Genomic DNA, 56,912 nt, shown 5'->3' on the forward strand with positions numbered 1-56,912 from the left:
AAGAGGCAGTCTGGCTAGGAAACTCAGCTCAGATACCCTGCCTGGCCCACAGCGGCATGAGCCCAAGGCCAGGTCTGAAGAAACAGCCTGGGGTCCAGCATGTCTTCCTGCACTCTGTGGACTGCCTAGGTCTGCTGACTGAGAGCCATCTGCTGGGCAGGCTCACTACCCCACTGGGTTAACAGTAAGCAGTGTGTTCAGGGCAAGGTGAGGGAATGCCACCTCGCCTGTGCATAGGCAAGGAGCTCTTCCCCAGTCAGGCTTGCAGGAAGTCCACATCTCCAGGTATCCCACAAGCTCTCCCAGGACATGGTCACATGACCGCTCTGGGTCCAGATTGTCTGAATCCCACTCTAGACCATTTCTGACGACCAGCTACTTAACAAGGAGCACAGGCCCATGGGAAAGGGAGGATGTGTCTTGGGGTAGGGTGTCAGGCTCTGTTGGTGGCCGTGGGAGAGCAGGCAGTGCTGAAGGACGGTCTAGCCAACCAGTGTGGTGTCTTCTGCTGCCACCCTGTGGCCATATGAGGACAGATGAGGATTACAGACCCCATGACATGCTCTCTTCTTGGCTGAGGAGCCTCTTAGGGTGCTGGGGATTCTGAGGAAAGTGGTCTTTTGCTCTTGTAATTTTAAATAGTGTGTTTTATGTGCCATGGTGTGCCATGGGCAGTGTGGGGTCAGAGGACAAACTGAAGGGAGGAAGTCAGCTCTTGTCTACCATGAGACCATGTTGTCAGGCTCGATGGCAGCCATCTTCAGCTGCTGAGTCCTCAATGGCCCTAGTTTTTCCTGAGACACAGATTTTACACTAGCTCCAGTCGACTTAGAACTCATGTATAGTCCAGGCTGGCCTTGAACTCACAGCAGCCTTGGCCTTAGCCTCTTGAGTGACGAGAGTATAGGCATAAGCCGCTAAATTAGGCTTTTGTTCTGTTTTTAAATAAACTTTAGAAGCTAGAGAAATAGCTCAGTGGTCAAGAGCTCTCTCTGGTTGCTCTCCCATAGTACTGGTTCAATTCCCAGCACCCTCACTGGGGCTTACAACCGTCTGTAATTCCATTTTTGGGGGAACCTGATACCCTCTTCTGGCCTTTTCAGGCACCAGGCACATATGTGGTACACAGACATACATGCAAGCAAAACACTTATACATTAAAAAAAAATCATTGCGTGTGTGTGTGTGTGTGTGTGTGTGTGTGTGTGTGTGTGTGTGTGTGTTGTAGGTCAGAGGACAACTTGATGGAGTCAGTTCTTCACCTCTGTGGCTTCGGGGACTCCAATTCAGGATAACAGGATCAAGCAGCAAGGGCTTGCTTACTTTTAGATCTGTAATATACCTTTGCATTTGGATGTCTGTGAATTATGACATCCTCGTTTTATTCTTGGTACTTGCAATGTCTTCTGTCAGTCTTGCTCAACAGTCAGCCTTACAGATTTTCCTAAAAGACGTCAATTTGCCATTTCTCCCACATGCTGAGCAAGCACTGCTGGCTGCCTTCCTTTCAGTCATGGGCAATGCGCCTCACTTAAATCACCCCCATTCCCCTAGTCTCTCACACCCTTGCAGCCTGCGGGAGCCCCAATCCATTAATGGCCAAGTAGAAGTAATGTGAGTGTGGCGGCTGGGAGCTGAGGGGAATGCAGACGCAACCATGAGAAGCTGGGGGGGGGGGAGCTTGGGGAGGAGGTTAGGGTTAGGTGGGGGAAGACACAGAAAAGGGACTCACACATGCCTGCTGGCTACAAGTGGGCACTCATGTGCTACCGTCCTTCTATGAGCATCCCTGGCCTATCTCCCAGTGTACACGTGTAACAGTTCACCAAGACAGTAAGGGTCAGAATAAACACACACAACGTCCCAAAGCGGTCTCACTATCTCCCACCACCATGTGCAAACACTTCTGATCCCCACACCCAGCACAGCAGTGCAGCTGAGAACACCTGTGTCTGCAAGTCTCCATCACACTGACGTCACCCCAGCCATCTCTGCTGCTTCCTGCCCGTCCTGTGCTCACTGGTGCTCTGCTGGTCCTTTACGTTCAATCTGAGGTTAGGCTTTTCTGAGAGGACCTCTCTGTAGCCCTATGACCTCAACTTCCTGCCTCAATCTAAGAGACCTGGGCAGGTGTGTAATACCATCCAGGCTAATTTTCAAGATTTCTAATCAGTTCTTACAGTTGAGTCTTGTTGAGTAACACCCTCTGATAACTAAATAATTATTAAAATTATTTCTCGGATAATGAAACATTCATTTTAGGGCTATCGTTTCAGCTTCCTTGGCTATGTACCCCCCATTTGCTTTAAACCACCTGGAACTCCTGTTCCAGGGGATCTGACGCCCTCTTCTGGCTCCCACAGGCACCAGGCATAGATGGGGTGCAGACATAGATGCAGGTAAAACACATAAAAGATTAATGAATTCCAGTCTACCCTGGGTTATTGGCAATTCTTTGGGCACTGGACTTTAAATTGATCCATTTATGTGTGGGTGTGCATGGGTCTCCCCCCCCCCCCCCCCGTCTCTCTCTCTCTCTCTCCCTCCCTCCCCCCCCCCTCTCTCTCTCACACACACACACACACACACACAATGCCCTTGCAAGCTCAGGTATCAGAGGACAATGAGCAGAACCAACCCCACAACATGACTTCCGGGAACAGACGGTCATCAGTTTGGTGGCGTGCGCCTTTACCTGCTGAGCCATCTTATCCCTCCCTCTTCCTTTTTTGAGACAGCATCTCATGTAGATCAGGTTGGCCTCATACTCACTACATAGCCAAGGATGACACCAACTGATCTTGCATCCAAGTGCAGGGAGAATGTTACCTCAGCTGCTTCCTGTGGCGACAGGCTCTGAATCCAGGGCTTTGTGCACACTAAGCAAACACTGTAACAACTGAGGGACATATCCCAGACTTTGACTTTTTTTTCCCCCCCTAAAACGAGGCCTTGTAGAGCCCAGGCAGTCTTTGAACTGCTGTCTCAGACTCCCAAGTGCTGAGATCACAAAGATGTCCCAACATGCCAGGCAAAGCACTAGAATTTTTCTTTCTTTTTTTCTGTGATTCTTTTGTTTTTTGAGGCAGGGTTTCACTATATAACCCTGGCTGTCCTGGAACTCTCTCTGTACACCAGGCTGGCCCCAAAGTCTGTCTGCTTCTGTCTCCTGAGTGCTGGGAGTGCCACCACCACCTGGCTCATATTGTGATTCTTGTCTGATGTGTATGGGCATGGCAGTTTTTGTTTTTCTCTTTCCTTATTAGGTAGTTCTCTGCCGAATCCCGAAAGATCAGAATAAGATGCACTACTTCATCAGTTTTCCAAACAGTAGTCCAGTCTCAGAGCTGGGGCTGCCGGGGTCCTCAGTCTGACTCCACCCCACAGATCAGCGTCCTAGATGGTATGGAGAGTCTTTTCATCCTTCATTCCCAGCTCCACTTCTGACAGCTGTGGCCATGTCTTTGGAGGGAGCTAGAGTCCCTCCCAGCCTGTGACTACTGGATGCCTTGCCTGGCGTTCACCCCGTGAGCCCCCACGCCGAGCCGCGCAGACCTTCTGACTGCTGTCTCTTAACCTTCCCAAGCCCTGCATCTCCTCTCCTCTCCCCTCTCTTTTCCCGCCCCAACCACCTTCCCTCTATTTTCTGAGACAGGGTTCTGTAGCCCAAGAGAGCCTCAAACTCATTATGTGGCTAAGGCTACCCTTGAATTCGCGATCCTCCTGCCTCCTTCCTGGGTGAGGGAGTACAGGTATCTGCTGCCACACACAAACCCGCAACTTTCATGTAAAAGACTATTTACTTCTGCGTGTACACGCCCACATTACCTCCATGACTCAAGTCCTCAGCACTGCCTGTCCAACCTGGGCCACTGTGTGAAGGACACAGCACACAGAGGGACAAGCACACTGAGTGAGTTGGGGTGGAAGGATGCCCTAAGATACACTGCAGTGCAATCTTCTGGAGGGGAAGCACCACATGGCTATGCCTAGAACCAGTGCTATGGCATTGGTTCTGGAGAATCAGCTCAGATGCTCACAGCTCAGCCAGGATGTCAGAGGTTCAGGCTCCAAGATCACACTACACAAACCCTAGCCTCCAATAGCTCGATCTAGCAGGACAGAGTCCTGTCGGGACCCAGAGCTCTGACTGGGAGAGGAAAGAGTTGTAATGTTAGCAGCAGGGCAGACTCGGGGGAGGCAGCGTGGTGACCTCACAGCTGCGATGGTTCTGTGTGGAAGCTTGTCACACAGGACCCCTCCTCGTAGAATGCCTTCCATTCTCTCACAGTGGGAGGGGTCCCGAGGAATCATGTGGGAGTCTCTCCTGCATTCCTATTGTCAGGCCCTGAGAGGTCTTAGAGGACACTCCCTGCCCCTGTATCTGTGGTAAGAGTTCTGAGATGACCAACGCAGACTTGGATTAGAGACTTGGAGTCTGAAGGACAGTCTTGGCCCCGCCCACCCCTCCAGCCTCAACATGGCTGGCCCACCCCAGGGGTACGGCATTGAGTCACCTCTGCATTCTAAGAGTCCAAACCCAGAGTACCTAGCAAACAGGAAACAGGGACAGGCCTTTAACACATGGGAGTTTACTTCCAGAAGTTAAAAAAAAAAAGCTCAATATACATACATATGTACAAACCTCACTCAGCTCAGACCCACTCAGGGTGGTGGGCACCTTTGGGAGACAACTGGCCTCACCCCATAGAGGCTGAGATGCGGTTGGGCTGGCTCAGTTCTCAAGACCTGAAGTGCTGGCAGCCTAACCCCACCCCTGCCTAAGTCCACCTTCCCACAGGATGAGTGCTGGGTAGATGGGGCACAGAGAACATCTCAGTCAGAGTCACAGGCCTCTTGTCCGATGGTGGCGTCCACTGCAGAGGCCAGGCTGTCCTTCTGGCCTTTCAATCGTTCACCTGGTGGATAGCAAACGAGTGGTAAAGGGCTGTGTTTAAGCCACTGCCGAGGGCTGGACCCCACTGCTGAGGGCAGGACCGCCGACCCTGCTCCCAAGGGCGGGACCCCACTGCCAGAGCGCGCTTACGGATCAGCTCTGCGATGGCTCTCTGGGTCCGCTTTTCTAGCTTCTCCAGCTTCTTGGCCACATCTCTCTTGAGATCCCTGCAACAGGGAAGCTGAAGAATTAGGACGCTTAGGGCTTGCATGCTGTGGCCCTGGGATCTCCCTGAGTGCTCTGGCACTAATGTCCTAAGCAGCCTGAGGGGCTGCGCTGGGGAGACCAGGATGCTGCCTGCTCTGCTCTTCTGGGCCCCAGGACCCACCATCCTTCCCAGTCCCAGTGAGCTAAGATAAGGGGATGTGCACTACAGACCCAGCCAAGGTGGAGACTGAGGCACAATGGTGGATGGCTCTTTGGGATCCTCCCGTTATGTCTCCTAAGTCAGCACCAGGGAAAAACTTGCCTTGGCCAGCTGTCAGCCTTGTTCCGACTCCTGCCACAGCCCCCCACCCACTGCTGGGGCTCCCAGATGTGCACATAAATTCAGCCTAAGTTCTCTGGTTCTGCGGTTCCCACAATACATACCTCGTCCTGTTTCACCAAATTAAAGCACTGTAGTAGGTGCTGTACCCACACAGATTCCCAGGCACAAGGGAAACAGCCCTGACCTCTGACCCAAGGCACAGAGATATATGCCTACAGCCTACGGCCCTTCCCTCGCCCATTTCCCAGCGCAGTCAGGGGGCCTTGGAGGCTTGCAGGCTTGAAAAGATTGGGTACTCTACTTCACAGTCAAAACAGGGGCATGAAGCCATGTCTGTCTGCCCATCCACTCTCTTCACTGCGGTCTCCTGAGCACAAAAGGGTGTGCTGCTCAGATGGGGCCTCCAGAGCAGGTGCGCTCTCAGCCTGCAGAAGAGACTTCAAGGGATAGCTGCTCCTTCGTCCCTTGGGCCCCTCCTCAGACTGCATCCTCGGCCACCACTCACATCCCACTTAGCCCTATTTCTGACTCTCTTGTGCAGAGCTATCCTGCACTGCTTGTCCCCTACCTGTCCCTTGGCTGTCCTCCCCCCACCCCCGACACACACACAAGCCTGCATGGACAACACTTACCAGTCAGGTTTCCGGGGTGCTAGGTTGGCCAGGTCCTAGGGGGAGAGAGACATGAGGGCGAAGGCCCAGCCTGAGGGAGAGTGGAAAGACAGGGCACAGAGGCAGAAAAATGCAGGCAGGTAAGGAAGGAAGCAGGGTGGGAATAGAGACATCTAGAGAAGGAGGCAACACAGCAGGCACTCACTACTTCCTCAATGACGGGTTCTGGCTTGGCAGCCTCCAGCTGCTCCTTCACCTTCTCTTCCACTAGAGGGCGCAAAAACAACACAGGCCTGTTGTGTAGGATAGGCACCGCCCCTCCATAGTGATCAGGGGCCCCAGAGGAGGAGGAACCCAAGCGCTCTTGCTCCTCCCTCCCTCCCTCCTGGGCCCACCCCCCACCCCCATCTCCCAGGCTCAGCAGCAGCTTGGAAGAGAAACCTGGCTTCCCAGGTTGAAGGCAGAGCCAGGGCGCAGACAGGGACAGCAGCAGGCTACAGCTGTGAAACGGGAGGTGGCTTTGTACACGGGAAGTGTGGCATTAAAAGTGAAGGCCCTAAGGATTTCCTCTAGGTCCCCAGACTTACACTGACAGGCACCTCCTGCCCCCACCATGCCATTAGGCCGCTGGGTGGCCCCTTCTGGGGACAGATGTCCGAAACACTAGCAACTATGCACTCTGTCACCAGGGATGTGTCCTTCTGCCTTTCCTTTCTCCCGCCAGACATAAGTCCTGGGTGGCCTCCTGGTGGAGGCGAGGGGCTGGTTTCTCATGCCTCTCCTACACATGGGTGTCCTCCCGGCCCTGCCATTGCTCCACCGAGTTGAAAGTGGATTAACAAGAAATAACTGGGGACCTCTGGATTTTTATTTTTCTGGATGAGCTATCTATTCATTTATTACTTGTACAATGAAAAGTTGGCATTAAAAATAAGGTTAGGCAAGGTGGTGCACACCTTTAATCCAGAGGCTGGTGGATCGCCTGTGAGCTCAAGGCCAGCTTGATCTACACAGTGAGCTCCACAGTGAGACAGACCCTGTCTTAAAACCAAACAAAGCCAGACCCCTGCTTACAACAAAGGACTGTCACCACGCAGCAAGGCCTGTTGTTCTCTTGAGTCTGTGGCCAGCCTCTCTCCCCAGGGGCACAGGACTCACCGCCTTACCCTGCTGTAGAAGGACCCCAGGTCACTTCTACTCCTGTGGCCCCCTGGAAGATGGCAGGTACGAGGGGCTTCCTTCCCGCCCCAGAGCACCCCACCCCCGAGTCTCTGGCTTGAAAGGGCTGCTTTTCTGAGGGTGACTGGAAGGGACATGGGGTGAAAAGGTGTCCGCATACCTGCCACTGGTTTGGCCTGAGGGACCCTCCTCCTCCTGAGGTCTTCATCTTCTGGAACATAGTTCCGAAGCCTGAGTGGCCTGGAAGAGCACAACACAGGGCCTTAAGTACAGGAGTGGGGTGGGGTGGGGGGCGGTTTTCTCCTCTGCCTCCCACAATTTGCACAGACTTAAGCCTCAGCCTCTCACATGTTTCTCAGAGGCTGTGGCCAGGGTGACTGGGGACATTTACTGGAACTGAGGGTCAAAGGCTGTGCCACTTTTATGAGGTCACACAGCAGCAACTGTACATCTGAGAGCAAGGCTAAAGCAGAGCTCCTTAGCATCATTCCTCAGAGAGAGAAAGCCCTCCATACTAGCTCTCCAAAGCCAGCCAATATATGCCACCTAGTCCGTAACTTCAGTGAAAGGGTCTGTGTGTGCAGCCAAGTGACATGAAGATGGGATAGAGAAAGTGCATGCGTGTGTGTGTGTGTGTGTGTGTGTGTGTGTGTGTGTGTGTGTGTGTGTATGTGTGTACCTTGAAAAGGCAGAGCTGCCTCTGTAAGATATACAAAGATTCCAGGAGATGGCTTCTGGGCCTGAGGCTAATAATGGATGTGACCAAGAGGTTGATCTGATCCATACATGATGGGAGTGGCCCACAAAGGCCACGGGGACACGTACAACTTACAAGCTGGTGAGACCTACAAAGTTCATATCCTGAAAGGTTTTTTGAACAGCAACTAGGATAACCCAATCTGAGAGTGTGCAATCATGGGGGGGCGGAGGGAGGCAGAGGCACCCAGCAGGAGACCAAACCCAGGCCTTTTATCTCAGTCTGCAGGCAGCCTCCCAGCTCAGCAGCTCATCAAATCCCAATCACATCCGTCAAGGGCGGTCCCTGGGAAAAGGGGACTCTAGCTACCCTATAGGGCAGCAAGGCCAGAGTTGGGGGAGGGGGGCTAGGCTTAATGAAGGGAGGTATAGACAGTGGACAGACCCCCTAGGCCAGAGAGGCACAGAGGAAACACCTGTTTTCCCTGTTCTATTTTGGGTCCTTGAACTCTGGCCCCTCACAAAGTCCTCGGTTTTCAGGATAGCCTTCCAACTGTGAGAGTTCTGCCTAAGCTAGATAAGAGCACTGGTGGCTTCCCCAGGCCCTAAGAGGGCAAGCCATTCCACAGGCGAGGTGCATGATGCTAGTGGCCACACAACTAACAGTGCTTTGAACTTAGCTCCACCTGTGCCCTGCTCCCAGCTCACAAACCACCTCCTCCCTCCTGCCAAGGGCCCTGCGGCCGGGCTGAACCTGGGGAGCATCAGTCCCCACAGCCCATCCCATTTGTTCAGGGCTAGCCTGCCCCTGTTCCCTAGGCCTGCTCAGGCCTGGGGTAAGCAGCAGGTCACTGGGGCACACAGTGAGAAACTGGAGCCTCTCTGCAGCCATGGCTTTTGTTCACCATAGGGTGGAGGAGAAAAGAGGAATAGAAACTGGGTGTGGGAAGGAAATGGCAGGGATTAGTGAGGGAAGAAAAAAAAATCCACCCCAACCCCACAACTAGATGCAGGTTCCATGATTAATCAGAAGAGGGAGTTCTGTAGCAACAAGCCCCACTTGGGCCCCTTTTCTTCAGGAGGCCACTGCATGAAGGAGACGCAGCAGGGGAGGAGGAAGCCAGAGTGGTCAGACAGCAACAGCCCCGTGCTCCTGCGCAGCTCGACTCATGGAGTAAGCCCTGGTCTAGCTTTCAACAACACCTAGGTCCCATGTTAGGCCTCAGTTTCCATGTCAATGAATATGGAGGCTGTGATGCATACCTGTCTCTGGATTAAACAGGTCTGCTGGGCACAGTGGCGCACGCCTGTATCCCCAGCACTCAGGGAGGCAGAGGCAGAAGGATCTCTGTGAGTTCGAGGCCAGCCTGGTCTGCAAAGTGATTCCAGGACAGTTAAGGCTATACAGAAATCCTGTCTCAAAAAAAAAAAAAAAAGGAAAAGAAAGAAAAGAAAAGATAGATTCAAGCCCTCACCTGACTCACTCTGAGGGCAGAGGAAGAGCCCCCCATACTCCATAAGCCCAAATAGCTGTTCCCTACCCCCCAATAAAGTCCTAATAGCTGTCCCTGGCTCACTGCCAAAAGGCAGGAGTCTCTGGGAAAGGAGTACTGGGTTATGTGGGGCCTTTTCTAAGCAGGTCCAAGATTTAATTCCCTTTCCACAAACAACTTAACAAAGCCAAGCACAGACAGTTTAAACATCCACTGACCGCGCTGGAGAAGCGCCAAACAGCCAGCACCGCAGGGGCTGCACGCAGAGATAAGAAGTAAATATGGAGGGCCGCCTCCTTCCCTTGAACATCTGAAAAGCTGAGCTTCCTGCAATCTCACGGGTTGGAGAGAGAAAAACGTAGTGGAGCCAAGGAGGAGAGGGACCCTGGCAAAGCTCCAGGTTCCCGCTGTGACCCCATCCAGGAACAGGGTGAACTTGCAGCATGTCACTCTGCCACCAAGTCAAGTGAGTTGCCCCTTAGCAGGGGCTGTGAGGTAACTGGATACGCCCTCAGTCCCAAGAGGGAACTCACCTCTGTAGACCAGGCTGGCCTCGAACTTAGGGAACCCCTAGGCCAGATGTTGGTGAGAGGGACGACGATAGCTTCTCTCAGGAGAAAAAGAAATAATCCAGAACTTCAGATGAGCCCCAAAAATTTTGTACATAACACCTCTGTTTATGCATAAACCAGGCATGGTGGTGCACACCTATAGTCCTAGTGTTCAGGAGGCAGAGGCAGGAGGGTCAGAATTCAAGGTAGACTACGTACATAGTGAATGTTAGGTCAGGACAGAATACATGAAATGCTGCCACAAACAAATGAGAAAAACCATGAACCTCAAAGAAAAGTATATGTAGGCAAACCACTGTCAAGAGACTAAAACAAATTAAAGACGCCAATCTTCAATGAAGAAACTGACAGCTGACGTCTCCACTGATGGCATGGGAAACTAAGGCAGTGAAGTTGGGCACGGAGGTGCAGGCCTGTAATCGCAGCACATAGAAAGCCGAGGCAGGTAGACTGTTCTAAACAGTCTTGGCTAGACAGTAAGACCCTTTGCTTGCTTTTTTTGTTGTTGTTGTTTATCGAGACAGGGTTTCTCTGTGTAGTTTTGTCTGTCCTAGAACTCATTCTGTAGACCAGGCTGGCCTTGAACCCAGAGATCCGCCTGCCTCTACTTCCTGAGTGATTACAACACCATCACCTGGACTACTTATTTTTTTAATAATTTATTTATTTGTATTTTATGTGCCCTGGTGTTTTACCTGTACATATATCTATGTGAGGGTGTCAGATACCCTGGATCAGACAGTTGTGAGCTGCCATGTGGGTGCTGGGAATTGAACCTGGGTCCTCTGAAAGAGTAGTCAGTGCTCTTAACCACCGAGCCATCTCTCCAGTCCATCTATAACTACTTTTTAATCAACTACTTTTTCGGATGTTTGTTAAGTATGTGTGCCATCTTGTCTACGAAAGACACTAAAAAGAAAGGGAAAAAATAGATCATTTTAACAAGGTAAGAGAAAAAGGAAATGGAATGGTTACTTTAAAAAAAAAATCTAAAAACTTATGATTGATGTGAAAGAAAAAGGGACAAAAGGTAGGGCGTCAGGTTCTCAGGAGCAGCCAGTGTGCCTCCTGGGCCTTTCCTTACAGCCGAGCAGCCTTCCTTCTGCAGACTGGGTGTGGTGGGACTAACAGTGCCAGCCAGACCAGTAAGGCAAGCCACCACCTATCACCTTCTTAGTGGGCCAGGTGTGTCCTCACACAGCAGTTAGCCATTCTTCTGGGGTCATGGGAGCTAAGCGGTTCTCTCACCCCCGTAGCACAAGGTAGCTACTAGGGGCAGGGAGTCTAGAGTCCTGGACTCCTAACAATATGGCCTGGGCCCGCATCTTGGTTTTGATGCTTTAGAGGCCTGGGCAGGACCATACTGCCATTAGTATCCACATGAAAGCCAGGGCTATCCATCTCTCCAGGCTCAGGTCACCTAAACTGACTACAGCAGAGCCCTCTAGAACAGGCGTCTCGTATCCACACCTCCTGTCAGGACAGAAACAAAGGAGACCCACAGCACAAGGGACAAAGGCTTGCCACAGCTGGCAACAAGCCACCCAGCACACACGGGCAGGGCCTGCCCAGGCCCCTCAGTGCCCCTCATAGCCGGTTAATGGAGCAGACAGAAAGTGGTCTTTGTGCTGCCCATAGGGAAACAGGGTCCCCAGGACACTTTCCCAGTTGCAGATGCTCAGCCCAACGGCCTCTTTCCTTTCTACCTGTGCCGCTCCAGTTCGTCTGGTCTTCACCAGCTTGCTATCAGTTACTAGTGCGCTCTGGAAACTGGGCCAGCAGGGCTTATCTTGTCGGCTGCTGCAGCCCTTTCTCCTCTGAGCAGGGACTGGGGTACAGGGAAGGGGAAGATGGGCTCCAGCTCCATGGGCCCCTCCTAATCCCAGCTTTCAAGTAGGAGAAGGCAGAGGTGTAGGAGAGACAGGCCAGAGGAGAGCCAGCCTCTGTTTGAACTGAAGGTGACAGAAGAGGCAGAGCCCTGTTAGAGCCCCTTGCTGGAGCTACCCCCTCTTCTAGGGGAGGGAACATATCACACAAACCCTGGCTCTGTACTGCCATGTCCCACATGACTGGGGTGTGACCTGACCAAGAGTGCGATCTGACTAGGGGTGCTGAGGGGGGAATGAAAAAAGGACAGACACACAGACAGAAAAGCTGGGATGAGGCGGGATGTATATGCACTCACTGCACAATCCAGAACCTCAGCATGTATATTACCTACAGCCAGTGCAGAGGGGCAAGCTGGTGAGGTAGGAGTGCTCTGCAGATGAGCGGCACTGGGCTGTAAGCACCCAGGAGGAGGAGGAGGAGGAGGCTGCAGTTGCTAGTTAGTGTACATTTGCCTAAGTAAGTATTCATGTTTGGACCAAGAGAAAGTGTTGCTACCCCTCCCAGCTTCCTCACCTGGAGAAGGCTCTGCCACTCCTATGGTCTGAGGCTTTGGTCCTTGATCTGGCCAAGCCCATGGCAATAATGCTCATCCGCCCAGGGCTTCCTCAGCTCCCCATACTGTAGCAGCAACAGAATGTCACATGGTCAAAGTAACAATGAAGACACCATGGCCTTTCTAGAATGAACACCAAGACACACCACACGAAGAGAAAGTGAGGATGCAGGTGTACAAATGAGCCTGCGGAAAAGATGTGCCTACCCCAGGAATGGCCCGCCCATGGAAAGAGCGAAGAAGCCAGCCTTAGAGGTGGACTCCCAACTTAGACGGGGAAGGTATTTCCAGTGTCCCTTTAACATCTTTCAGATGCTGAAACACAAATTCCTCACACCAGTAGATGTATGTATACAGTCACATCCAGATAGCTGCAGTTCTGAGGTAGGTCATCACACAACCATAAGTAACGTCAGCACGGCGCTAAGTGTGTGAGGGGAGATGCACAGGGCAATGCTGGCAGCGTTCACATCTAAGTAGACTCTCTACAGTGGCAGGGAAGGCCCACAGCAGGACCTAAGCTCCCGGGATCAGAGAATCAGAGAACAGGCCTGACGTATAAAGAGACCAGTGAGCCCCATAACTCTAGGACAGTGACCTTTGCATCACATGCACTGGACCTCCCATAAGGTCCCTCAGCCTTGGCAGCCAGTGTCTGAGTTAAGCCTCGCTATTTCTCTACAGGAGGTAGACAGACACTAAGGGCACCAGTCAGGCCCCACAGCCTCCTCACTTAACAGCCTCCACTAATATCCCCAGCCCCACAAGGTGGCTCTGACTACCCTCTTCCCTTACATGTGCCCCCTCCCTATGTGAAATAGGCAACCACACACTATGCACGTGGCTCTAGGCTCTGCCCTGCAAGCTCAGCACTCGGTCTACACCGCCACCCATTGAGAAAAGGAATTCAGGGGTGCCTGGGGAAGAATATTACAGTAGTCCTTGGGTGTTGGAGGCTTTTTTGTTTTGTTTTTTGAGACAGGGTTTCTCTGTGTAGCCTTGGCTGTCCTAGAATCGCTTTGTAGAGTAGGCTGGCCTTGAACTCACAGAGATCTGCCTGCCTCTGCCTCTCCAGTGCTGGGATTAAAGGCGTGTGCCACCATGCCCAGCTATGCCCGCTATGTCCGAGGCATGAATGAGACAATGGGATGTATCCCTAAGTACCTGAGAAGCTACTATGGACCCAGGTACAGGTAGGAGTGTGGCTGCGTCACAACAGCTACTTCTAAGTTACGTCTAGGAACCTTCATGGCCAAGTCATGGGGCAGTGGCCAGGCTGACATCCTGTTGAGTTATTTTCTAAAACAGACACATTTATTTGTATCTCTTTTCCCTATCTCCTCACCCGGTTATCTTAAAGACCTGAATGGTGCTGCAGCAGGCTTATAGCTGCAGGGGTTCTGGGTTTGGGCTAGCCTGGAGATTCAGGGGACATCACTCCTTAGAGTGTTTTTTTTCTACACCTTCCTATGCGCCGGATAAAGTCCGTGTTCCCTGTGCACTGTAAAGCCAGGAGTGAAAAGGATCTGAGATTATGTATCCGGCTCAATCTTATCACTGGCAAACAAGAGTCCAAGAGAGAACTCGCTCCTGGAGGCCTCACTGTCTTTGCCTACCTCCACATCCATGCTTTCTGCCTACCCTTAGGCACCGGACCCTCTTCTCTCCCAACAGGTCCTGAGGGTTCTCCAAACTCATCCCACTGCCATGAACCCTTGTAGAGAGATGGCAAGACTGGATGAGCCAATCCTTGCGGTCACAGCTTCCTCAGTTGGCCGCCTGGGTGTCCGTCCATCCCCTCACCCCCGATTCCCACCCCCAATCCCCCTCCCTCCACCCCCGCCATCATCTAATTCCCTGAGAAGCTATAATTCCCCAGTAAGAGACAAGCTGTATCTCTGCTCACAGTAATGGACTCCAGGTAAGTTCGAAGCTAGGACGAGCCTGCAGGGTTCCAGAGGCCTGCAAAGTCCAACGTGTCTCACCGTGAGGCCCAGCTATAACTCCACAGAATACTACGGGAGGAAGTGGTGTTCACCCCACCACCCTGGCTTGCAAATGCCTGGGTCTCTACAGAGCTGCTGCATACTGTATCCCACCCTTGACCTGAGCCAAGAAGACGTGGGATGGAGGAGGGCAGGATCCTCCCGTGTGGAGGAACACTGAAGGCCGAGGGGGTGGGGCAGGGCCATGTCCCACCTGGGGACCATGCAGTGAGCAGGGACGGCTTCATTTTCTCATTGGTGACCCAGAAGGCTGCATGAGCTCACTGTTCCCACCCTACATATCAGACAGGACGCAGGGAGAGGCCCGAGTCAGCCCTACTCCCTTTCAGCTGGGACATTTTAGCTAGCCAGGTGACTTCACCTGCCTGGCTGTGGTTACCCCATTGGTGCACCACACCCAGCCCAGAGCGGCCAGAAGACTTCAGAAAAGGACTCTGAACGTACAAGCACAAAGAGCCTATGACACGTAACGTCCTTTTTTTTCACACAGAAAGGGAAGGCTCCAGTGATGCTCCCACCCTCTTCCTACACAGTAGAGGCATGCCCACTGCAAGTCACAAGGTGAGTCAGTTTCACCGTTGTCCTAAACCAGCCCTTTTTAAATTTGGTCTTCCTGACTCCCACCCTGACCCTGAGAATTGTGAGTCAGGAAAGTGGTGCATCCTGTTACAATTCCCACTGTAGCTCTGGTGAGAGAGGGAGCCAGGGCCATCCCACTGCCTGTGACAGAGACACCTGAGCTGAGGGTGGGAGTCGCCTTGTGGTGAACAAGACAGTGGAGCAAGCAATGGGGCATGGGACCCAGTCTGCACAAGAGAAGCCTGGTACCTGCCAGCATTAAGTGTTGGCACCTGGCCTGAGGCTGGGGGATCAGAATTTCTGATCCATAGAACCAATGAAATGCTAATAAAAATGCCAGCAGCGTTTTCTTTAGTGGACACCAACAAGTTGGCTGTTAGCGGGGGCAGGGGCAGAGGAAAGTTTACAGACAGTCTCATGGTAGCTTAGGGTGGCCTCAAACTCACAACAATCCTCCTACCTCGGCCTTGCAAGTGCTGGGAAGCCAGGTGAGCCACCACATCCAGTTTGACCATAAAGTTTTTACAAGGAAAGAAAGGCCTAGAACTGCCAACGCAGGGAAAGCAACTGCGCTTTCAGTTCCGATTGCTCAGCTGAGGCAGTGTGACTTACCCTAGGGCAAAAAGCTATATATAATATGTAGGCCTGGAGCCTTACTCTGGATGTGACTTTCAAACCCAGAGCCACTCTATCTGCTTGGGTCCTACTCGTTCAGGGCCTACTGCTGATGTTTTTTTAAAGTGCATGATGATCTAGCTATACAAATCAATTGAAATGGTTGCCAACCAAGCGTTAGTGTCAAGGTAATCTGGCCTCTGAGAGCGGTGCCAAGTGACCTACAGGGCCACTGGGACAGGTGGCTCTCGCTGCCAGCACTCAGGTGCTCACGGACAGCAGGTCCCTGGGGTCATCTGGTGGTTATTAGAGTTCAGATGCAATGGCTAGGGAGAAGTCTCCAGGTCAGGGCAAAGGAGAAGTGGGGAAGGAAGGAAGGGGAAAAAGAGGCTGCCCTTTCCTCCCTGTGAGTCTGGGTCAGCAGGCGCCAGGCACAGCTCAGCCTTGTCCCATCCAGCCCGGAACTCAGGCACTGACTCTGTAGGTCCCTCAGTGTCAGTCCCAGGATGGACCCACAGAAACACTGTAAAGCCGGGTGGAGGTTGAATAGGTCTTAGAAGTGCTCTGTCTTCCCAGCCTGGGTTTATGTCTCCCACCCTTTCACTCTGCAGGTCTAGGCCTCTGAATTCCATCCTAACTCAAGCCATGTGCTCCTTGAGGCCTCGTCCTGCTGCCCTCAGCTGAAGACAGTCTAAGTAGCCACCGTTCTCCACAGGACACTCAAGGCTGCTGTCTCTCTGGCCTCCCTCCAGCTCACCTGCTCTGAAGTTGGTTTCACTTCCAAGGAGGCCACGAAGTCAACTTGCTCAACTGTGACCAGCCCAGAGCCCAGCCCTCCAGTGGAGCTGAGGGTCACCCCTGCTCCCTGAGGAGTCCTTGCTGGTGTCCACAGGCATCCTGCATGGAGTGCTCACCCTTTGCTTCATCCTGCCCTTCCTGGAGAGCTCAAGCCATGAACGTCATAGTCTAGGGGCCAGCCCAAGGGTCTGGCCTCCTGTTAACTGGCCATGTCTACCTGGGACACGCCCTGTGCTCTGAAGGCATTCCAGGAGGAAGAGCCTGCTGTTCTCCGGGAGCCGCAAAGGCAGCTGCAGTTCCTGGCTAACTGCTCCCATTCCCGAGCCAGACAAGCTGCACAGTACTCCAGAGAGGAGAGACAGGAGAAAAGCAGACCACACCAGCTGACACAGAACTTCAGCAGGTGTCTAACAGGCTTGGTCCTCAGCTGCTTTAGCTCTAGCACACACAACCTCTTCAAACCTGGCGGGTGAGGGGGCCTTGGCATGGCCTCGAAGGATGGACCTTTTACTGACAGGAGCCTGGAACTAAGCATCCCGTCCTCTTTCTCAGTTATGCCCTCACCCTCCTTGAATCAAGAAAAGCCACATTTTGCTGTACTGTGACATGGGTTTGCCTCTCCCTTTTGGTCTCTGTTTAAAAATAAAAGCACACATTACTGATAGTTAAAGCCATCTTGGAGCCAATTGCCTTGACTCTTCACCAGTGTCGGCCTGCAGCCGTCTCTCCCTGTGTTCGCACTGTTTTCTCTCAGAATCTAGCAGCTTATCACACTTCCTCTTGTAAACAGCCTGTGTCCCTTAGGGAATGCCACCATCTACTGCTGTCTCCCAGGTGTCTGCGGTGTCATCCCGCACAGCACACAGCAGATAGCTGTGAAGCTGGTACAGACTGGGTAACATGTGTGCATCATTTCTAAATTTGAGTCCTAATCCTCAACTTTCTCTTTGCTGCAGCAGCACCATCTCTGAGATCCTGCCACATGGCGGCCTAACAGCTGAGTCTCTTACTCACCAACCTGCCTACTGCTAACCAGCGACCCTTCTTTCTCAGGGAGGAAGGTGAGAGGAGACCACCCAGTGTATCAGACAGCCCAGAAATGAGACTCAGGGCTCCAGCTAGAACCCATGAACCTCTGGCTTCTAAGCAGTGAGTAAGAGCAAGGGAGACTATGCAGGTACCTACCCAAAATTATACAAGTCTGAGGGGCACTTGGCAAAGAGACCCCAAGGTACTATGGGCTCCCCAAACCACAGAGCACAGTATGGAGCTGACTCTACTACTACTACAAGACCTCTCAGAATAGAAAGCTGTTGCCATACTCTGAATCCAAGAGAGACAGCAAGGACCTTGAAGGACTGCCAACAGGATGATGTGAAAGGACTTCCTAACTGATTGATGCCTGCTCTGAGACATTCCTTCACCCTGGTGAGGCTGATTAAGGGCTGTGGCGATAGGAAAGCCTGCTCCAGTGTGACATCCTGGCTTCATCTGGGGAGCCCTCCCTGCCCACAGGGCCATCCTACCTTCTACACCAAGACCTATCCTCCAAGCAGCAGCACGTGTGCATGAAGGACACTATCCAGGACAGAGGAAACCAAAGATGTCTGTTTATAAAGATGCAAAGTCTAACTTGGCCACATCCCAGCTCAGAGCAGAGCAGGAAGGGGTAAGCATGAGACTTCAGGGACGTTAGGTTCTCTTGGCCTGTAGGATCAGTGGCACAGCTCTTCCCAGCTCTACATGTTGGTTCCTGCAGAATTCCCATGATCTTTTTGAAGCAAAGCCAACATGGGGAACTCTGTGAAGAGCACTCCCAAGTTATGAGGGAAGCCCTCATGTCTGTGGTCATGACGGAAGACTGGCCAAGCCCATCACATGTGTTGAGCATGGTTAACTTAAACTGACTCAACCAGACAATGTTTCACAAAGTAAGGCAAACGCTCTAACTATAAAGGGAGAACAAGCAAAGAGAGGGAAGAAGTGGGCTCTGAGCTAAGCTCCATGTGTCAGAGAGGGACTCCCAGCTGGGGACGGTGGTGCACACCTACAATCCTAGCATCCCAGCGGTGAAGGCAGAAGGATCATGAGTTCACTGGAACACGTGGCCTGGACCGAGCTTTACATACAGGTGAAGAACTATGACCTATTTTTGCAGGAATGTAGAACACACAAAAGGTATGTGACAAGACTGAATGTAACAAGATTGTAACACAAGCTAACAGCTCGACCAGTGGTTCTCAACCTAAGATCATTACAAAACACAGATATTTGCATTACAGCTCACAACACTAGCAAAATTATGGTTATGACTAACAACAAAAAATAATTATATGGTTGGGGCTCACCATTACACGAGGACCTGTATTTAAGGACTGCAGCAATAGGAAGGTTGAAAACCACTGTTAGGTGATCTTTTTATGCACTGGGTAAAGACTGCATATTCAAATGCTAATTTCTGAACCAGCAGAGAGATGATCACAGGCCAGGCTTTGGTATTATTATCATATTTTGTAAACATTCCTTCCAACACCTTGGGATTGGTTTTATTAAAGAGCCAAAGTGGCCTATAGCAAAGGCAAAAGAGGAAGACATGACTTCTGGCAGAGATAAGGACTCTGGGAAAAGAAGCCAAGAAGCAGAATTCTCCTAGGAGACAGGAAGAAGTCAGCCATATGAAACTGAGGAGAGGTACCGAGCCATGTGGCAGAACACAGATTGATATAATGGGTTAACAAGATTATAAAAGCTGGTTAGGAAGCAGGAAGCCTGCAATCCCAGCACTCAGGAGGGAGAGGCAGGCAGATCTCTGAGTTTGAGGCCAGCCACATCTACAAATGAGTGCAGGATAGCTAAGGCTACACAGAGAAACCCTGTCTCAAAACACTCCCTCCCCACTAAAACAGCTAGTTGGGAACAGAGTAAGCTAAGGCCTAAAGCTATTATAAATAAATATGTCTCAAAAAAAAAAAGTATAAATAAATAAATAAGTCTCCATGTAATTAGTAAGACCTGGAGTGGACATAGAAAGACCTTAGGCTATAACCACTGGGCTACACAGTAAGCAATGAAGGAATATAGGGTCAGTTCTAACTAGTGATAGGGTTGATCTTTTCAGGTCTGAACAAGGCAGTCATAAGAGCAATGCTCAGGCCTGAATGCAGCTCTGGACAGATGAAGGTGGAGAGCAGGGCAGGGTGGTGTGGGGAGAGCAGGGCAGGGTGGTGTGGGGAGAGCAGGGCAGGGTGGTGTGGGGAGAGCCCCACAGGCTCTCTCTACCTGTGCTTTTCATCTTCGTCATCTTCTTCTCGGAGCTGCTTGGTCTGTGGCTCCCCATCTTCCCTGTCCTGTAATGAAAGCAAGCAAGGCGCTGGTCAGATGACACTGCTACAGGAGTCAGGTCAGGGTTAGGGGAAGCTGACAGGGAAGGGCAATCAGGCCAGTTATCTGATGGGTGCTGTGTAGGAGCCTGGTCTTCCATGTTGCCTTCCCTGGGCAGTACTTAAATCTCCACAACCCTCCCAGCACTCCTTCTGTGAATTCTAGGTCAGCCTGCTCTACAGAGCAAGCTCCAGGACAGCCAGGGCTACACAGAGGGACCTTGTCTCAAAACTAAACTAAACAACACCCTCCATGATCCCAGCCCAGGCCATGAGGCAAGCAGGAAGAGCTGAAGGTCTTAGACATTGAGAATGGAGCTGGTCAGGGTTGACGGCCACCAGCCACCAGCCACCAGCCCTCTTATAGATCTGGATGGAACCATGAGCTGAGCTGAGGGGAGATAGGGGGAAGACAGTCACCAACAGCCAGGGCAGGATGAGAACGCAGGCCTCTTGGCATTCTTTCCAGCCCAGAGACCTCTGCACAAAGACCCGTTTGGATCCCTTCAGAAGTAAAGTAACTCAGGACCAGGCTTGGAACAAGACTCACTGCCCAGGTCTGTGATGTATTAAGGAAGGGAAAAAAGAACTCAATTAAACAGGTCTATGAGACATCCTTCTTTTAAATCTGGTTCTTAAATATCTTCTCCCCACCCCCTCTAAAAATCTGCGCCCCCCCCCTCCTTGTCTGTATGAACATTATGCCATAGTGTACTTGGAAGTCAGAGACCAACCTCCAGTGATCTGAGAGGTTAGGATAAACTTCAGGAATTGGTTTTCTTTCTCTACTATGTGGATCCAGGGCTTGAACTCAGGTTGAGAGACTTGGTGACAAACACTTGAGCCACTAAGCTCTCTTGCCAGCCCCTAAATCTGCTCATCTAAGCCCAGATACAGTATGCTTGTGGTCCAAGTATCCCCAGGACCACAACCCAAGGGCACTACAGGGGCTGCTCCTGCCTACTGCAGCAGGAAGTGCTCCTGGGTCCTCTGCTTCCCAGCATCACTGTGGCTGGACAAACTGACCACAGATATGTGTACACATGGGCAGGACCAAATGTACTGAGCCATGCCACAGGCCCAGGACTTGAACCAAGGCCTAGGACTGAGGCTTGCATGCCATGGCTGGCCCTCTAGAAGATGTCACGCTCACGTTGTTACTGGCAATGGACTCCTGTGGGTGTGGTGTTCTAAGAAGAAACCTGGCAGCTTCTACTTGCAACCTGTTGTGATGGCTGACATTAGATTTTAAGTAGTTGCCTGTACTTCCTCACCTCCGAAGTCCCACACACCACTGGACAGCTTCCTCCCTCTGCGGTGACATCTGCCCCATGTTACAGTCTCCTACTGCTCACCTTGGAGAGCCAAGGCAACGACAGACACTGCCACTTCTTGGCCATATGGCTATGGGGCCTGGCTCACGGAGCCTTCCACAATAGAACACATAGGAGACCCTCCTGCTCCAAGCCAACGCAGCCCAGTCTCATGAGGCAGGAGGGATGAACGGAGGGAGACTAGGCTGGCCTCAAACTCACTGAAATTCACCGCCTCGTTCATCTGAGTGCTAGGATTAAAAGCACACAGATATTCTGATAAAGAGACCCCTACCAACAGCAAATCCCAGAAGTGCTTGCCTCAAGGAAAGGGGCCGGTGACCTGTCCCCTGGGATGGTAGTGGTAAAGCAGGGAGCTCAGCCTTCCTATGGTAGGCTGGGAGGCTGAGCACCCACCACCCCGCCTCCACCAACCAGGAAGCTTCTCTCTGGAAGGGCTTTGCTCACAGAGGAGACAGGATCTATGTAGGAGGAACCCACTTCTGGGAGAGGTGCTTTGCCCACACCACACCCCTTCTTAACCAAGGGCAAGGTTAAACTCAGTCAGAGCCAGGCTGCCGCTGCCACCTCCAAGAGCCCCAGAAACACTCAAGTGCCTTGGCAAGGGCCAAGTTACTGATTAACACATAAGAAAACACTCACACGTATCCACGTGGCATTTTTAAAACCTCCTAACCATCTGGCAGGCAGGGGCAGCAGCTGTCTTCAGACAACCAGTTAAGACCCCCCCCCCCCATCTGGGATGCTGAGTGGAACAGAGAGCACAGGCAGTGGGCAGGCAGACACAGGTGGCAGGAGCAGGTGAGCAAATAAAAGGGACACAGGTGGGGTACAAGGCGTACTCTGGCCTCCCCATTAAAGAGTGACTCTCAGAGCCAGGAATGGTGGCGCACACCTTTAATTAGAGCACTTGGGAGGCAGAGGCAGGTAGATCTCTGAGTTTGAGGCCAGCCTGGTCTAAAAAGTGCATCCAGGATAGCCAGGGCTACACAGAGAAACTCTGTCTTCGGCGGGGAGGTGGGGCAGGGAGTGACTCTCAGGTAGGACAGCAAGCATTCCTGAGAAGGGCAATTGCTTTGCTTTGGGCCAATAGTGGCTTAGGTCACAGGCATAGCTTGCCCCACCCCACTCCACTCCCCTGCTGGTGATGCTGAGAATTCTCTGCCCCACCCCCACTGGCATAGGCTGCCTGAGAGACTCAGAGCTCAGAACGGAGGTATCACAGGAGTGTCCAACTTAGGTTCTCAGTTCAATAACATGGGGAACAGATAATTAAGAAATGGCTAGAGAGAAAGGAAAAATGAGAAGAGATGCCCGAAGTCACAGACCCTGTCCATGCTGACAGCACATCTGAATCATGGTCCTCCAGGCCTGGCCCAGAGTTCTCACCAAGATTAGAAGCGGCCTATAGAGCAGTATTGAGTTTCTAAAACTGACTCTGACCTCGGCCACCTTTCTTGTCTCCCCACATAGTTCAGGTGCAGCCACGTGTGCAGATGCAGCCATAGGCAGCCCAAGGCCAGGCTGAGGCACCAGTGGACGCCCGGCAAGACAAGAGGCTTAGGGGATCTCACGTGCAGACCCCCCTAAATCAAGCTTCATGTCCTCACCCTTGTCTCCACACTCCTCCCAAGTTTCCCTACTGCCCCCTTCCCTTTTACCGTTTTCCCCTCTAGATTTATTTATTTTATGTCTGTGCAACATGTGTGTGTGTCTAGTGCTCGTGGCCGTCAGAAGAAGGAGCCACATCCCCTGGAACTGGAGGTACAGATGGTGGTAAACCAGGTCCTCTGCAAGAACAAGTGCTCTTAACTGTGGAGCCATCTTTCTAGCCCCGCCCCCACTATGTATGTGCCTGCCTGCCTGTGTGTCTGTGCATCACAGTGCCTGATGTCCATGGAAGCCAGAAGAGGACACTAGATCCTCTAGGCCTGGAGTTTCAGACACTTGTGAGCGGCCATGTGGGTGCTGGGAATCGAACCCTGGTCTTCTGGAAGAGCAGCACATGCTCCTGAGCACGAGCCATCTCTCCAGCCCTTCTAGTCTCCATCCTCCCCCAGTTCCTCACAGCCAAGTCCCCAGCCGTTCTTTACCCTCACTAGAAAGAACTCTCTCCTCTAGAATTCAGTTTCTTAAACTGGGCATCAGGACTCCCTATGGGGCCACATAACTGAATGTGGAAGTCACGAAAAATTTAGCAAAACACACACTAACCAAGAGGCAATTTAAACTTAACACATTTATGAATTCAAGGTGTCTCTGGCAGTGCTCACCTGTGCTGCATGGAACTGCCTCGGTTCTGAACACACAGCTTGGACACTTTGTCCTGTTCGTACTATTACATCACAAGTGTCAATGGTGTCAAAAATACCCAGCCTTGGATTCAAGACAACTCTAGGTTATGAAATGAAGTGGGTTTGTTTTTTTGTTTTGTTTTGAGGGATTTTTCTTTTCTCCTCCTCCTCCTCCTCTTCTTCTTTTTTTCCTTTTTTCTTTTTGGTTTGTGAAGACAGGGTTTCTCTGCATAGCCTTGCCTGTCCTGAAACTTACTCTGTAGACTAGGCTGGCCAAGAACTACCCCACCCCCACCCCCGTGCTGGGATTAAAGGTGTGAGCCACCACAGCCCAGCCAGGTCTGGCTTTTTACATGGCATTGGGGATTGAACTGAGGTCTTTGTGCTTGTGCAGCAGCGAGTCACTGAGTGGCTCCTCTCCCTGCTGCTACACCTCTGAGGCTCTGCAGTGTACCCAAAGAAGCAAACCTGGGGAGGAAGGCTTTGCTGAGGGTTGTGGACATCTGGGAAACTAGCAAGGAGCTGTCAGAAGGGAGGCAACCCTTCAACTCAACTCTAGATGACTCACGGGACAGGGTAACAAGTGCTTAAAGCACATTCCCAGGAGTGGTGACTGTTTGGCAAAACTGTCATGGCCTGTAGGGCAGACCCACATGGCTGGCCCTGCTGAGACCTAAGGAGGTCAGGAGCTGGTGACAGGAGGTCAGGAGTGGGTGACAGGGTTTTCCTCAGGTGCTGCCTATACTGACGGCACTTGTGGGAAGAGGACATCAGAGTCAGGCGAGATGTCCACTCCCAGCCCAGACTTGCCCCAACCTGCTGCTACTTGTGGGTATGTGCCTGAAGGGTGGTTAAGGTTAAAGTGAGGGATGGGAACTGTGCCCAGGGCCAAGTGCCCCAAAGAGGAAGGATCTGAAACGAGTGGAGAAGGAACAAGGTCATCTCTCATGCTGAGATGGCCCAAGAACTGGGCTTTTTGCAGCCTGGGGAAGGCATACAGGTCCAGCTAGAGGAGAGGCATGCCAGGCTGCTGATGGACTGTCTCCCCACCCTTACCTCATTCCTGAAGCAGCTGGAGACCCAGCAAGAGCTCAGAGTGCAGACCACCTCTCAATGCACACAGACATGCCTCACCAGCCCACTACATTTCCACAGAGACCAGCCCTCTATGTACCAATACAGAAAACAAGGCCTTGGGCCAGCAGAATGGCTTCATGGGTAAAAGGTACTTATGGACAAACCTAGTACCCTAAGTTTGATCCTTGGTGAAGGAGAGAACAATCGCCAGGCATGCACATACCAACACCCCACCCCACACAGAAATGAAATCACCTTTAAAAGACCTTACAAAACAAGGCCTAAAGATCCTTCCCCTTCCATGCAAACAAAACCCTGAACACTGTAGTCCCCTAAGAGGAGAGTGTGAGCCTCTGCAGTTCTAATTCAAGGTCAGAGAACGGAAAAAGATGACGAGCAGTGCCCGAGGCAGGGGCAGGAAGAAGCTGGCAAAGCTGGTGGCGCCCACAACAGCACCCTGTTGCCTATCCTGGGAGCCAGGGCCACCTCAGAATGGGGTGGAGGGACTTCCTGTTGGGTGTGGTGGCCTGGGAGCCATGTTATGAGGGCATTTCCTGGGGTAGGGCAGCCACTGGCATCTGACTCACCCTGAAGATGGAGTGATAAGGCCTGGACTGAACACCACCATGCTTGGGCCAGAAACTGCTCTTTACTGACCAGACCAGAGGCTGGTGGAGAGAGCAGGGCGATCACAGCAAAGGTTCTGACTTTCCCAGGCAGACTGCTAGCTTGAGCTGTTGTGCTCCTCTTCCGGTCCCCAAATGCAAGCAGCCTGTGAGTTCTTGGGAAGGGACCTGCCTTGCCAGTCTGTACCCACAGGCCTGACACCTGCTACCCGTAGAGTGTGTGCGTTCTAGCTTACAGCCCAGTGGGAAACCAGGTTCTACTGTGTGGCCATGGGCAGGTCTGGCCTTGGTTTCCTCATCTCTGAAAACAAGGACAGTCAGGGTGACATCATCAAAGTATTACAAGAAGGAAATGATGAGGGAGAAAGGAAAAAGCTGCAGGGAGTGGGCAGGGAGCAGCTCGCAGAAGGGAAGGGAGGAGAGGGCTACAGGGCCTGACCGCTTGCATCTGCAAAGGTCACGGCGGGCTTTCATTCTCATGGGTCTTCCGTGATGCTCTCAGCAAACCTCTGAGCAGGGAGGGCACTGTCTGTCCTAATGCCTGCACCCACACAGTGGCTCAAAACTATCCCTAACTTGATTTCTAGGGGTTCAGGCACCCGCTTCGGGACTCCATATTGGCACCAGGCATACACATGGGTCTTCTGGGCCCTCATTCAGAGCTCAGTGTGGCATGGCTCCCTGGGGACCACTAGGCCAGAGGTGGGTCACAGTAGGAGCCACAGCTCCCCTGTGGGTATAGCTTAGTCTCTAGAGGCTTCGTGAACAGAGAAGGAAAGAACAAAAGCCTGGCAGCTGGGAGAGCAGCAAGAAGGCAGGAGATAAGTCCCAGTCTAAGAGCTGGAACTAGGCCGGAAGTCAGACAGGAAAGCTGCGGAGAGACCAGGAGGAGGCAGCAAGGCTGAGGATTCTGCTAGTGTCTCACCGGGAAATGAGGGCGCCTTGGACAGAGGTGGCAGTGCTAAGGGGACAAAGAGAAAGGGTGGCAGCTTTCAGGCAGACTAGAGCTGAGGCCTGAGGTGTGTGCAGAGGCTGAGGGGTCCATGCTGGCTAAAATGTCCTCAGCAGTAGACAAGAGAGGCCCTGGTTGCAGAGGAAAGGTGGGGCTAGGCCACTGTCCACTGAGACCGAGGCAGCAGCGCGCAGGGCAGCTCCTGCCGGCATCTCGTGACCTTGGCCCTGGGATCACTGATATCCTGTGTGTGGTGGAGGAACATGAGGCGCTGGCCTCAAGCCAAGTCAGCTCCTGTTCTTGACAGAAGTGCAGCCGGGCACCCTGCCACCAGAGCAAAGGAGGCGGCAGGTAACTCCCCTGCATATTTCCTTTATTAGTTCACAAACATTGACCAGATTCCTGGTGCTAGGAACTACACTGCATGCTGGGAGCCAAGGAGAAAAAGAACAAGTACCTGCAGAGGACTCAGGGTGATGGGGACTCTCACCTGGGGCACACAGGTCATGCTTTAGAAGGTACAGCTTTCTGGAGAAAAATCTGGACTCTTTTGGATTCTCAGAGGGCAGGGGTGGGGGTGGGGAGTGACACATGGACCCAGAAGGGGAGGGACAGTATCAACAGCATGACAAGACGGCAGTGGCTGTCTAAGTGGCTGGGGAGAGCCTCCCAAGTATACTTAACTTGTCCTGCCTGTTAAAATATGAATGGGAGAGGGCAGGGAGCCGAGAGAAGGCAGAACAGGGGAAAACTGGTACAGCTGAGTGAGCACAGGTCCCTCCCAGTGCCCAGGGCTTCACCCTCACCAGTGGCAGCAAGAAGTAGCCAACTAGAAGGTTAGGCAGAGGGCACAGCAAAAATCACAGCCCCCCTTTCCCTTTAAAGAGAGCCAGTGTAGACTAGTTCATCTGGGCAGCCAGTACTCTGAGAGGCTCTGAACCCCCACCTGGTTCTCCCTATTGGGAGTCCTGAGGTATACTGGAAGCCTACACCACAGGCTTGGACTGGGGGTGGTAGTGGTAAGGGGGCCAAATCCTGATATCAACCCTTACGTATTGCAGGACCCTTTGGGGACAGGTGGCCCTATAGCAGGGACACTTGAGGCTTAAGTAAGGGAACCTGGGTTCACTGCCCACTGCAACCCTCCTGCTTCATGATGCCCCCTGTGGGAGTGCTTACTATGTCTACTGGCATCTTGGCAAAGTCTAAACCCTGCTGTGTGACAGTGATGGGCCAGGCTCACGCCTGACTGTGACATCCTTCGAGGGAATGAGCCGTTCTTTCCCTCCCACCCACCAAAGCCCCTGCTCAAGAAAACTCAAGAAAGCTGAAGCCAGCTCAATCACTGAGGCTGCAACAGAGCTAAGTTTTGAGGACCCTGGTCCTGGAAATGGAAACTCACCCACACCTGTCATGGCCAAAACAACATACTCTTCCATTTGTCTTGGGGCTTTCCGTGTGTATGTGTGTGACAGTTACAGTTAGCAGAGGTTGGCAGACAACAGCAGCTGAGCCAATACTAAGTGGGCCACTGGGGAAGGTGAGAGACAGTCTGACATCTGAGCCTCCTAGCACTGCATATACGGAGAACTGAGGCGTGGCGATACCCAACTGTATGTCAGGCCTCCCACCTGTCCCACTGAGCAGGGCTCAAAGTGAGGGGCTGGGCTTCTTCTAGGTGTCTGTCTGCACATTAGGTCTTTCCATTTGCTCCTTGTCTCATCTTCTCTACACTCCTATCCAAAAGCTCTCCTTCTCTCATGCAGAACTAACCTCTCCTGCTTCTAAGAACTTATTACTATGTGCATGTTGAGTGCATGTATGTAGGCCAGAAGACACACCTCAGGAGAACTATCTGTTTCTCTTACCAACTAAGCTAAAGTGACTGGCCGGTAAGCCCCAGGAATCCTCCTGTTCCTGCGTCTTTGATCCTAGGACCCCAGGGAATCCTAGAATGGTTCTGGGGTCAAGCTTTGTTGCCCACCCTACATGGCAAGAACTTTAGTGACTGACTTCCCTGGCTTTGTATCCCAGGGTGCCCTTAAACTCTTTATGTAGCTGGGGGTGACCTTGAACTTCTGATCTTCCTGCCTCCATCTCCACTTCCTGAGTGCTGGGATTACAGGCCTGCACCGCCATGCCTGGTTTTATGCCCTTCTGGAAGTTGAACCTAGGGCTCTGTGAAAGTTAGGTAAGCTTCCAACTGAGGCACATCTTCCCCGCTTCTTGAGAAAATGATAGAGAGAAAACCTAAGTAGGCTCAATAAAACAAGAAGGTACCACATTAGGCTCCCCATGGTTAGGAGGAGAGCTCTGGCGAGAGCTGGACACAAACATTTATTTTTGTCTTATTTTTCCTACTTGTGAGTGACAACAGTATGCAAGCAACTTACTTAATTGAATGCTACTGACATTACTGAATGTAATCAATTTTATCCAATTAACCACTGCAAACTTTTTATAAGGTCAGCATTCCTTCCTGTTTTCATGGATGAGCAAATCAGTGGCACAGTGTAATTAAGTAACTCATCTAGAGTCACAAGGCCTGGGCTTGCCAGGACCCCAATGGGAGGGCGGCCTTCCAGCCTTGGCTGCTCCCTTCTCAATGTCTACTCTTTATTCTGGTTCAATTCCTGCCCCAGTCAGTCTCTCAGTCTCTGTCTGTCTGTCTGTCTCACCCACCCACCCTCCCTCCCTCCTTCCCTTTCTCTCTCTCTCTCTCTCTCTCTCTCTCTCTCTCTCTCTCTCTCTCTCTCACACACACACACACACACACACACACACGGATGCCATACATACATACATACATACTTACATGTCATTCAGCCTGCTGGGCATAGTCCAGAGGGCCAGCTGCTCAGTGAAACAGACACAGAATGTGAGGGCATAGCTGAGTCCCACACTACAGAGGCAAGGTCGCTGTCATGGTAATAGCATGCTTACAAATAGCTAAAATCTTGATGGGCTGGAGCTGACCAACACAACTGTGTGTAACCTTCTTCCAGCTTAATTCTGCTGTCAAACGTTTACCTTAAATAAAAAACACCCAGGGAGCCAGGCGTGGTGGCGCATACCTTTAATCCCAGCACTCAGGAGGCAGAGGCACGTGGGTCCCTGTGCGTTTAAGGCCAGCCTGGTCTACAAAGTGAGTCCACGACAGCCAGGGATACACACAGAGAAATCCTGTCTCAAAAAACCAGAAGCCAAAAGAAAAGAAAAGAAAACAACAAAAAAGCCGGGCGTGGTGGCGCACGCCTTTAATCCCAGCACTCGGGAGGCAGAGGCAGGCGGATCGCTGTGAGTTCAAGGCCAGCCTGGTCTACAAAGCGAGTCTAGGACAGCCAAGGCTACACAGAGAAACCTTGTCTCAAAAAAACACCCAGAGAATCCAGCTGCAAGGAGCTCACTATCTTGGCCACACTAACCCTAATCGTTTCCTGACAGTGAATGGTGGACAGACCCCAAAAAGCCTAGCCAGTATCTTAGGACCTTTTGCAAGTTCAACAGTACCTCACCCGAAGCATTGCTGGGGCACAGAGAGAGGGCTCGCCGAGGCCCCTTTGTAGCCTGGACTATACACAGGAGCAGACCCAGCAGCCACATCACAGGCCTGGCCCCCTAAATTAGCAGGAACACCTCCATTATGCAGGACTAAAATGTTCAGCTAAGATGCTAACTGATGCTAAACAGTGAGGTCATTTCTCCCACTTCCCACCTGGCCTCACTTCTCAGGAGGGAGGTGAGGGCCATCTCCCCAGTCCTCACCACCCTGGGATGCTGTGCAAATAATAAGCAAGGACCCAGAAACCTCGTGGCCCTGCAGATGACACCTTCCACCTCCCACACATCTGAGCCAGCTCTGCCTGATTACACATCTCTGGGTCCTCCCAAACAGTTCCTTGACAGCTCTCACTCTTGTCGGACAACAGAGGCACCAATGTCATCAGCATCTATGACCCGGGCACAATCAACTGTTGAAGTAGGGTGCATAAAAGGATGCACGCAGTAAAGACTAGAGCCCATTTCACAAGGTGCCCTTGACTTCCACACACATGAAGAAGGACAAGTCCCCTTCTAAATAATAAACCTTTTTGTTTAAACAGGCAGATCTTTGTGAGTTCGAAGCCAGTCTAGTCTACAGAGTTCCAGGACAGCCAAGATAACATAGAGAAACCCTGTCTCAGAGGGAAAAAAATCATGATCATCCTCAGCTTCAAGAGACCCTGTCTCAAAACAAAATTAAAAGAAACAAACAAAACACAGGGCATGACGGCTCAGGAGGTAAAAAGAATTTGCCTCACAAGCCTAGTGGCCTGAGTCCAATCCCATGGACCACAAGATCCCTGCAGCAGAGAACTGACTTTTTCCTTTGTTTTTCAAGACAGGGTTTCTCCGTGTTGCCCCACCTGTCCTGAAACTTACTCTGTAGACCAGGCTGTCCTCGAACTCACAGATCCGCCTGCCTCTGCCTCCCGAGTTCTGGGATTAAAGGTGAGCCCCACCACTGCTCGGTAAGAACTGACTTTCTTAAATAGGTTGACCTCTAACCTCACCCCCACCGGCCAATGCCACAGCTAGGACATTAGGGCTTTTGGTGTCCATCTTCTTCAAAGTCTAGCCCCAACAGTCCCCCAGTTTTATTCCCTATGGGCCACTGACACAGCTGTGTAAGACTGTGGCAGTCCCACTGTCTGCCTCCGTGGGCAGTTCCTCCTGCTAGATATCACCAAAAGATTACAGGGCACACCAAGACCAAGTTCTCAGCACAAAGGAGATTTGCCCCAGAGGGACAAAGGACAGGGAATAAGAGACAATGACCAAAGGAGATAGATGTCAAGGGAGAAGGGGAAGGGAACGAGAGAGGGCACAGGGGTATTTGTCACACAGGGATAGGACAGCCTCTGGAGAAAAGGGGACATGGCCATAGGCAAATGGTGGTTTATAAAGGGAAAAGAAGAAACCTGTGTTAGGATGAGGTGTTTAATTTTAATTGGGCATGTTAATTAGGTGAGCCAAAAGGGGGCTTTTGATTGCTGGACTTCAGTACTTTGATAGCTGGACCTTGGTGGTCAGCGTCAGGAGGAGGAAGTGGCCAAATAAGGGGCTGGACCTTGGTGGCTAGCTTTAGGAATGTGATCTAACAGCTTAGCTTAGCAAGGAGGAGGGCATTGGGAGGGCAAGAGCCATGTTTGCCAGGCTCGGGCTGACTAGAGCCCTTCAGTGACTTTGGCCTGCAGGATTTTAAACAAGCACTGGACTGTCCAAAAGGCAAGTCTGCTTTTCCCTAAGAAAAATCTCAATCCAGCTGACTCCCAAAGCCATGTGCCTGAGCCATGTCCTCAGGTAAGGGTGAAAGAAGCTGAAGTGAATGGACTGTGCCCTCAGGGAGCTGGGGGCAGGTCAGGAGAGCTAAGTGAGGGCTGAGGCCCTCAACCCCCCCCTCACCTCACCCCACCCCGCCAGGAGCCCAAGGGGACACCTCAAGGAACAGGAACGATGAGACTGAACCCAGGCAGAGGGAACAGGACAACGTTCAACGGTACAGGAGCAGTGGGAAGGTCCTGCTGGACAGGATGCAGAAGCCAGCTAAGAGGGAAGACAGGCGGTGGCAACAATGTAAGCACTGGTATTTACTAAGAGCATTTAACAAGAGCTAGGAAGGAAAGGTCACTGGGTGAAGCCACTTAAATAACAAGATCAATGTGGGTCAGGAGAGCCACTCAAGGATAGCAGGAGGTCTCTCCGAGTCTGTCTGGTCCCTTGTAACTGGGCAGTGCCACATACTGCTGGCACATCTGCTCACACTTTGTCTCTGGACGCACCAGGCTCTCTAGACCCTGTCCATACCTGGGATCCGGTATTATCCCATCCCATCCCAACAGCCCGTGTCAGGACAACTAAGGCACTAGTAGTTAACTCAGCTCACAGCAAATAAAAGCTGGGCCGGCCTGATTATTGATGCTTTCTGACTGCACGCATCACACTTTCAGAATTCTCAAAGTGCTGCAGCTTGAGTGTCTTCCTGTATAACAGCAAGAGAGTTACATCCACAGCCCATTCTTAGACCAAGAGAAAAGAAAACCACCAACTTGTGGTGCTGCAAAGAAGAACTGAACCCAGTATCCAGGAAAACCTGTGATTAACAGCACCTACCCAATTAGAAGCTCCCAGGCGAGACCTGAGGACCAGCTTGCTTACTGGCCCACCTACCTGAATTCACCTAACTCTAGCACACAGACTGGCTGAGAGCCCAAGTCAGAGCACATCCCCCCTCAAGCTGAGCCAGAGGAGGAAGCGGACAACTGTTTGAGGGTTACTGTGGTCACCACAGTGGGCTCTGGACACAGAGCAGGCAGGACGAGGAGAGAGAGAGAGAAACCACTCGAGTGATGTAATGTCTCAAGGGCTACAGAGGGTTCAAATGAAGTACACAGCAAGAGGAGTGCAGAAACCAGGCTAGAGCGAGTCTCATGCCTGTCTACCTTATTGTGTCCCTTGGAGCAGAGAGGAAAGGAATGACCCAGTGGACACGACAGAGACCTAGTGTCCCACACTCTTTCCTTGCACAGCTTGCAGATCTGGCCCTGCTGATCCTCTATACCACACAATACTGGGAAGTGGAAATGATACCCGGCAGAGGGAGGGTGTAGACATCTCCCTGATGGCAAGAAAATGGATCCCAGATTGATTCCAAAGAGTTGAAATGGTGGCCAGTATCCTAGCACTTAGAAGGTGGAGGCAGGAGGCTCAGGAGGTCAGGTCATCCTCAGTGTACTGAGGTAGAGGCTAACCTGGGCTACTAAAAGCACTGGGATTTCAGACACGCATGGCATCTCTCTCTCTCTCTCTCTCTCTCTCTCTCTCTCTCTGATTTTTTGGCAGCTCTCTTTTTAAACACTTGCTGGAGCTGGAAAGATGGCTCAGTGGTTAGAGTACACACTGCTTCCAAGGACCTGAATCTGGTTCTCAGCACCATATCAGCCTATAATAACAGCTCTGGGGGAACTGATGCCCTTTTTGGTTTTAAAGGGCAATTGCAGTCACATGAACATACCCCACACACAACCACAGGAGAATGCCCTTAACTAAAAAATAAAAAACTGAAGCAGAGGCAGGCAGATTACTGTGACATCAAGTTTGAGGCCAGCCTGGTCTTCTAGTGAGTTCCAGATTAGCTAAGAAGACACCCTCCAACCCCCCCTTTTTTTTTTTTAAAGATAAGGTCTCACTCACTCTGTAGCCCTAGTTAGCCTGGAACTCATTCTGTAGACCAAGCTAGTCTTGAACTCAGAGAACTCTGCCTGCATCTGTCTCTTGAACGCTGGGTTAAAGGCAAATGCCACCACAGCCAATAAAATAGATCTTTAAACAAATATACACAATATTTGGTTCTCATTTAAAATCAACCAGCATTGATTTGTTGCTTGTTTTTTGTTTGGTTTTTCAAGACAGGGTTTCTTTGTGTAGCCTTGGCTGCCCTAGACTCAATTTGTAGACCAGGCTGGACTCGAACTCACAGCAATCCACCTGCCTCTGCCTCCCAAGTGCTGGGTTTAAAGGCGTGAACTACCACACCCAGCTTGATTTCTGTTGCTTGGAATGAAGTGTTTTGGCTACATATGGCCACTGACAGCTGTGACCTAATGAAGTGTATACGGTGAAAGGGCCTTGTTTTCCACAGTGATGTGGGAAGGCCACAGTTCTGTGTCCAAAGCCAACTCTACACGTGGAGGCCACTGTGCTAGGAGTTCACGGTGCAGTGTTCTGTGACCCCGGTTGCTCTCCATGTTTGACTACCACAAAGGCCCCTCACTGATATAAGCTAAGACCCTCCTGTAGCCTGCAGGTCATCATCCCAACCCCTCCGTTCTAACACAGAACCATGTACAAAACAGGCCACGACACTGGGCATCAGAGTTTCTGAGACTGTCTGGAGATTAGGGGGCTTGGGGTGACGCATGGATCCCTGTATCAGCCACCTCTGCTGGGACACTTGTGCTCCAGCCACGTAGCTAGCTAGGTCAGCAAAAGCAACCCTGTGGCCAGTGGGACGACAGACCCTGCAGCCACAACCCTCTCAGAATCCAGAGTTTAAAAAGCAAAATTCATATCAATTTCCAGACAAGTCAGAGGCTGCGGAGCAGGGGAGTGCGCCTGAGCTCCTAGGAGACGGCAAGCTATTTTAACCTCGGGTCTGATCATCTGCTTCTCAGTGTCACAGTCTGAGACAGGAAGACAGCTGTCTCCTCTTTGGTGTGATCTACAAGTGATAAAATCCTAATTAAAGCCACTGAAGCACAAGTCAGAACTGGCACATTTATTTGCGGGGGACTACTTAATGAGGCCTGTAATCCTCACCTAATCCGTGTGCACGGCTGAGAGGGCGAGAAAGCCAGGCCAGGCCACAAGAGGACCAGATGCAGTTCTGTCTACTGTGGGGCCTCGGGTGAGGTTCTGGTTTTTCAGAGTTGCAATATCTCCAACTGCCAAATGACAACAACCTTTGAAGGAAGGAAATGTGAGGCACGTCTGTACCCTGTGGCCAGCACAGAACCAGTCATCAAAGGAAGAGGCAGCAATCCCCAGAGATGGACACAGCAGAGCCGGCACGCGCCTATGTCTTCAGAGTGGCACCCTCCTGGGCTTGTCCCGAGGTCACCTAACAAAGCTCTCCACTTAAGGCCAGGCTCAGTGGCACACACCTGTAATCTCAGCAGGCAGAAGGGCCAAGAATTCAAGGTTTAAGGCCAAGCAGGAAGTCATTCAGTCTCCACCAAAAAAAGGCTGGTGGGCAAAGGTGCTTATAGCAGGCCTGCTTAATCCTGTCGGATGGGTGAAAGAACCAAACCCTGCAGGTTGCCCACTGGTATGCGCATGTCCACACACAAACACACACTAAAACGCAACCCCTTGAAGTATCCCAGCATGCACCCCTCATCCCTTCAGTGTCACAAGGAGAAGGACCTGCCCTTATCCTGAAGACGACACAGACTCTAGCTGGATACCGAGAACCTGAGTGAAAGCCAGGAAAAGCTAGTCAGAATATGCAAGAGACACTGAGGTTAGAGGGGACATCCTGAATCTAGAGGCTTCCACTCCACCTGCCCAGCTCTTACCCTTCCTCAGCCTAAAGTCCTTCCTCCTCTTCCATGCCTTCCACTCAGCGCCTCAAGCGTCTCTAGTCCCGGCCAGGTAAAGCTGTGAGTTACTCAGCCTGGGACAAGGACCCCAGAAGAGGACGAGAGCTGTAAACTAATTAATGAGAAAAGGTGGGGTACATGCACCCACACTGGGTCAGAAGCTTCCACCTCCATGTGATGGTTGCATGTAAGTAGCATTCTCCCTCCAGCAGGCTGACAGCTTCTGCACCCCTCCACAGCACTGGGTAGTGTACTAGTGTGTGGGGCTCAGGCTGCACCTGCTTCAAGTAAGGGTTACCGTCTCTGACCTTCTCTCTCTCTCTCTCTCTCTCTCTCTCTCTCTCTCTCTCTCTCTCTCTCTCTCTCTCTCACACACACACACACACACACACACACACACACACTGGCGCAGTGCACAGAGGCATTCAACAGTAAACATGATGCCATCCCTCACACCCACACTGGCAGTGAGCCTTAGGAGAGTGACCTCACATACACTCACTTTCACTTCCTGTGGAGAAAGGACCTGCCTATCACAGTTCTAGGGCCCAGGACAGGAAAGCTTGGCCAGGTGTGAGGAATCCCACCACTGCCCTGCCCTGCCCTGCCAACTCTGAGGGCTGCAGGGGGTATTCGAAGGACACGTGCGCTCTGGTCGATCCACAGCATTTTCTCTTTAAACGAACAGCTCTCTGAAGCCTGGATCAGAAGAGGCTTGGGGTGTAGCTATTATTCCCCCAGGGGCTTGGTCACCAAAACAGTTGTTTTTCTTCCTTGAATTATTTCAAGAGTACAAGACGTTGCTTCCCTCCAAAACAGAACGGAGAGAGGCGGGGGCAGTGGGATCAAAGGTGAGGCTCCGAGGTGGGGAGGAGAGTCCCACAAAATGGACACATCAAGCCCTGACCACCAGGCCCAGCCCTCTCAGTCACTTAGGGAGGAGTGGTGGAGCTGGAGGAATGCTGACAGTATCCATAGGGATTTGTGGAGAGTTTGAAAGTGCAGGTGTGGCCTTAGGGATGCCTGGGGATATTTGGGGTGAACGAGTGAGGTGGGGGAGGTGCTGAGTGAGAAGGTATGTGTGTGTCGTGGCGGCTGGGAAAGTGAAGGTACAAGATGCACTGCACGTGGGGGGAGGCGTGGAGTACACACGCTGTATGTTCACACGTACTTGAATTAAAAATGAGCTGGGAGCATGGGGGTCACAGCTGCTTGTTGTGGGAAGGTACCCTTCAGAAGCCCAAGATGCTACATGGAACGCCTTCCTGGAAATGGTAAATTAACTCATGAACTGCATTTCAGGTTTGGAGGCAAGATCGCTCGTACCCCAGGCTGGCCTCCAGTCAGCTCTGCAGCTGAGGATGACCCAAGGACTCCTGGTCCTCCTGCCCCCACCCCCGCCATGAGTGCTGTGATTACAGGCATGCTCCAGGACCTTTGTCAGGCAGTGCTGAGGAAAGAGCCTGGGTCTGCATGTTAGGCAAGCGCTCTGCCAACTGAGCGGCAGTCTGAGCCTATACTTGCGTTCCCAGTGCCTGGTCAGATATCAACGGCATCATGATCCAGAGCTCTGCAGGCATCAATAGAAAGCTACTGACCACTGAAAACACTCCACCCAGGAGGGGCATGCGGCACATGACTGTAATCCCAGCATTTCGGAGGCTACAGTAAATGGATTTCAAGTTCAAGGCTAGACTTGGCTATGAGATGAAACTATCAAGAAACTAAAACAAAACAAAACAAAACAAACAAACAAAAAAAAAACCGAGCCAACACACACAAGCAAACAAAACCCAATTGCTAACTTAAAATTAGCACCAAATCAATGGCATGCACAAGGGAAGGAAAACACAATAATCGCCCCAAAACTTTGATCTCTACTTCACACCATAGAAAAATAAATTAATTCTGGATAGACTGGCCATCTAAAGGTGAAAGGCACAACAATACGATGTAAGAAAATATCATCACAACCTGGCTGTATTCATACGGCCATAAGAGATCCACACATGAGGTGTTGTGAGGAATTTAATATATGGGACTACTTTAAAATGAGAACTTTTTCATTTAAAAACAAAATGCAACTAAAGAGCCAGGGAGAAAGCTGAGCTGGTAAGTGCTTCCCATGCAGGCACGAGGACCTGACTTAAGCCAGCAGGTCACACCTGTCATCCCAGTCCTGAGAAGGTGGAGGCAGGCGGGCCCTTGGAGCTAACTGGCCAGCTATGTTAGTCAGCAAGCTCCAGGTCCCAACGAGAGACTCTGCTTCAAGAACACTCAAAGCTGACCTCTGGCTGCACGCAAACACACACTTGCAATTGACACCTGAGAAACTGGGGCTGCGGGTCGAGCTCAGCTGGTAGTGCTTGCCTAGCACACAAAGCAAGGCCATGAGTCTGAACCCTAGCACTTCATAACCTGGGTATGTTGGTCCACCACCTGTAAGCCCAGAACTCAGGAGTTGGGAGGCAGGAGGATTAGAAATCCAAGGTCATCTTTAGGATTCAGAGGAGGCAACCTAGATCACAAGAAATTTATCTCCACTCCCACCCCTACACAGACATGGCGGCTCATGCAGGAGGATCAGCTTGATTGTTAGGCCAGCCTGGGCCATACGGTGAGTTCAAGGTGAGGTGGAACTACCCAAGACCCATCTTGCTGTCCATGCCCCTGAAGGAATAAATAAGCTACTAAACTCCCAACAGTTCACATATACTGATGGACGAAAAGCCAAGATATAAAGGAACATATGAGGCCCAGGCAAGCCGGGGCCAGGCCTTAGGGCATCGCCTCAGTATGGTCCTACCTCTCTTGAGAGGGCCAGTGGTCTTACAGGCTCCGGCTGGCAAGGCTTTCCCAGGTGGAAAGGACACTTGCTTCCTAGTGGGGCTCTGACCTCTGAGCTACACCGAACCTTGAGAGCCTGGGCACTTCTCCCATATACTCTCTGAAAACACTCAAGGGCCAAGCCCTACCACCATGTCCTGCCAAAATCCATCCGCAGTCAGTCCTCACCTGACTCTGTGGCCCCCAAGTATGCACTGATCCTCTCTCTGACCCCCCTGCCTCCATCTCCCCAGTGCTGGGACTAAGGAGTGGACGGCCACACCTGGTTTATGTAGAACCTCAAACTGCACTGAAGACTTGGTTCCTTCTAGGCAAGTGCTCTCCCAGCTGAGCTACCACGCCAGCCTTCCAGGACCTGTTCTGCCCCCCACTAAGCTGAGCTAGTTCTTGCTCATCCTGAGATGCTCCGTCCTTGGCCCACACCCACTCCTGCCTCTGAGGCAGAGGGATCTTTGAAGCCCAGAAGCAGCGTGCAATCTCTCCTACCACATAGCCAGTCGCCCTGAGTTTCTGCCAGTATCATCTTCCCTGCTGACAGGCTGTCTACAGCCCTCACAGAAACCCTTGAGGTGGGAAGTCTGTCTGGTTTGCACTGTAAAGCAGCCCCAAGGCCTAGTACGAAGCTGGTAGTGGCTGCTGTGAGAATGGGTGGCTACTACTCCAAAGAAAGCCGCCATCTGACTTCCAATAGCCCAACGCCAGGGACTCTATCAGAGTCGCAGAAAAGTGCAGCACTGCGGCCCCTGGTGTCCAGGGTGTGGCCGGCCAGAACGGGGGCTGGAAGAAGGGCCAGAGAGCTGCAAACTGTGTCCCCATGATCCTGACACACAGGTAGGTCTGACCTCTGACTCATACAGTCCTTTGCTTTCACACATGCACACCCTTGGAAGGGTGCGTCCATCCAAACTGTCATGCTGGCTCATCAAGAGCTGCTGATGGATCCCCAAAGCTGACACCCACAAGGCTCTATAGACGTGTACTTTTTATCTACTTTACTAGTGTTACTTATAACCTTTCAACCCCCCCAACATTAGATAGGAGAGAAAGAAGGTTAGAACAGAAAGGAGATGTAGACCTCTTTAGAGTTAGTTCCTTGGGGCAATTACATTTTTTATTTTTATTTATTTATTTATTTATTTATTTGGTTTTTTGAGATAGGGTTTCTCTGAATAGCCTTAGCTGTCCTGGAATTGCTTTGTAGACCAGGCTGTCCTTGAACTCACAGAGATCTGCCTGCCTCTGCCTCTCAAGTGCTGGGATTACAGGTTTGCACCACTGCACTCAGTGGCAATTCCAATCTTCGCAGTCATTATATCCAGCAGTCCAGCTAACCAGCAAACAGCAAATGCAGCAGCCAGACGAACCAGCAGCAGCCTTCTTCCTCCTTAGACTCCTTTTCCTCTAAGGGCTCTGGCATTTATACCCTCTCAGAGTCTTCAGAATTAAGCTATCTACAGCTGGCAAAGATCACACCCCTTTCTGAACCCGCATGAGCAATCATAGTTAACAGCCGTGGACAAACTAAAAGCAGCTCCAGATCCCACACTTGGAATTAAAACAAAAACTTATTTACATAATATAACTTGAGCCTTGTTTTGCTTTGTAGTTTTTTGAAACAGGGTTTCTCTGTGTAGACCTGGCTGGCCCAGAACTCAGAGATCCTCCTGCCTTTGCCTCCTGAGTGCTGGGATTAAAGGTGTGTGCCGCCAGCACCTGACCATAACTGAGTTTTTAAAGAAACCAAAACTTCCACTATAAGGGTATCTATCTCCTTGATCTCAGGTCTGAGAACTCACAGAAAAGGACACTTAAGAACAGAGATGAGACATCACCATGCTGGGATTTCCTTTCCTTTTTCTTCCTCCTCTTCTTCTTTTAAAAAAAATTTTTTTTAGCTGGGCATGGTGATACACACCTTTAATCCCAGCACTGGGGAGGCAGAGACAGGTAGATATTTGTGAGTTCGAGACCAGCTGGGTCTACAAAGAGAATCCAGGACAGCCAAGGCTGTTACACAGAGCAACCCTGTCTTAAAAAAAAAAAAGGTTTTTTAAAATTATGTGTATCTTGGGGGGGGGGGGCGTGTAATGTACATGTGTATGCAATAGCCATGAGGTCAGAAGCAGCTATCAGCCCCGCTGGAACAAGAGTTACAGGCAGCCGTGAGCCACCACCGTGGGTGCTAGGGATGGAACGTTGGCCCTCTGCAAGAGCAGTGCATGTTCTTAACCACTGAGCCATATCTCCAGCCCTTTACATTCTTCCTAATTAACATGCTGCCCTCAAAATGAACTCTACCTTCGAGGAACTAGGTCTAGATGAGCAAAGCTAAGGCCAGAGAATGACCCCTTTGTTTCCATCATAGCAAGGCCAGCTCCACCAACAGGCACCCAGCAAAGAGGGTAGAGGGCTACCTGGGCCTCCCCTCTTTCAAGAGGATAAGGAAGAAAGGCCCTGGACCAGACACTTGTAGCCTCCATTGTCTCTTATCTCCCAGCTGCCAGTGAGGGCAGAAGCCACATCTCTATCCAACAGACACGGGGGTGGGGTTAGACAGAGCTTTACAGATTGGCTCAAGGTCTAAGCACTGATGAACAGAGCTGAGGTTTCAGCCAGCTCTGCCTGGCACCGATACCCATGCTGTCTCCACCACACCACTGGGCCAGTGCTACACCAGGCAGCCTGATGACAATCTCTGATCACAGGGCAGGGGGTTCCTTCATGGAGACTGCAGATCCCTAAGCACTGGAGGTGGGACATGGAGGAATGTGAGGCCGGGTCCTAAGGTGCAATACAGGAACAGCAATAATTCAAACATCCCTGTGGCAGGTTCTTTAAACCCCAGATTTCTTGGTCTGGTAAATAAGAGTGAACTAATATCTAGCTCTGAGACTGAACACAAGGTGAGGCATTGTCTTAAATGGCTATGCAAATGTTATGACTGCCAGGCTGCAAGAGGCTGTCAACTCAGGACAACCTCCTGGGCTGTCTCTGCAACTAGTCTGTGGCCATGGAGGATGGGAACCCAGACACTTTGCTAAGGCACAAGCAGGACATGGAGCAGAGTGACCCTGCACATGTCACGTGCTGTTCTCTAGGTCTCCTCCCAACTGCTCTCATTCCATCAACATTGCTCTTTCCCACACGGCCAGGCTCCCTCCCTGCTACTCACAGGTCGGACGGTGCTATCTGCCCTGGTACTGTCCTTCCTATGTTGTGAGTGTCCTGGGTGTGCAGCTCACGGCCACAGCACTCCACTCTTATGGTGTCCACACAGGCAGCCTGAGACTGTCATCTGCTGGAGGTACCAGCCATGAAGATGGACACCAGTTCAAGGCTCCTAGCCGACCCTTGGCTCCCAAATGCTGGCCTGGGGGCTGCTGGCTTCTACTCACTTTCTTCCCTCAAATCCTAGTAGACACAATTCAGGCAGAAAAATAGGTCTTATATACTGAGCTAGGGCCTCAAAGCTGTTCTGTTTAATAAGGTACCCAGGAGTCACAGGTGGCTATTTAACTGTAAATTAACTTAAACTGAATTTCACTCTAGCCATATGTCAAGGGCTAAAAGCTACGTGGAGCTTGTGGCTGTGGGTCGGGACAGTGGCGACTACACACAGTCTACTGCACAGCCCTGCTCTGCTCCTACAGCTGCTAGGCTAGGAGCTGCTGCTGAGCCTACAAGCTGTCAATCAGCTCTTGGTTTCAAGGTTGCATCCAACCCTTAAAGATGGGCTAGCAACAGCACTGGTCTCTCTTCATGTCATGGAAGCAAGAGACAGCCTAAGGATCCAGAAAGTCAAGCACCATGGGTGTTTGTGCAAGTTACTTTTACAATGACTACATGTGGACACTGAGAAAGAAAGGGTCAAAGGAGGACAAAGTGGCCTCATACTGCCCTGCTGAAAAGCACTGAAGGAGAGCCACAGAGATCCATCCACATAGCCTTAAAACTGCTCACCTACCCATTTAGTGTGAAGGGGGGGAGGGCAGGAGGGCAGGAGGGGGAGGGGGAGGAGTTAAACTACAATAGAGGAAAGTGTGCCCAGGCTGGCTGATCTCCTGGCTCCAGAAGAATTAGGTCACCACTCACTCAGCACTTTGAGGAGCAAACTCTGTCCTTGCCTAAATCACTGCCAAGGACTTGCTATCAAATCTTCCAAAGTGTCTCTGCTGTCACCTGTGTGCCCCTAAATGTTCCCACCTCTGAACTGCTCCCCTGGAAACCTCACCTTCCGGCTCACCTCCCACTCCGTGGCTAAGCTCAAGTTTCTTTCCAATGAGGCTGCCTCAGACCCAACTTGACTCCCCGAGACAAGAAGGCCCAGGGCACGATACACCGTGCTCAGACTTCCTGACTGCCCACCAGGGCTGGCTGAGCACAGGACCCTGCTTTAGGCAGCACGGTGACCCCACAGGACTCCCAGGCCTTAGATTCCAGGCAACATCGTTCCCCGCCCTCCCCCACGGGACCCTGGCAGTCCAGCACCTGAGCCTCTTGTGCTTTGTCCCTCACAAACCTGTCACAAGTGAGCAGGCTAGCTCACCTCCAAGTGTTTGGTAAACCTACAAAGCTGTGTGCCTAATACACAGAAATGACGTGGTTCCAAATCCCGTCTGTCCTCACTTCCCACAGTGTAAGAAGGGCTTCAGACTCAACGCCACTAAGTTATGAGCTTATAGCTGGGGCGGGCACAAAACCATGGGGGAAACCAACCCACCAAGGTCCAACTGCTGGGGGCCATCAAAGGAACAGGTGCTAAAGGTCAAAGAGCTCCTAACTGGTAAGAAAGTGCTTAGCCCTGTAGTCTACTGTTATGTCAAAGGGCTGAAATAGAAAATGTGGTGCGCTTCCTCCCTAAGGGAGGGGCCTCCTGGGGGCTTACCTGCAGACAACAGACAGTCCACGCTTCCTCCCAATCTCCCCACTTACCCTGTTGTACAAGGAGCCACTGTGGGCTGGAAAACTAACTCAAAGTAATTTAGACACCTGTCCTGCTGACACAGGACAACTGGGAATAGTAAACCTGCTTAGGAGATCCTAAGTCAAACAAAGTAGAACTTAGCTAAAAGAGAACTGCCTCCAATATAATTCAGGACCCAGTAGTAATCAGACTTGCTGGAACCGTGAAAAGACGTATGAAAGGTGAGACGGTTAGCACTCCCCTTGACGAGGGTGACGAGGCCCTTGGTCCTAACAACACGCATACAGTTAAGGCATTGCCACCCACTTTGTGGCATCTAACCACCTTGTTGTCAAATGGGGGCCGGGAAGGAGTTCTAACATGTTACCAGATACAAGGAGAATCGGGAGAGTTTGTGCTCTGAGTGCGTGTTATTTGGAACACAGGGTTCAATGCTATGTGCTCCACAGCAGTCTCTTGGTTGGATTGTTTCCCAGTTGCTGAAGGAATGGGTGTTTAAATGTTATTGAACAAAACAAAACAAAACAAAACATCAAATAATAATAATAAAGAAAGATGAGAAGAGATTTAGGGGTGACAGTGAATATGGAATGTATAAGCCTAAGACCTGTATAAATAAAATGTTTGTTTAAGGCTGGCTCCCCTTTTGTATGTTAGCCAGAACCTGTCGAATGCTATTATTAAAAAGGTTTTCCTTGCCTGACATGGTGGCGCACGCCTTTAATCCCAGCACACTGGAGACAGAAGCAGGTGGGTCTCTGTGAGTTCCAGGCCAACCTGGACTACAAAGTGAGTCCAGGACAGCCAAGTCTACATGGAGAGAAACCTTGTCTTGAAAAAAAATTTTTTTTCCTTTAGTAATCTTTAAGTGGTCAGAGTGATTTCTCACAGGAAAGGCATATTAATTCTGTAACACTTCTCTGCAAGCATTCATCTTAATGAAAAAAAAAAAAAATCACACCAGGCCTAGGAGTATAGCTCAGTGACAGACACACACCACCACACAGAGCAAGGTAGAAAAAATGTCACTTAAGAGGCCAGGCCTGGTGGTGCATGCCTGTAATCCCAGCACTCAGGAGACAGAGGTAAGTGGATCGACATGAGTTTGGAGGCCAGCCTGGTCTACAAAGAGAGTTCCAGGACAGCCAGGGCTATTACATAGAGAAACCCTGTCTTGGAAAACAAAAGAACTCCAAAGCAGGAGCAGGTTCAGTGAATAAAGGAATTTCCAAACAAGCCTAACAACCTGACTTTATTCCTGAGACCCACATGATGAAAGGGAAGAACCGACTCTGAAAAGTCGTTCTCTGACCTCCACACTGGTGCCTTGGCATTTGTATAAAGACACACACACGTAAAATAAAAATTTAAAAACAAACAAACAAACACCTAACAGACACATGTTTTCTTTCTTTTGCTGTTTTTGTTGTTTCTCTGTGTAGCCCTGGCTGTCCTAGACATGCTTTTTAGCCCAGGCTGGAAGTCAGGTGTGGGAGTCCACATCTATAATCTCAGGATTTGGGAAACTGAAGTAGGAAGATTACAAACTCAAGGTGATCCTGTGCCGAAGCAATTGGGGTAGCCTGTGCTACACAAGGAAAGAACATCACAAAATCCCAGCCAGGCCAATCTGGGCCATGTAGCAAAATTGTGTTTCAAAAATAAAAACAATCAAACAAAAAACCCAGGTTGAAGACACAGTTCACAGTTAAGAGCACTGGTTGCTCTTCCAGAGGACCCTGCTCAATTCCCAACACCCACACATGGCAGCTCACCTGTGAGTCCAGTCCTAGGGGATCTGATGCACTCACCTGGACTCCACAGGCACCAGGCACAGACACACGTACATATAAAACACTCATACATATAACCACATTTAAAAACAAATAAAAAAACTGGAGGAAGCATGACTGACAACAGGAAACATAATCACAAGGAGGCGGGTCAGAAGCATGATTGACAACAAACACAGGAAACATAATCACAAAGAGGCGGGTCAGAAACATGATTGACAACACAACACAGGAAACATAATCACAAGGAGGCGGGTCAGAAGCATGATTGACAACAAACACAGGAAACATAATCACAAGGAGGCGGGTCAGAAACATGACTGACAACAAACACAAAGGAAACATAATCACAAACAAACGAGTCAGACTGCACCAAACTTAGAAACTTCTGTACTTCAGGGGACATGACCAAAGGACACCACAAAAAGAAAACCTAGGGAGTAAGAAAAATATTAAGAAATCTCAAATCTAGTAAAGGTTTTATGTTCAGAATATATAAACAACTACCTCAGCAAGTGACAAGCTGATCAAAATCACACAGCCTAAGACAGGAACAGACAAACCTTCAAAGAAGATACACAAACAGCAAATAAGCACAGATGTTCAGTATCACTAATTGCTGGGGAAATGCAAATCAAACCCATAGGACACTTACCTGTTAGGGATGGATATAGTTTTAAAACAAGAAAGAAAGAGGAGAGAATGTAAACTGAAACCAGAACCCTCATGCATCCCTGGTAGAAGATGAAGTGCTGCAGCTGTTGAGGTCAACAGTTTGGTTTCTAAGAAATAAAAGGGAAACCGGAACATGCCTAGAACCCCAGTGCCTGCGTGGCTGAGGCAGGAACATATTGAGTCTGAAGTGTTTGCCAGGGCTACAATACAACAGCAAGTTTGAGGCTAGCCTAGACTCCATACTCAGACCCTCTCTTTAAAAAACAAAACAAAAAACAGAATTAGCGTATAGTACAGTAATTGCACACCTCAGTATGTACCCAAAAGCACTAAAACCGTAGTCAAGCAACAGTCAAAAGGAGTCCATCATTGGGTAATAAAAAAGTGAGAGGTAAAGTCAGTGGGCGTGAAGCTCAGTGACAGAACTTAGCATGGGTTCAACCCTCAGTAACCAAAATCCACAAAACACACATGGTGCATCTGCACCATCTGCTATTACTTAGCTTTAAAGAGAAACAAAAGCCTGATGCTTGGTACAATACTAAGCAACACTGAAAATCCGTGCCCACTAGCCTTTGCAATGTGGCTTAGAGAATAAAGGTCTTGACACGCAAGCCCTATCTATGACCTGAGTTTGATTCCTGGATCCCACAGAAGAACTGACTCCACAAAGTTGTTCTCTGACCTCCTGCACATCTAACCCCATCACCATAATATTTTTTTAAGAGAAAAAGATTGTATTTATGCTAAGCAAAGTAAGCCAAACCCAACAGGCATATCCTACTTAAATGAACTATCTAGAGCTGAGAAGTCCAAGCCTTACAGAAAGTAAGCTGGAGCTGGAGTGAAGGAAATGTGAGTATTGCCTAACAGGTATAACAGTTCTGCAGAAGTTGGTCAAAGCTTTGGAAACTGTGGTGATGATTATGCAACGCTGCATAAACTTAGTACAACTGAAAAAAAGAGTCAAACAGCAGGTGTTTTATATAGTCTACCACACACATACAAAGTGGCGCAGAAAGGAAGGCAGCCATAAGCCAAGAAAAGAGAAGCTGTGACAAGACTGTAGCTCTTTTTTCTTTACTGTTTTCAAAATGTATTCATTTATTTTAAGCATATGAGTATTTTGCCTGCATGCATGTTGTGTACACCACATACATCTAGTGTCCCGAGGTAAGAAGAGGGTACCCGATCCCCTGGAACTCCAGCTATAGATGGCTGCTAGCTATCCTGTGGTTGCTGGAAATCGAGCCCAGATCCTCCACAAGAGCAACAGGTCCTCCTCTTAATTGCTGAACTATCTCTTCAGCCTTCTACTGTGGATTCTTTTTTCTTTTTCTTTTTTGACAGGAGAGGTGGAAGTGGTTAGAGACAGGGTTACTCTGTGTAGCCCTGGCTGTCCTGGACTCACATTGTAGACCAGGCTGGCCTTGAACTCAGAGATTCACCTGCCTCTGCCACCCAAGTGTGTGCGCCACCATACCTGCTCTACTGTTGCATAATTTATTTACTTTTATTTTATGTGCATTATTGTGAAGGTATCAGATCCCTTGGAACTGGAGTTAAAGACAGGTATGAGCTGGGTGGGTGCTGGGAATTGAACCCGGGTCCTTTGGAAGAACAAACAGTGCTCTTAACCACTGAGCCATCTCTCCAACTCCTACTGTGGATTCTTTAGCTTATTCTCAGCCTATATGGCAGCTGCATATCATGTTTTCAGGTTTGGCATAGACAGCCGAGGCTGGTATTTTCAAAGAGGCTCAGCCAGACAGGCCTCACCTCCTCCATTTTATCTGAAAAGCACCAAAAGTTACACTATGGATGTACCAATGGATTTTGAAGTCATGAATGATTTCTCATACCAGATGGTAGAACTTTGTAGATCAGCTCACTGAACTTTTGATAGCATCTCATTTCACTGAGCACCACAGTACCATGCCTGGGGGGAGGGGTGAATTTCTTTACCCCCTCAAGCAGGCACACTATGTGTGGCTTTGTAGCCAGTTGTTTTCTGCATGCCTTACTGCCATGGACTGCAGGGCAATCTGCTACATGCAAGGCATGGGAGTGAGAAGCCAGGCGAAGTGGCGCACGCCTTTTAATCCCAGCACTCGGGAGGCGGATCGCTGTGGGTTCGAGGCCAGCCTGGACTACAAAGCAAGTCTAGGACAGCCAAGACTACACAGAGAAACCCTGTCTCGAAAAACAAAAAAACAAAAAAACAAAAAAAAAGGCATGGGAGTGAGGCCTGCTTACTTAACCTGCTCTTTCCCTTTGGCTTAGAGCAGTGAGCTACAGGTTGGCTGGCATTAGTGGCAGCAGTGTGATGGTAGCTGCAAAAGCACAAATTCACTGCAGCCATTCTAATGTCACAATAGGGGCCGTGTCTAGTGGTGCCCAGTACCATGAAAGGAAAATCATGTCACACACAACTAATTTGGGAAATGATACAAGTTCAAAATCTGGGCTGGAGAGATGGCTCAGTGGCTAAAGAGCGCCACCTGCTCTTCCAGAGGTCATGAGTTCAATTCCCAGCAACTACATGGAGGCTCAAAACCATCTATAATGTGATCTGATGCCCTCTTCTGCAGATAAAGCACTCATATACAATAAATAAATAAATATTAAAAAAAAAACAAGTTCAAAGTCTGAAATACAATTGAAAATATGTATCACTTTCACACCATTGAAGGATTTTAAATCTTGGAGCTGGGAAGCTGGGTTATTTGTCATGCAAGCCTGATAACCTGAGCTAGATCCTTAGAACCCAGGATTTTAAATCTTGAGCTGGGAAGCTGGGTCATTTGTCATGCAAGCCTGATGACTTGAGCTAGATCCTTAGAACCCAGATAAAAAAGCCAGGTATGGAAGTGGAAGTGCACGCCTACAACCTAGCACTCCTAGAGCAGGTGTGGAAGTGGAAGTGCACGCCTACAACCTAGCACTCCTAGAGCAAGCTGGAGGCAGAGGAGGAGAGTCGGCAGAAGCTGGTGTTTTGTGGTGTGGTGTGTGTACGCGTGTGTATGTGTATGTTTGTGCATGTGTGTGCATGAGCACAGGCTGTGTACCGCGGTGCACACATGCAGGTCAGATGCAGTCCAGTGCTGTGTCCACCAGGCTGCTGGCCCAGGAGCTTCTGAGGACTCTCATGTTCTCAGCTCAGAAGCACGAGGATGGTAGCTGTGCTTGGGCTTTATGTAGGCTTTCTGGGGATTTGAACTCAGGTCCTTACATGCCTTGCCAACTGAGCCACCTCTCCAACCCAATTTTTGCTAAAAATCAGATAATTTGCCACACTCAGAATGTATCAGAGAGCATACAGTGGCTAGGGGTGTAGCTCAGTGGGAAAGTATATGGTTAGAATGCACAAGAGCTGACTGATCTCTATCCGGGCACCACAAAGAAGAAGAGAGATTATATAGTAAGAAGTTTCCAAACCTACTCTTATCTCGGCAACCATTTCCAATCATGTGAGGAAAAAGAGGAACAGCAGCAGCAGTGTTTGACGGCACAGGCCTGAATCCCAACTGCTCTGGAGGCTGAGGCAGGAGGACTGTGAAGTCAAAAGGTTTGTCTGAGTTACAGAATTAATCCAAAGCCAGTTTAACAAGACCCGGTCTCAGAACGAGAGCCCTGGGACCACACAGCTCAGCGGAGAGCTGAATGCGTAACTGGCTTGAGGATTTAAACGTGATCATCAGTATCACAAAAGATAATGGTAAAAACTCAGTGTGGGAAAGAGCTGTCATCAACCAGGGAGTGGTGGCACACGCCTGTAAGCCCAGTATTAGGGAAGCAAAGGCCGTGAGTACGAGGCCAGCCTGGTCTACAAAGGATTCCACAGAGAAACCCTATCTGGAAAAACAAGAGCTCTCAGGGTCTCTCCTTCCTCTAATGCTCCGTTGGTCTTAGTCATGTGATCTCGGACAAATAACCGAAACCTTACAGGCTTTGAGCTGCCACCCATAAATGAACAACAGCAAAACCTTCCTTCCTCCCACTGACTTATCGGGTTGTCATCAAGACCAGATAAGATAAACTGGGCTGGTGATACGCTCACCCAGTTAACCCTGAAAGTGCTGCTGCATTTAGTAATAAATGAAACGATTAGAGTTACAAACAAAAACAGGCTCCAGGAACTTCCAGCTCCCTCTCCTCCTTTTCCTCTACTGGGCTATCTCCATCTAACAGTAGGTTACTTGGGATTTGACTCCCCAGCTAAACAGAAGAAACCTGGAAGAGGCTGCTTTCCCCACTTCTACACTACAGTGTCTGGAGCCTGCACAGTGTGCTCAGTATATATTCCTGAAAGGAACAGACTGCCAGCTCCAACGACGGGTTTGGAATCAAACCAAACGTTTTGTTACACAAACTGAAAAGTCAAGAAAAAAAATTCTAACTTCCCTTTCTTAATAAAGAAAAGGACTGGGGAGGGGGTGGAAATATAAAATTAAGAGCCTATAAAGGGTCAAGCCTGTTGCCACACATCTTTTAATTTCAGCACTTGGTAGACAGAGGCAGGCAGCTCTGTATGAATTCCAGGCCAGGCACGGATATAGACAACCTGTCTTTAAAAAAAAAAAAAAAACCAACACCCAAGCAGAGTGGTGTTGGCACATGCCTTTAATCCCAGTACTTAGGAGGCAGAGGCAAGTGGATTTCTGAGTTCGAGTCTAGCATGGTCTACAGTGTGAGTTCCAGGACAGCCAAGAGAAACCCTGTCTTGGAAAAACAAAACAAAACACCAACACCCTCTACCCCCTGCAAAAGAGCCCATGGATAGGAAAAAGGCAAAACTCTGAGTCAAGATGGAAGCTTTGCAGTTACTTCTATTTTATTTTTATTGGGGTTTTTTGTTTGTTTGTTTGTTTTTCAAGAAGGGTTTCTCTGAGATCTGGCTGTCCTGAAACTCACTCTGTAGTCCAGGCTGGCCTCAAACTCATGGACATCCACCTGCCTCTGCCTCCCAAGTGCTGGGATTAAAGGCATGTGCCACCATGCCTGGCCATCTTTTTTTGTTTGTTTGTTTTAATTTACTCATTTTTTTTACGTGTGTGTTTCACTGCATGCTTGTATATGTGCCACATGCATGCAGCCAGTGCCTGTGGAGGCCAGAAGAGGGCACTGGACCCCCTAGAGCTGGAGTTATAGACAGCTCTGAGGAGCCATGTGGGTGCTGGGACCTGAACTGAGGAACGAGAGAACTGCTGAGGACCAACAGTGAGCTCTCGAGTCTAATGCAGAAGCCATAAGATTACCACATGCAACCTTTCTAGAAAAAGCCAGAAACTTTCTGAAACCAGAACTATGAAATTTTAACCCAATTAAATAGCAATCAGTGTGTCAGAGAACTGGATAATCTAGATGAATGTACAAATTTGTAGAAAAATACAATCTAAACTGATTCATGAAGAAACAAAAAAATCTGAATAGATTTACGCCTAGTAAGTAAGCATAACAAATCAGTACACAGACTTCTGGTTAGCATTCACAGGGCCTGGGTTTCATCCCAGCACCACAAAAAAAAGTTTAAAAAAAAAAAAGTGGGATTGAATATGGGTCAACCAGTAAAGTACCTGGTGGCAGGCATGAAGACCTAAGTCCTGAGATCCCTAGTACCCTGAAGCCACTTAAAAGCCAGGTGCCATACACCTGTAACCTCAACAGTCGAGGTAGTTCCCTCTCTAAGGGGGCCGAAGTTGAAAGTACCCTTGAAGCTCCCTGGCCAAGCTGCCTAAGCAAAGTGATGAGTCCTAGACTCAGTGAGAAGAGCCCATTTCAAAAAATAATAGGGAGGGCGGAGGAAAGGGCTCAGTCACTAGAGAGCATGCTCTGCAAGCACGAGGGCCTGAACTCAGAGCCCAGAACAAGAAAAGAGCAGAGCGTAGTTGCACAGACTTACAGGCCTCGTGCAGAGGCTGCAGACCCAGGTCATTCCCTGCAGCTTGCTGCTGGCTAGCAGGCCTAGCCAGTATCTGAGCACCAGTTCTCAGAGAGAGACCCCATCTCACACTCGATGGCAACCTCTGGCCTCCACAAGCACCACACACACGCGCGCACACACACACACACACACGTAAGATGTCACCTAATGTTGACATCTAGCCTCCACATGTACACAGAGATACATGAACAGTAAGTACATGCTCCTCCTGGCCAAAATAAAGATAAAGCAGGCTACATCAGTAGCAGATTCTGCCAGGCATGGTGGCACACGCCTTTAATCCCAGCACTCAGGAGATAGAGGCAGACAGATCGCTGTGAGTTCAAGGCCAGGCTGGTCTACAAAGTGAGTCCAGGACAGCAAAGGCTACACAGAGAAACCCTGTCTCGAAAAACCAACCAAACAAACAATCAGTAGCAGATTCTAGCACACAACTAAAAGGCCCCCAACTTTATAATAACTACATACACTATAAAGCCCAGCTTGGTGGGTCATGCCTATGATCCCAGCATGAGGAGGCTGGCGCCAGGAGGATTAGAAACTTAAGGTTGTCTTCTGTTGCTTGGTGAGTACGAAGCCAGTCTGTCCCAGGAACAGGAAACCCCACCTCAAAGACAAACCAAAGACAAAAAGCCTAGCAAGGCAACATCACAGCTGAAGAAATGGAAAACAACTTAAGAGGAAAGGCGCTGGGATATTCCCAGGCTGGTAAATTGACCATGTGTAAAAATGACATTGTCCCAGTGATTTACAGATTCAAGGCAATCTCTACAAAATCTCAGCACTGCTCTTTACAAAAACAGGAAAACTTATTCCAAAACTCAGATGGAATCTCTTTTATTTGCCCTTTTGAGACAGGGTTCCTTTCAATGTGCCTCCAAAGCTGGCCTTAAACTTAGAGCAATCCTCCTGCCTGAGTCTCTGAAGTGCTCGGGTAACAACCATACACCACCAAGCCAGCTTAAATAAATCTTTTTTTAATCCCAGCACTAGGGAGGCAGGTAGATCTCTGTAAGTCCAAGGACAGCCTGGTCTACAAAGTGAGCCCAGGACAGCCAGGGATAACACAGAGAAACCCTGTCTCAAAAACCAAACCAAACCAAGCCCCCCCCAAAAGTATTTATTAATTGAATGTATATGGGTACTTTGTCTGAGTGTACATCTGCACACCAGAAGACGGCATCAGATAGTTGTGAGCTGCCATGTGCATGCTGGGAGTTGAACTCAGGACCTTTGAAAGAACAATGCGTGTTCTTAACCACCAAGCCTTCTTCTCTCCAGCTCCTTATATGGAATCTTTCTAATCTTTTTTTTTTTTTTTTTTTTTTTTTTTTGAGACAGAGTTCCTCTGTGTAACAACTCTGGCTGTCCTGGACTTAAACTCACATAGGTCCACCTGCCTCTACCTCCCGAGTGCTGGGATTAAAGGCATGTGCCATCACACCCTGCTTCTTATGGAATCTTTTGTTTGTTTGTTTTTTTAAGATTTATTTAGTATTATGAATAATGGTGCTCTCTCTGCATATACACCTGAAGGCTAGACGAGAGCATCAGCTCTCATTATAGATGGTTGTGAGCCACCATGTGGCTGCTGGGAATTGAACTCAGGACCTCTGGAGGAGCAGTCAGTGCCCTTAACCTCTGAGCCATCTCTCCAGCCCTTCTTATGGAATCTTAAGGGAATTTCAATGGTGAAAATATCTTGAAAAGGAAATAAGTTAAACCACTTCAACTAATTTCAAAACTTACTGCAGGCCAGACTTGGTGGAACAAGCCTTTAATTCCACAACATGAGAGGCAGCTGCAGGATGATCTCCTGAGCTTGCCTGCCAGCCTACCCCAAAACAAGCAAAGCAAAACAAACAAACAAAAAACCCAATACCACAAGCTTCAGGTTCAAGGAGAGAACCTGCCTCAAGAGTAGCACAGAGAAGCTGGGTGTGGTGGTGCATGGCTTTCATCCCAGCACTCAGGAGGCAGAGGCAGGCGAATCGCTGAGTTCGAGGCCAGCCTGGTCTACAAAGCGAGTCCAGGACAGCCAGGGTTACAAAGAGAGATCCTGTCTAAAGAAAAAAAAAGAAAAAGAAAAAGAAAAAAAAAGTAGCACAGAGTGTGGCAAATGAGGGTAAGAGTCTAGCCTGCGCTTGGTCAGGCTTGGAGGGTAATCATCCGATGGTTCTCACAGGCTGCCAACAAAAGCGAAAGCCAGCTTGGCCATCTTCCACTCTCACTACTTCCCCTTTCGCTTTCTTACAGTATAGTACGAGGCATAGTATACTGCTATTCCGAAAGGAAAACAAAAGCCAACCGAGACTGACCAATCTGGTTTTTGTTCATTAAGTCGGATGTGGAGACGCTGATCTTATGTTGTTGAATGAGGGACACCGTTCTTGCCTATACAGCAACAGAGCTCACAACTTACAGCTTCTCACGCCTTTTCATTACTGATTTTCCCTATTATTTCGAAGTAACCCACAAAAAGTGAATATACTTTTTTTAAATTCCTCTACTGGAGAAGTGGGAGAAAAACAGGCTTAGGAGCATGAAACAATTTGTCTAAGTCTCATAGCGTCTAGTGACAAGGCCAAAGTCTGCACACAAATAATTAATTTGAGAATTCTCACTCTTCTATGACTTTGGAAAGACCAGCAAGTAGAGATGAATCAAGGCTATCTTGGTGGCTAACGAAAGTTAGGAAAAGTGCTTCCGAATCTGGTAACTACGAGGATTAGAAAGCCAAGCTGGGAAAGGAAAGGGTGCCTTCTTCCCCTGCAGGCCACCGGACATCTTTTATAGACTTTGCCGGCTCGACTCCAGCTGCTCGTCCACCGCAAAGTCTCTGGCTGTCTTACCCAAGGGAGCCCTGTAGGTAGGTGTCAGAAGGCCAGGCCAGTGGGCCAACCAAAAACGTAAAATACGAACAAACAAACCAAAAATTACGCCGAACCCAACAAACACGTAAAAAATTAAATCGGCAACAACTGGCAGGGGTCATGGGTCCCGGAACCACTAGCCAAAGCGCACGCGCGAGGCCCGCCCCTGGGCTTAAGAAGGGAGGGAGCCTATCTCAGCAGCAGATTCCGGCGCTGTCCTATTGCGCATGCGCCGCGCACGCGCACCTCGGCTATGGTGTTTTCCCTGGTAGTCCTCAGCCCTCCACTGCCTCCAGAGCGCTGGCCGCGGTGCCTGCAGCTCTGACTCCACGTTCCTCACCTTGCGCCCGGTTTTCTCCCGGAGGGCTTTCAGCCGTTCTTTCCGCCGTAGCGCCTCTTCCTCGAGGCGGCCCACACCGGCAGAAGCAGCCGCCATCTTACCCGAGGCCCCCTCCTTTTCTCTCCGGCTTGCGCAGGCCCAGTGAGTAGAAGAGTGTCGTATGGCCAATCCAAGGGCGAGAATGGAGAGCCGGAAGCCCTGAGAACCAATCAATGCTCAGTTGCTACAAGCGGATACGCCCTTTGATCTAGAACAACCTGTAGAGCGAATGAGCCGGCTGGGTTCGGGGAAAGGCGTTAAGGTTCGATTTGTCCGACACTTATCAGTGAGAAAGCGTGTAGAATCAGACCTGAGAGGAAGAGAATAGAGTGAGTCGATTGCACTGGTTTTGCCTAAACACCACCCAGCTTTCCTGATTGCCCTCTTGGAATACTTAACCATACTTATCCACTTTTGGTTTTTCGAGACAGGGTTTCTCTGTGTAGCCTTGGCTGTCCTGGACTCGCTTTGTAGACCAGGCTGGCCTCGAACTCACAGGATCCGCCTGCCTTTGCCTCCCGAGTGCTGGGATTAAAGGCGTGCGCCACCACGCCCGGCCCATCCTTATCCACCTAATGCCTTGAGAAACATTCCCTGAGCCGGGTGTGGTGGCGCAAGTTTGTAATCCCAACACTTCAGAGGCTGAGGCTGCAAAATTATGGGCTCGAATTTAGTCCGGGCTACGTAAGGAAACCTTGACTTAAAGCACCGCCTCCAAACAAACACCCAGAAACCTTCGGTGGTTTCTCATTCCTGTCTCACTCTGAGGTCAGCCTCTCCCCTTTTTTTACAGACAGCAGCCAGTGACACCTTGGACTTGCCTGACGCTCCTAAGCCTTGCTGTCCACTCTCTGCTCCAGACCTTCACAGTTCGAGGCCTGGCTACATGACCTTTTCCTTTGAACGCAAAAACTCTCTCTCATCCCTCTCTGAAGCGGCAGCATACTCAGGGTCAGGCTACCTTCCCTGCATAAGTGCAAACATCACCCAAGGCCACGTAAGAGCCACAGAACTCCTCTTTCCTCCTAGTATAGAAAGAGGCGTGGTGGCGCACGCCTTCCATCCCAGCACTCAGGAGGCAGAGGCGGGTGGATCTCTGTGAGTTCAAGGCCAGCCTGGTCTACAAAGTGGGTCCAGTACGGCGGCCAAGGCTACACAGAGAAACCTTGTCTGGAAAAACCAATGGTGGGGCGGGGGTGGGGGAGAAAAGAAAGTTTGACTGGCCAGGTGGTGGTGGTGCACACGTTTAATGCCAGCATTTGGGAGGTAGAGGCAGGCTGATTGCTGTGAGTCCAGACTGGTCTAGAGCATCAGTTCCAGACAGTCAAGACAACAAGCAGAAATCCTGTGTTGACTTTAGCAGATGGTCACAGTGGCGTGCACCCCTTCCCTCCCCACTCCTCTTCCAGGGAGATGACTATCCCATCGGCGATGTTGCACCATGTCTACCCATAGGTGAATGATCTTCCCTCCCAGCTCCCTTCAAATGCCGCAGCCCCCTAACCTCACTTGGTTAACCTCCTAGGTTAACCTGGTTCTGTCTAGGACCATCTGTGTTTAGGAAATGTAAACTCAGACTAGGATGCATAGGGCAAGATGGAGGGGAAAAAGGCCAGAGTGAAAGGACTGTCCACTCCAAGAGTACAAAACAGAACAGGAATAGGGACAAAGCCCGTCTTCTTAGGACCAATATGAGGTGGCTGGACCTAGCACCTTCCCCTACGCCTGGTTCCTACCCGACACCAGAGGCTCCCTCACCCTACAAGCAGTCTAGGCATAAGGAAAAGGACAGGATGGGAGAGACAGTGGCCCAGGGAAGACTCGGTCAAGCCTAGATTCCCTGTTCCTGCTGCCCCTGTAATCCTCCTTCGGCCTGTCTTGGCTTCCGTCTCTCCATTTCTTAAAACAGGCATGGCCATCCCAGTACTGGGGAGGCAGAGGCAGGTGGGATGGCTGTGAGTTGGAGGCCAGCCTGGTCTACAAAGCGAGTCCAGGACAGCCAAGACTACACAGAGAAACCCTATCTCGAAAAAAACAAAAACAACACACACACACACACACACACACACAAACACAGCAAAAACTAGGCATGAGGCACACAGCTTCCTAAGGTCAAAGGAACAAAAGATGACTGGGCCCTGTGAGGAGGGGTTGCCACCAGTGGAGCACTTGGGAAGGCTTCCTAGAGGGAGTGAGTGGGCCAGAGGTATCCTAAACTTGGTAAGGATCTGCCTA

General features: G+C 50.3%; 1 protein-coding gene and 1 long non-coding RNA gene across 2 annotated transcripts; one reads left to right on the forward strand and one right to left on the reverse strand.

Moving 5' to 3' along the window:
* Nucleotides 1-4,572: 4,572 nt before the first annotated feature.
* CCDC12 (coiled-coil domain containing 12) lies at nt 4,573-54,796 on the reverse strand. The gene is made up of 7 exons (XM_084754244.1): nt 54,639-54,796; nt 19,719-19,786; nt 7,398-7,477; nt 6,264-6,325; nt 6,080-6,114; nt 5,048-5,124; nt 4,573-4,919 (listed from the first exon to the last, which is right to left on the reverse strand). The coding sequence occupies exons 1-7, from the start codon at nt 54,732-54,734 to the stop codon at nt 4,837-4,839; spliced, it is 501 nt and encodes a 166-aa protein (XP_084610370.1). The 5' UTR covers nt 54,735-54,796; the 3' UTR covers nt 4,573-4,836.
* Nucleotides 30,158-34,410, forward strand: LOC311581719. The gene is made up of 3 exons (XR_014773862.1): nt 30,158-31,445; nt 31,566-31,718; nt 32,093-34,410. It is a non-coding gene; the product is annotated as an uncharacterized lncRNA (long non-coding RNA).
* Nucleotides 54,797-56,912: the final 2,116 nt, after the last annotated feature.

The sequence above is a fragment of the Acomys minous genome (genome assembly GCF_964271855.1).
Source record: "Acomys minous genome assembly, chromosome: 13".
Classification (NCBI taxonomy): domain Eukaryota; kingdom Metazoa; phylum Chordata; class Mammalia; order Rodentia; family Muridae; genus Acomys; species Acomys minous.

Coding starts and splice junctions, on each gene's coding strand:
- CCDC12 (XM_084754244.1), bottom strand. CDS start 54,734: ATGGCGGCTGCTTCTGCCGGTGTGGGCCGCCTCGAGGAAGAGGCGCTA. Junction 6,326..7,397: donor TCAGGCCAAACCAGTGGCAG/GTATGCGGACAC, acceptor TGCGCCCTCTAG/TGGAAGAGAAGGTGAAGGAG. Junction 4,920..5,047: donor AGCCATCGCAGAGCTGATCC/GTAAGCGCGCTC, acceptor GCTATCCACCAG/GTGAACGATTGAAAGGCCAG.